The 72,089-nt window shown below is 39.0% G+C and overlaps 2 protein-coding genes across 3 annotated transcripts in view; both read left to right on the top strand.

The window, feature by feature from the left end:
* LOC131220272 (cysteine-rich receptor-like protein kinase 10) overlaps window positions 1–1,162 on the top strand; it is a 1,636-nt gene extending 474 nt beyond the window's left edge. Inside the window, exons 2-4 of the mRNA XM_058215223.1 lie at window positions 1–85; window positions 201–332; window positions 886–1,162. The exon at window positions 1–85 is cut by the window's left edge and continues 153 nt beyond it. Coding sequence (XP_058071206.1) covers window positions 1–85; window positions 201–332; window positions 886–1,162 — 494 coding nt within the window. The remainder of the gene's footprint in view (window positions 86–200; window positions 333–885) is intronic.
* Window positions 1,163–59,240: 58,078 nt separating this feature from the next.
* On the top strand, window positions 59,241–65,651 carry LOC131221778 (cysteine-rich receptor-like protein kinase 10). 2 transcript variants are annotated; one of them, XM_058217087.1, is made up of 7 exons: window positions 59,241–60,469; window positions 61,778–61,912; window positions 62,942–63,141; window positions 63,888–64,095; window positions 64,238–64,475; window positions 64,583–64,733; window positions 65,002–65,651. In XM_058217087.1, exons 1-7 carry the CDS (start codon window positions 59,551–59,553, stop codon window positions 65,299–65,301), a joined length of 2,151 nt encoding a protein of 716 aa, XP_058073070.1. In that variant the 5' UTR covers window positions 59,241–59,550; the 3' UTR covers window positions 65,302–65,651. The 2 variants fall into 2 exon arrangements, with proteins under 2 accessions (XP_058073070.1, XP_058073071.1); XM_058217088.1 differs by lacking the exons at window positions 59,241–60,469; window positions 62,942–63,141 and having other exon boundaries at window positions 61,776–61,912.
* Window positions 65,652–72,089: the final 6,438 nt, after the last annotated feature.

Raw genomic sequence — 72,089 nt, 5'->3', positions numbered from 1 at the left:
ACCCCAAAATATCAGACTTTGGTTTGGCAAGGATCTTTGGAGGAAACCAGACTGAAGCAAATACCGAACGAGTGGTTGGGACATAGTAAGTAGTGTTTACGGATCCACATGTGGATGAAATTTTGCATGCATATGAATCCATATGGGAATGCTAATTTCTATCATTATTAGCTAAATTTTCATTTAATGATTGATTGCAGCGGCTACATGTCACTTGAGTATGCCCTAGAGGGTCATTTTTCAGAGAAATCCGATGTATTTAGCTTCGGAGTGTTATTGTTAGAAATTGTGACCAACAAACGGAACACCGGATATTATCCTTACAAACAGTGGTTCAATCTTTTAGGATTTGTAAGTACCAAACGAGATTTATGTTTTCTTGGTCGAGCCCAATTACTATGTTTCATTATTTATTTATCTTTTATTTATTTATTTAAAAGGTGGGAGTACACCACCTATTACTTTGTTAATAAAATATAAAAAAATTACATCTTTTGGATGGACTCCACAAAACTGGACGATCCATATTGTATAAAACAACGAACACATTTGGCAAACTATAACAGGAGCAGCAAAGGCATGACAAAAGGCTGGAAGCAAACAGCTTCCAAACTTAGGTCAGAGGCCCCAGCAACTCCTAAAAAAACTGGAAAGCCAGGCAGCCTAAAACCAAAGAAAACAGATCCACAATGAAGAAAGCCAGCACATATATGTACAAATGGCTCCAACCCATCTGATCGTGTTTGACACAGATGGGCAATGGGCATCGGGACATCTTTTCACTTCTTCTATTTGGTACTTCTCTTCAGGTAAAATTGAATTTTCCATGACAAAGGCACGTCGGTTCCAATTCTTGCAGGCATGACAACTATGGAATGAAGGCAGGGGATTGGAATTGATGGATCCGTTGATAAGCGATTCTCATGTGGCCCAAGAAGTGGATAGGTGCATCCATGTGGGCCTCTTGTGCATTCAAGAAGACCCAAATGATCGGCCCACCATGTCTCCTGTTGTTTCCATGTTGGGCAATGGAAGTGCAAGACCACCATCACTGAAGCAACCTGGATTTTCAACATGGAAGAGGCCCATTGCTGCTGATCCACCTTCGAGTAATTCTGTAGCCCAGGCAACGATTAGCATGTTAGAACCAATGACAAAATAGTAGCTACTGCGGCATGGCGTAACATTTTTATTATTTTTTATTGAGTTAGCACCATTGATTTTTTTTTTTCTTTTTTCTTCTTTTTTTTTTTAATGGGGAATTTGATGATATGTGAGCTATGTGCGGGATCTTAATCATGTATCACACTGAATGGTAGTTTGGCCTAACCGAAAGGAAACAAAGAGTTCAAAGAATTTTTGGAGAAATTCAACTGCAACCGGAAGAGTCTTTGGTTGGATTTTGTGGAACCAAAGCATAACAAAAGTATGCGATTTGGAAGTCAGTTCAAAGTCACTGGGGAATTTTTCCTATTTAAAGAGCAAATTATGGCTTGGAGAAAGATCAAGTGGCGACGAAGCTTCCATAGAGCTGTTTTTCTTCTTAATCCTTCAGTTCAAGTTTGTTTTCCATGGTCTTCTTTTATTTTTGTTTAAGACATTAGTTATTATTAGCTAATCTCTTAACTAAGCTTAATGGATGAACCTTTTGAGCGATATTTGATATTTAATTCATTTTCAATACAAGTTCTTAAGTTTTAATATTGAATTGTCATTGGATGTGATTAAATTCATATATTGGAGATGGAATTAATATGTAAAATTGATTAATCTATTGTCATCTTTGGCTACACTAGATGCTTTTGATTTCTTGCGATTGGTTATCTAAATCTGCATAAGATATCAAACTTATCTTAGTTCTAATATATATTAGATGTTATGATTGAATTTACTATATTATCATCTGATTAAAATGGATCATAATCTAGTTCTAGTAAGGTTATCAACTCGAGAAAATGAATTAAGTTCAAGTCCTATTGATTATGTATTCCTGGATCCTTAGTCGCTTTTATTTTTTGTTTAAACATTTCATTTAACTCTCTGCTGGATTAAAATTTAGAAAAACATTTAGCTTCCGCCATGTTCTCACAAATTCCCTGTGGATTAACTTTGGTCTTACTGAGTTTATTAATATAATGCAATCCTACACCAGGATTGCTTGACAGCCAGAAGACGATGCCTAGTCATTTCCCAGTCTTTGTTCACTGATGACACATTAATCTTCTCTAATGGTTGCAATAGGTCCCTCAATGTGGTTCTAATCTTTCTTTTAAGGTAGTAGTCTCCAACCTAAAGGTGAATGAGTCCAAGATTAGTCTTATAGTATCTTCCAAGATGGAAGAAGGGTGCATTAGAATGGTAGAAAGTTAACTAGGATTGCGAGAGCAGGGACCAATCTCTCATACCTTAGGACCCGGTTGATCAAAGGTAGAATAAGGAGAGCTCTCTTTCAGCCAATGGTTGACAAAATTCCACGCGAGATCTTAGGGTGGAAAGGTTGTTTAAATCAAGCAGGTAAAGCTATGCTCATTAATCATGTTTGGAGAAGCATTTTGGTTCATACTCTAGCGGTAGTTGATGTTCCCAAAGGGGTGCTGGACTCACTAGAAAAAGGGAACCTCCACTAGGTTAGTTGGAAGAAGATCGTTGTTTCTAGAGATGAGGGTAGCTTAGGGATCAAGAGGTTGAATGATATAACAAAAGGGCTTAGGATGAAGATGGCTTAGACTTTTAAGTTTGATAATAAGAGTAGCTTGGGGGGCAACCTCATTTTAACACCCTGGATTTCGACGGCTGAGTAAATACTCAACTCCCGATATCCCGAGTGTCACTCATGCTTTGCAGAAGTGAATGATTTTGGTTTTTACTTGATGTGTGAGCATTCGAGAAATTAAATGGATCATACAAGTACATTAAAATAAACTTAACTTAAGATATGACTAGCAAAATGATGAGTTTACATTCAGTGTACCAGAGCACGTCCCAGCGAAATACTTATAGTCCAAAAAAATACAAAATATCCCTACCCTAAGACCCCATCGCTGGCCCTAAGGAAGCCTATGACGACCTGCCCAATAGCTGAAAGTACGAGAGCTCCTCCTCGGCGTTTATGGTCACCTCATCCAACGCGTCGAGCTCTGTGATTCATGTATTTAAGATAGGGTCTGGTTGGTGTTTTAAAACACCGTCCTAGAGTGAGAGTGTGTGATCAACTCAGTGGTTCCATTAGCATCAAGTTACACAAGTTATCAATTCTACATGCACAATTAATGAAAAATAACTAAGCATACGATTCCTAGATACTCTTGTTAATGCACATACATGTTATAATGATATGATGCATGCCCTCGTAATCCAACACTCTCTCTTAGCGACTCCATATTACATTTGTGAATGACCAACACTCCCTGATCATCATGTGACCTCAACTGCTGAGTCGCCACACCTAGCTAATGCAATGTGATGAATGCTCATATTAGACAAGTGAATTAGTTAAGTCTGTTCATCCAGCAAGAATGGGAAAGCTGGAACATCTCGATATTGTCACGCCCCAAACTCAGAAAACGGGCTCACAAAATTCCTGATTGCCGAATCTGGCGCCAACAGCCTCCATTGTACCCCATTCTCGAATCCCGGCACTCACGTGCCTGATTCCGATCTTGGGATCCTACAAGGAGAATTTTCAGTATGATTTTTTTTTTGGTAATGGAGCATAACCACAAGTATAACTAAGTCATAAAGGCAACATCATCATCACATATTCACTAATATAATCATTTGAGTACAATGCTGAAAGGGAAATACATATGTCAAAATCAAAGCTCCAGAAGTCAGCTACAAGCTCCAAGCTCCACACTACTACAACCTAACATCACCTACACGCATCTATCGTGCATAAGCTTACAGAAAGCTTAGAGGGTGGTGTAAGTGTGTGCACAAAGTAAGTGCCAAGTAAGCAATATCAGAGTAATCAGAGTAAGCGGAAGTACTGACAAGTCTATGAGTCATACAATATCAGGGTATATAATGCAAATCAGCTATGCAAATGAGGTGTCAGAGCAAGCCAAATATTAGATGCCGAGGATACAATGCCATAAATCATACAATATCGAAATAAACAGAAATATACTGATAAGTCTATGAGTGTCATCAGCCATACCAAGGCTATGCGATGCAAGGCGTGAGTACTAACGGTCATATTAATGCAGAAACATAGCAACCCAAAATGCTAAGTACTGCAGATGCAATGTGATATGCGGTGCAAATGAAATGACCAAGCTGGAGTGAAGTAGGGATGATAGTACGTAGTATCGCAGGCTATGGGGTCCGTCACAAGGGACTTCTATCCAAACTAATCTCATACCTAAATTTGGATAGTCAGACTCAATGTAGTAGACTCCTGATCTCAGGTTAGTCGCGTGCCCAACCGAAATCCTGACCATGCGAAGGTACACAACAGTTAGTTGCGCACCACTAGCCCAAGTGGATAGTGAATGAATGAATGAATGAGTATGCAATTCCTACCCAATAAGTCCACATATCAGTATGGTTCTTCTCTGGAAAATCACCGGGGTCTATTACACTTCAAATCAGATTGTCGCCCCATCGTGTGCAACAAGGTGAGTAGAAGAGACCTCACTATCCGCCTGCTAATATCTGGCCTGGCTTGTCGATAGCGGACCCATTCCTCGAGCTGGTTAGACTCAGCCTAGCATTGCCCCCTCCTCTCGGGCAGGTAAGGCTGTACCCCCTTCCAACCGACTACAACATAGTGAGAGACGCGGCCTAACGGTATACGGCTCCCATGCACTCATGCATCCACTCAGTCTAGACATTAAAGCAACCTCTGGAACCAAGAGGGTTCTGAGACTTTCACCCAAGGATATCTATAGCACCCCATGTAGAACAGATTTTCGATGTCCCATCTGGCCATCCATGAAATACATGTGGAGGCTACGACCCTGATGTCTCTAGGGCGTATGGTGGTCATATCACACAAATGTGAGATGTATGAGTCACACAGTCCAATCATGCATCAATCCTGTGCATGTCATGCTCTCATGTGGGGCAACTCTGCCTATCAAGGAGCCTTATGAATAACCTGCCCTATGACATATGCAATGGTCAATCACATCTCATAACAGACATACAGATGATGCATATGGGCATGTATTATGATGCTATGCTGTCATATACTCATAATCGGTATCAATAACCGGCATCAACAATCGGCCTCGACAATGTGGACATTTACCCAACATTGCCCCCAAGGAGTGGCCACATAGAGCCAAACATATAATGGGCCCACGGCCTCACACAAAGGCCTAATATACAACACGATGGGCCTTACTCAAGGGCCACATATACTCAACAGGTGGACCCTGCTCATGGGCCTAATACATATTACAATGGGCCTTGCCCATTGGCCATGAATACATCTTAATGAGCCTTACCCATGGGTCATGAATACATTACAATGGGCCTTGCCCATGGGCCTCAAATACACGACATGTGGGCCTTACACATGGGTCTTGAATACATCAAATGGGTCATGCATCATGGGCCTAATACGTGTCACAATGGGCCTCAACTATGGGTCGTGCGTATATCATATAGGTCACAACAATTGGCCTTGGCAATTGAAATCGGCCTCGAAATCAGAATCAGCAAACCGGCCAAGTCAATTGGAATCAGCAATCGGCCATGACAATCGGAATCGGCAAATCGGTCATGACAATCAGAATCGATTGATAGTCAGAATCGGCAAATCGATCACATCAATTGGAAATCGGTAATCGGTCATGATAATCAGCCTCGATCACTGATCGGCAATCGGTCATGATAATCAGCCTTGATCGCTAATCGGCAATCGGCCACAACAATCAGGATTGATCAATAATCAGAATCGGTAAATCGGTTACATCAATCAGAATCGGCAATCGGTCATGATAAACAGCCTCGATTGCTAATCGGCAATCAGCCACGGTAATCGAAATCGGTCAATAATCAGAATCGGCAAATCGGTCACATCAGTTTGAATCGGCAATTGGCCACGACAATGGCACCGATAATCAATAGATAAACAAAGCGGGGTTCATAAATGATCAGTCAATCAACCATAGTATAAAGATCGACACTCAGCCATGGTTATATCGAATCCGATAGCACGGGGTCATCCGTCTATAGCGAATGGGGCCCACTTATTTGGGTTAACCCACTAAGGGAATGATGAGAATGGGCCTAACAAGGCCTAAGGGAAGGTCACAATGTGGATATCCAACCATCATTGCCCATCAATGTGGACATCTAACCAACATTGCTCCCAAGGAGTGGCCTACATAGGGCCAAACATATAGTGGGCCCATGGCCTCAAGTACAATCATGATGGGCCTCATTTACGTCACATAGGCCTTGTCATATTAGGCCAACGTACATCTCATTGGGCCTCAAATAAACAACAAGTGGGCCTCACACTTGGGCATCGAATACAGCTCAATGGGCCTCTTATGTCAAATGGGCCACATCACATGGGCCGTATTATATGAGTCGTGCCAACGGGCTTTATGTACATTAAATAGGCCGCACCGATGGGCCTCATGTATATCAAATCGGGCCCACCCTTATATATATTTGAGATCCAACCTATTCATAAGTTAACATAGAGATAAATGAAGTGAAAATAATTATCAGTTTAATTCGAACTACTGTGGCCCTTAGAAGTTTGAACGGTGGATGTCACGGTCCACTATTTAAATGGTGGGGTCTACTTAAACTTTAGATCTGATTCACTTATTCTCCCATGCCATAAAATGATCTCATAAATGGTTGGATGGTATGGATGCAACACATGCATCATGGTGGGCCCGACCATCCAAACCGTGGACGGTGTAGATAAAACACGTACATCATGTGGGGCCTGCAGGCTGCTGACAGGAGGAGTAACTACATGGCTGTTGTGCATGCAGCTTGCTGCACTCCAAATGGCAGAGGTGGGTCCCACGTAGGGCCCACCATCTCATATATATGATATAATATATATATATATAATATACTATATACTATATATATTATATAATATAAAACAGCCACGTCCAGGCCATCCACGGCCTGTACAGTCACGTGGATCAAGGGGGCCCCACACGTGAGGTGTGTCCCACCGTCAGATGGACGGTGGTCACAATATATGCATCATGGTGGGGCATATTATACGAATGGACGGCATGGATACAACACATACAGTGGTGTGGCCCACTGGAATGGATGGGCGCCCATGCCCGTACACCCATGTCAGCCACCTCCACAAGATCGATACCAAGACCTCAAGTGTTGAAACGAGGCATCTTTCACTCGGTCTGCCACCTAAGCTATGGACTGGGTGGGTCCCAACGTTAAAACGGGGTATCTCTCACTCAGTCTACCACGTGAGCTATGGATGGGTCCCACCGTCCTTGGATGGTGGATCCACCACACGTGTGTGAGGGTGTGGCCTACCAAAATGGATGGATGATGAGGGTGGGTCCCATAGACCCCACCGCCTGCACACACTTCACGTCAGAACACACCCCATGTCAGTGCACCCACTATCATTCCACACTACCACTGTTAGCCACTCCCACCGTTAGCCCACTTCACTGTTACCTACTCTGACTGGTTCGACCACCAGGACGGACGGTGTGGGTGTACACCCCATCAAGGTGGGTCCCACATGGCTCACCTATTTTGGATTATCCTGATATTTGTGTTTTACCCAAAGCACGTGCCACCCATGTAAACAGTGGGGTCCACCTCAATGGATGGCGTGGATCATGCATCAAGTGGGCCATAGGCCATCATACACAAAAAAAACAATGGAGAGAGAGAGAGAGAACGGAGAGGGTGGAGGGGCCCCGCCACTATGGGCCCCTCTTTGATACAAAGCCTACATCAAGATGGGTCCCACCATAAGTGGGCCCTTACATCACAAAAGACAAGGAAATAAAGATCCAAGATCACCCACGGTCTTCTTCTTACTCCCTTGGCTTCCTTTACTCCTTAGCTTCAATCTGAACGGAGGAGATGGAGTTTAGATGGTTAAGATGGGAGATGAGGGGGTATGAAGTGGACCACACAAAAATTCCTATGGCTTGGACGTGTGATGCTTTGGGGTTGCTTGGGAAGTGGTTTGAGAATGAGAGAGAGGGTTGTAAAGAGAGAGGGATGGTGATGGATGTGGTGGTGATGGATGTGTAAGAGACTTTTTAACTTTTGGAGTATTTTGTATAAGAAAGGTATGGGTGGTGTAAGAAACTTTTGACTTTGGAGGTTGCTTGGGGAAGGGAGTGAGGTGATGTGTACTTGACATGTACTTGACATGATGGGATTGATGTGACAAGTCGTAGAGATTCTCTCGAAATTCGCACGCGCGGCGTTTTCCTCGCACCGAACGCTGGCGCACATCTCCTGGCCAAAGTATCAGATCAGCGCGCGAGATGCGGCATCGGAACTGCGGTGAGGGCGCGGTCGTAGGGGTACAAGTCTCGGTTTGAGTCAATTCAGGTTGACGGCGTGTGACTCAGGGTCGCGTGCAAATACTGGTTAAGGGTTGAAGGTTACGAAATCTGATCAGGAAGACTGCGGAAGCCTACGGAATGCTATGGTCTAGGATACAGGCCTTCCACATATAATCAATGGCCTTATCCAGATTACTAGGCCTAGGGTGTCTATAGCGGCTCTACGCCTGCGATCCTTGATCCATGTTAGGGTTTACCACCTAGACGAAAACTCTCCAATCAATGTGAGGCTAACACTGGCCTGACCAATCACTCACGGCCGGATGACACAGCCCAGACACTCAGGGTTAGGCCGCCCATTGACAGGTAGAGGGCGCCTAATGTAATGGTCGTCACCCAAACGTAATTGTGTAATAGTCACGGCATCATTACGGTTTGATGTGCTAGGCTAATAGCCTTATTGGTTGCTTAGTGGTCACTACAGGGAGGCTCGTTACCCCAGCGTCGGCCGACAACATGGACATAGTGTCCCATACCACCATGCCCGACTCCTAAGACTTGGGGATTGTCTTACTAATGATTATCAATAGCCTCTCCAGGGTATGGGGGTGCTCTAGATTCAAGCAGACATGAACATACATGGTGAACACACATGGTTGGCTGGCTAGAGGACTAATTTGGCTGACTCAGGTGAATTACGACACAACCAATGCTGGGTGCAAGCATCCCGTATAGTCCAACTAACATAGTTATCCGTCTTCGGTCTGGATTGGTCAAATTGGCCCAGGGCAGCCGACCTAATGGGGCTAACCCTATGAGCTTTTTCGATTTTGTCGGCCAGCCCAATTAACTAATGGGCTAAATTTTAATAGTATGACACAAACATTCTATTTCAGGAATAAACCCACATACATGTCAGTAATTTAGGATGTTCCAATTAATATGGGTAATTAAATGGACATGCAGGTGCATTATCCTAAATCATCACATCATTTACCAAGAATAAAGTAATTAAGTGCATGTGTAAGAGGAATATAGAAAGCATGTGCAGAAATTTTAGTAAATCCAGCTTATACTAGCATACAATGAATGGTTAAAATGAATGATTATCAATTATAAGAAAAATTTGCAATTCATGGTGTACAATACTTCTAAGGATTACTCGTTGTTTAGCATGCAATTCATAATTTCACTACACAATCATTATTTGTGACATATGTTCGATAATTGGCAATCTAAAGGTGCACTTAGGGGTGGCATGATATTTTTCTAACGCCGCTCCTAGGACACCAGCCGAGTAATCAATGGATAGACGCCCTGCGTCGAATAGGTTAGCTCATAAAGGCGTATGCAACAACCCATAAGGCTCAGATTTTTTAAGGGAAATAGAGGATTACATTTCTATTATTGTCGAGTCGTTCCCTATGGCGAGGTGGAGTTGTAAGCTCTAACATGGCCAACAACAGCAAGGAAAACCTTCTCCCCTCTCCCTCACTCCCTTGCAATTAAAAATTCAGATGGGAGTGAGAGAGTGGAATTTTAGGCCATAAATAGTCTAGATTTTATGTCTAAATGGCACTAGGGGCCCTTTTTCTAACATGCATGCTCCTAGTGGACTGATTTCGGCCCATAGGGCTTCTTCAAGGGAACGTTGGCTCATCCGCACCATGGGGCAGGTGCCCCATCATATGATGAATGATTGGTCCAAATTGGATGGAGATCGGATGCCTCAATCGACTGTGGGAGCCGTACTTGTGATGAACAATCGTCGGTGATAGATTGGGGCCACAATTATACAAATATGAGAAGGAAAATATCCTTAACTCATACCTCAATTTTGTTTGCGATCTAACGGTCAAAAAGTCACAAGTTTATGAAATAGTGAGGGATCTATTTCACTTAAGTTTTCAGATTTCAGCGTAGGGGATTCGCACGTTTCAAGCATTTTTCTTCCAACCCAATTCAATAGTTCTAGGCACTTCATTAGTTTGCTACTCGAGATGGGCGTCAAGCCCAATGAGACGGACATTATCCTATAGTTTCATAACTAGTGGCCCACTAACGAGCGGTCTAGAACTTGTTTGGATAATTAGGGTATCTCTGAAATGAATTAGGTATGAAGATTTCTTGTGCACAATTACTAGGGTTTGAATTAACTATGTTCATAGTCTGATCTATTCACAATTAGCGAAAATGGTGATTCGGTCATGATCACTCTAAACTGTTGGTTCTTAGGCTAAATGAGTAACTAGGTTGATTTGGTTATTAATTAAGATCTAACCCATAGTTTTGTCGACTTTAGGTATGTCTTTATTTAGTTAAGATTGTCTCAATTGGTCAGTGACAAGTTGGCTAAATTTAGGCCACACATGAACAAATCATGGGGCTAAACTCGATGTCTAAGAGATCGGTTAGATTCGTTGGCTTTCTAAGGTTGATCAATCGTATTTGTACGATTCTCTATCAGTACCACCTGCGTATAGGCTCACTTCGAGCATCAAAGGTCAGTAAGTGACGGCGTAGGCTAGTTATATTTAAAAAATTAAGGATTTTTGGCAATCCAAAATAGCAAAAATTCCGGACGTTATATTCATGAAAGCTAAGTTTGGGCTGGATTGTTCAAGCATACATTCCTAGCCCTTTAGCTTCTTCAAAATCTCCCTGTTGGAGAGTTATTTGCAAACTCAGCCCGCTGGTAATTAAAAGATAAAACTCACTTATTGCCAGGAGAGGAGACTTGCAACTATTGGCATGCCAGACCAGTCTTGGTGCTCTTTCAACATGGCGCACCAACCATATTATAGAGGATTTGGATTAGCTATGTAAAGGACATTATGGGACCTAGTGGCATTCTTCCTGGAGTCTCAGTATTCTCTTTCCTTCTAGAATGTATTTTGGAGCAGGTTCGTGTTGAGGGGTTATGCACTTGATAGGATGAGGATTCTTTTGCATGGGCCTGAGAGCCATATGGGCATTTCTCTATTAAGTTAGCCTAAAGAATAGTTCGATTAGTAGGGGTGCCACAGGTGTTTGGCTAAAATGGGTATGACATCTCGATATGCCCTAAATTTATTGATGATACTCAAATATTGCATATTTTCTCTCTTTTATGCATTGATTTTCAATGCATATATGTGTTAAATAGATATAATTATATATGTTTTCTAAATGCAGGAGAATTTCAGAGCTTAAAATGAATCCATGCTAAAAATTTAGATTTAGAGCCCGAAACAATTCATGTTGTAGAATTGAAGTTTGAAGGATGAAATTAAAGATATGAAATGCCAAAGATGAAAAGAAACCAAGTATCGAAGTGTGAAATCAATTAAGGAACAAGTGCATTTGAATTGAAGATTTGCAACTGAGATCGAGTGATCGACCAGAGGGTAAGATCGATCGGTATAATCCTTGAGCAATCTTGATTGATTGAGATTGAGAACAAAGAAATTAAAATTTTTCAAAAAATGTGCTAGACACTCTTTGCTACTTTCGATCGATCAAAAGTATGGTGTCAATAAATCGAGCATTACGAAAAAAATTAATATTACTTTATAGAAGTTTTTAGGCACATTTGATTGATTGAGTTCTGAGTTTTGACCAATCAACGATACCTTCAATCTCTCTTGATCAATTGAGGACATCGATTAACAATGAGCATAAGTGTGAAAGTTCATAACTTCTTATATTAATGTAAAATTTTCCTATATAAATATATTTTCTACGCTGTTTTATACAGGAATTAGGGCTTGGGAGAGAGACCAAGCGAAGATGAAGCTTTTTTAGCATCATTCTTCTTTCTTAATCCATCGATTCAAGTTTGTACTTTTTAAAAAAAAAAATATGTTAGTCATGCTAGGCTAATCTCCTATCTAAGGCTAAGGGATGAACCTCGTGTTGAATTTTTATATTTAATTCAATTTTAATTCAAGTTTATGAGTTTTTAATGTTGGATTGTGATTTTGATGATTGAATTCCTAAATTAGAGAACGAATTGATCTGTAAATTGAATTGATCTTTTGTTAACTTCGTGTATAATAGATGCTTTTGATTCCCTGTGATTGATTCTCTAGATCTTCATGATGGATCAATCTATCTTGATTCATTTATCTTTGTTGATTGTTAATGAATTTTTTATAAAGTTATTTTTCAATTAGAATGAATTGGAATTTGATTCTAGTTGAGTTATATACTTGAAGAAGATGACTTTGTTTAAGACATTGTTAAGAGGAGATTCCTGCATCCTTAGTGCATTTTAATTATTGTTTAAATTCTTTTAAAACTGCTGGAAACCATAATCCTTAAATCCATTTAGTTCCAATTGTGTTCTCAACTACGTAGTCCTTGTCGAATGATCTCAGTTATACCGAGTTATTATTGCACAACATAGTAAACTCTACATTTCCTCTAAAGCTTTTGTGGTGGGTACACTCCCTCCAGTGTCCTTGGTTGATCCCCTTTGTTTAGCCTACTTGAGGTACTGGCAATGATAAATTTTGGTATCTCGTTGGAAGGCACTCAAACACTATGATAGCACCATGCAGCTTGAATGTGTTGCAATTGCCATGCGTTCAAATGCATGTCATCATCCCAGCATGAACGTACTATAATTACCGTGCGTTTGAATGCATGTCATCATCTCATGTGTTCGGATGCATGCCTGAAACTTAAGTCATTCAATAGACCGTCAACAGGCTAGGCCTGAGTATCTTTTGGGCCTGGTTTTTAACAGTTTGGGCTGGGCCATTGGGCCAATCCTACCGAAAATTCTAATTTTTATATGCCATTGTCCAGCCTAATGTGGTACCCTTAACAACTCAAACTTTGAAACTCTACTCCACCCACATGACACGCTTGACCTCAATGTGGTTTCAACTGAATGTCTCGACTCTTTAAAAGTTTACTTAGCATTCGGTCAGACTGAATCAAGGCTGACAATTCCACTTTCTCACTGGATTGTTTTGCACAATTTCAGTCGGACCGAAGTTGATTTCGGTCGGACTGAAGTCTGTTTTTGAAATTATTTCAGGACTTCCCTTTTTAGACTTGGAATCTCATAATATGATTTTTCTAGCTAATTTTTAGGATTTCTTTTCTTTACTTTAAATCTCCAATTCTCTACACTCCTCACTTGATTTCTTTTGATCTTTGACATGTGAATTCTTCATTAATGACTTCCAAATCTCCAATTCTTCATTATCTTCTTTTGAGCTCTAAATCTATCCTTTTAAGCACATATTCATCATAGGCTTCTACATTACCTCATGACAAAAACATAATGGGAGCTCAAAATGGATGGGTCTGTGGGAGGAGCTCGGTGTTCTTCCTCTTTTGAAGGAAGCGGAGGTACTTCATCTTCTGGCGAACGAGGTCACCACCAGTATCAGGCTGCTGAGGAACTTTGTGGTCAGGATCGACACTACCCGACCATAAGACATGCACGGATATCCAAGGCGACCTCATCTCTCTGACCAGTTTAGTTTTACCCATAACAGTAGCCCCCTACTCTCTAGCTGACTCCGTAAGCTCGAGATATAAGTGGGTGTAATGAGGTCGAATATACGATATCTTTCACAAAGGAGGTCGAACTTGCAGAGAAAGGCGGCATGCATAGAGATCGAGGGGGATTTGCAATGATGGTACGATACACTCGAGGAGGCATGTGCTGGTGGGGTGTCTTTTTAATAACCGATCTATTAGGCCCAGACATGTCGCATTGCTTCGGAAGTCTGATCGTCCATCGAATGGGAGGCCTCCACATGGCCATGCACATCCGTCGAGGTGCCCCTCTGGCTGCTGCAGTTAATGCTTACGGCGGAACTCCCTATAACAAAGGAGAAGCCCTAGCAGTCAAAACCATTTTCCTTTGCCACTCTCCTCCTTCTCAGACTTGGCGATTTCTGATAAGTTAGAAATCCTTTCTCTAGTAAGCTATACTTCACTGTCTTCCTCCATTTTTTCTCTTTCTTTCTTTGTTCTTCTACTCTTCGTGTTTTCTCCGACCAAGAAGGTTTGGATCCTTGTACGACTGGAATGAGCCCATGACATTTTAAGGTGATTCAGGACCAGAGGATTGGGATTCCCCACCACGGGGCTAGAGTGATCCATTGTCCTCGATCCCTCTATTGCGAGATAGAGGGACCACCTCTGTCCTAACGAGAGGGCAACAACCCAATCCTCCACAGAACGTCTTGCAAGCGTTGAGGCAGAACCTGCTTCAATAGAGGGAGAAAGAGGTCGATCCTCGATGGAAGGACCCGAGGAGATCGACCAATTTGGATCCCGACTTAAGGAATCCCACCTGGTGCGGATTTGGTTAGAGTACCACATTCCTGACATGGTGGTACTCTGAGTTATTGTACTTGGCTAGATTCCTAGCGATCCTCGGAAGGGCGAAGTGGTTGTATACTTAGTCACTCTTCAATGTGGTCTCTGACTTCCCTTCCATTGCATCGTAAGGGAGGTCACGTCTTGCCTGAGGTTGGCCTAGGGCCAAATTATTCTGAGTGCCTAGAGAGCTTTGTTCGGGGCATTTATCTTGTGGTTCCAACTCAGGAACACCAACCTAACCCCAGATGAATTCCTCCATCTCTATCAGGCGAACGCCAATCCCAAGCATATGGGTCGGTATTATTTTTCGACCTAGTTGAACAAGGGTCAGGCCTTAATTACAAATAACTCGACCTCGAACAAGAACTGGAAAGACAAGTGGTTTTGAGCATTTGGAGTTTGGGAGGCCCCGGTGGCTGCTGGGGTACAACCTTGGGTCCTTACCCGCTTTACCAATCCAGGTCGGATATATCCGAACTAAAGACCTTGCAGCTTTGTAAGTTTATACTTATCTTCCCTTTTTACCAACTATAGTAATTTTTGTAGTTCTCGCCAAGAAGCTCGCCTTGATAACTGAGCATGAATATCATTGAATCGGTTGCGCACGGTTGGTGGTGGCATCCGAGAGGTCGTGGAAGAAGCTGATTACACCTGAGATTCTCCAATAGTCCAGCCTTACTTCATCTGTCTAAGGTATATTCAAGTGACTTCCTCAGAATCTATGCTAATTTTCTTATTTCTAATTAGTCTTTGTTTCTGTACAGGGATGGTTGATCTACCTCACCCTGCCAAAAGATCTTGTGACCTTTTTATAGCTGAAGTAGCCCAAAAGAAGTCATCTCTGAAGAGGAGGGTGATTTCCAAGCGCCCCAGTTCCTCCGTAACTTTGGGAGGAAGAGCTGAGTCAGGCGTTAGTTAGCCTACAATAGAGTAGCTAAGCTCGGTAGTTACTAAGTGGGGAGCTCAGGGCACTCCCATTCTCACAGATCCTCAGTTGTTGTGGAGGTGGTTGATCTACAGTCCCCTCCAGCTCAGGAGGTCACCCCTGTCGTAGAACCCCAGCCCCTTGCGGCCTAGGTTACTCTTGTAGTCGAGCCTTAGTCCCCCGTGATTTAGGTTTAGGAGGGGAGCTTGTCTGGTCAGCAAGCGAGCGAAGGTCCTTTTCCACAAGGGTACTACACGCAAGGTCTCATCCCTTGGCTTGCTCGACACGTCCCTGAGGCCGAGATCATGACCCTAATGAAGACTCATCCAGTCACCTTTTTGGGCAAGGTGGCTGCGACTTTTTACAGGGTAGAGCTATCTCCTTACATCATGCTTACTTGTGTAATCTGACGTTATCTAGTATATGTTTTTTTTATCTTTCATTTTAGCTCACCCCTGTTATCTTGTCTGCTCGGCGAGGGATGATGTGCGTCGGCAAAGAGTGCGAAGATGCAGAGGCGGAGATCAAGTCTAAGAGCACTGAAGCTTACAAGCTTCGATCAGTCTTGGAGAAATCTTGAGAGTAGCAGAAAGCTTTGAAGATCTAGGCTAAGGAGGCCGAAGGGGAGGCCCAAGCTAAGGTCGAGCTAGAGGTGATGCGATTGCACCTCAAGGAGGTAGAGGCTAATGCTATAAGGTTGGAGGTCGAACTAGCTAAGCTGAAGGTTAGTTCGGCAGCTAAGTTAGCTAGCTCGACAGCAAAGTTGGTGAGGTCGAGGCATCCATCCCGACAATTTGGGTGTCGCGTGGAGGAATTCAAAGCCTCGAAAGAGCAAGCAGACGAATTGGAGAGGTGTATTATAACTACGACTATGATAAATGACTTGGGGACATCAAAGGGAAATATCCTGAGCTTGACTTGAGCAGCTTGGAAGACAACGCTGCAGAAGACCCGACCCTGCAAGGAGCCGAGCAGTCTACTTAGGGAAACTAACCTCTCTAACCTCCCCCATTATTCTTGTAAATATCTCGATGTAATAGACTTTCCATATTAATAGAAGATAAGTTTTTATATTTCTACATTTTAGTAGATTAGATATCACATGTTGCTTTGTAATAATAGATTGGTCGTGCTATTTTAGGTGTAGCTCTCCCCTTTTTCTTTATGGGAGTTCTGCAATTGTTAATCATAAGAACAGTTAACTACGGTAACCTCTTCATAAAGGGTTGAGCAATTAATTAAGAGGACTATTTTCCCTTACACTAAGGGAGGTCCTCATAGTAGATCGTGTAGTCCAAGTAGCTAAAACGATAAGTAGAAATTTAAATCCCATGATCTGGGGAATTTTTATTGTAGATTCAATGAAGTAGATAAATAAGCTATTCTAGCATAGTAGGTCGATCATTTTCAATTTGAGACCTGATCGGTCTTCACGGATAGTAGATCTTTAAGTGCTCGGTGTTCCATAGGTGTGGTAAAAGTTGTCTATTCATATCTTTGAAATGATAGGTCCCCGGTCGGGTCATGCCTGTTATCTTGTAGGGTCATTGTTTACAACCTCAAGTGTAAGGTCACGATATAGTAATAATCTCGGTAAGACCAAGGTCGAATCCACATGGACTAATCTTGTGTGTATTCTGTAAGCAACTAGAAGTAGAACTAGAAGAAGATGTGAATCTAAATCTAAAATTGTAGAGAGAGTAATTGTGAATTGTTTAACTAAAACTTGTAAATTCAAAGGTGACAACTAGGGTTTCCAAGGATCCACTTGTAGCAATTAGGGAGCCCTCTTACTTGATTCAAATAACTCAATTGGAATTAAAGTCCTATCCTATCCAATTGGAAGATATAACAATTAAACCAATCTGAACTTTCATTGACCTAATTCTTAATGAAGGAGAATTGTGAAGATTGGAAGGGATTCCATCACCAAACCAAGCCCCTGGGATGATGGCAAACAACAGGCTGTACTAATCCCACAATCTCAAAGAGGAATAAGAAGATACTCAAAGCTATTGCAAATCTATTGTAATTGAAGTCACAACAAACCATTAAAAATTGAAAGTATTCCTTGAATAATCAAATTAGAATCCATGAAGTTCAAAATAAATAAAAATCAAAGCAAGAGGCTTCACCTCTTAGCCCTAGCTAAGAGGTTTAGCTAATCATAGACATGATTGGATCTAAAATCCTAGAAGAAAGCATGAAAAACACTTGGCAACGGCTTTCCACCCTTGTGCTTTACTCCTCCAAACCTTATATGATGCCTAGGGATGCCCTAAGGACTCTTATTTATAGTGGTGCAACACCTCCTTTTGCACTGACTTAGAAAAATCTAGAAACTGCCTCAAATTTATGCAATTTCAATTCTATCGAAGTGTTTTCGATATGTCCTTCAATTATATAAAACAGTCTTCAATAGAATCGAAGATCATTGCAGAACTGTCTAGCGAGTATGGCCTGAAATCCTGAATTTCTTGATTATATTGAATAAAACAGTATTCGATAGGAATCAAAGTCTATTCTGGTAGTTTTCTAAAATTAGACTTTTCTAGTCCGAAAATCTATTTTTAGGACAATTTTAGGATTCCTTTTCTTCACATCAAGTCTTTGATTCTCTTCCTTCATCACTTGGTTTCCTTAGATCTATGGCATGTGAATTCTTCAATCTTAGTCTCCTAAGATCCATCCCTTACCTTGGTGATCTTTAAGCATCAAATTCATGCTTTTAACACCTTTTCCAATCCAAGCTCCTATATTCACCTTGCAACACAAACATGAGTAAAATAGACTATTAAGCATTATCATGTTCATAAAACCAAGATATAACTGGGGAATAATATGCAATATTTGACCCTCAACAGAATCCCCAACCAGCATTTTGCTAGTCTCGAGCAAAGTATGCGAAAAATATTTCGAAGCCATTGTATAATCTTCATATACTCAAGAGATTTCAAAATCAATCTAGATAATAGAGTTTCAGAGTACATCAACGTTGAGTCTTATACTTTCCTAAACTCTAGCACTTGGTAACTTTATAATCAAGTTCATGCCATGGCCCGCATGAGAAGTGAACTCCAAGCGTCCTCCCTGTTTCCTCTTATGTCTTCCCTTCCGAGAAAGATCAGAGGGCTGATATTCCTTGATAAGGTTGGCCTTGGTTCGATTAGAAATACGTCGGATCCTTAGTGTGTTTTCCTTTATCCTTTAGTTAGCTTCATACGATAGGAGAGGCCCAAGTTTTTTTGTGGTTTGCCCTCCTGAGTCCCTGCTTTGTACATGCACTGTTTATATTATCAATGGTACAAAGGTTTTTTGAAAAAAAAAGAAGTTCAAAGCATTAATCCATCAATTAGAACAATTTCAAACATTAAGTCCCATAGGTGCATAATGAAGTCTAGACTTATCACAATTAAATGTTCAATTCTTCATTTTCCTGATAACATTGATAATCAAAAGAGCATTCAGGACAACCAAAACCTAAAACGAAATTTGCCTTATAGTTCATCTTTTAATTCCCTCTTTTATTCCTCCAGCGTTTGATTTTTTTTCATCGATGGCTTTGTAACACCCCATACTTTCCAGTACTCGAGTGTTACCATGTAATCTAACTTAGAATAAATACAAGCCTGGCTTAAGTGAACATTCAAGTTCATTCCAGTCTAAATCCAACCGTTGAAAACAGTCCCAATCCATACATCAAGCTATATATCCATCAATTTCTTAGATGGATCATCATATCGCTAAAAGAGACCTATTTTCTTAGGATCCCAACCTCATTGGTGGACAAATCTAGATGACCAGTACGGATTTACAATCCTGAGTCATGAGATCCACCATTTAACCAAATTCATAACAGAACACAATCCAACTTTACAGATCCAACCCTACTATTGTAAAGGCACACTAGGAGGTTCCAAGTAGTCCTAAAGCCTCCAATCACCAATTACATACAATCCAACTAGGGGATCGCAGTACCAACCATGGGACCACGGGACATGACAGGCATTCGTTAAGCACAAATAAATATAAATTAGCTGTTAATTACTTGATCATTTAGTGCAAGATAAAATAAATATGTAAATAAAATAATTACCATAATAAGAATATTAACAATAACCTTGTTAAATGATATTTTAATAGTAAGAAAAATATAGTAAATGCCACCTAGACATTCCTAGACATTGCTATGATCATTAATGGACTTCTAGCATTGAAGTAGGACTCCTTTAAACTGTTAATTCTTGGTATTATGACAATCTGACAGTCAAAGTAAAAGAAATCGACCCTTATAGGCTACAGTTCGTTGGTATGGCCCACTTGAGCCTTAGATATGGTCAACCCCCGACCAAGGGCCCTAATTATGGCCATCAGAGGAGATGGTCAGAGCAGATCCCCCACAAACATCACGATAGGCCCCACATTCGGAGCGCATGTGCACCTAGGATGTGCACCCGCCCCACACCGAATGCGTTTGACCCGATGGAAATCGTAAAAGAGGAAAATTCCTCTCTCACATTCCCGTTTATGGAATTTTCAAAAAATGGACGACTGTCCATGTATTGAGTTATGGCTCACCATTCATGGATGGGATAATCCAAACCATCCACCATGATCGGGGCATGGCCCCAACCAAAAACCCAACGTTTTGGCACGTTGGAACCCACGAGCATGCAGACAGTTCCAACCGACGTACGAATGGTGGTGTGTTTTCAGCCTCTCCGAAATCGATCTTTTGTGATCGAGGTGGGCCACCTTGAGACGATCCGAACCATCCATCAGGTAGAGGACTTCCATTTGACCCAAACCACGATGTCTGTACGCACTCATGCACACGTGCATAAGCACCTCGGAGGGTGCAAGTGGCATGCGTGTGGCTGGAGGTTTCTGAAAATGGAATCTCCTGCTGTTTCTCCTTACCACGAGGGCAATCCGCGTGTGTCCCCTCCTTTTCATCTCGACTGTCCTTCTAGGTAACGATCTCAGCGTTCTTTTGGTGTCAAAAATGGGCAGGCACTCGATTGCAAATGGAAAAGGCATGTGGAGACATTCCCACTTCAGTAAAGTCCAGCCGACGTGATCTCAACCCATCCCTGGGCTTCGTAGGATCATCTTGACCGCCCAAGCTAGGGAAGCTCTAGAGACAGCCGAGAAATCATCCCTCCACGCGAGAAGGAAGCCGCGGCAGATTATCTCACGGGATGTTTAGAAAATCCCAACTGTTGTAAGAGAAGTGGGCCCCACGATGATCTAAGGTCACATCTAGTCCGTCCAAATGGTGCAGATCACCATGATAGGCCCGGGATAGAGATTCAGCATGAGAGATCCCATCATCTTCTTCGTCCAGTCACAAAACCCACCAAGGTGCGGTGGGCCCCATTTTCTGATAAAATATACTCATCCGGTGGGCCATGGTAGTGAGAGCCCATCCCACGTGGTGGATCGTCCCCATGCATATGAAGGTAGCGAGTGCAACCACCTTATCTAGACCATTGCGGCAAGAAACGACGACTGTTGGATGTGGTCCGACTGTCACCTTAGCGCTTTATAAGGGGCTCTAATATCTCGGGATTCCCACCCAAAAATCCTGAGAGAGAGAGAGAGAGAGAGAGTAGTGAGCTCCACGCTACTTTGATTCGGGGTGAGTCATGGTTCGAGATGGCGTAACCAGATCGAGTCCAGACATTTTCGGGCCGAATAGAGAAGAGAGGAAGAGATTAAAGAGAGAAAAAGGAAAAGAGAGAAAGAGAAGCAAGTCGTCTCTCCCTTTGTTGCTCCACATCAAGTTGAATTAAGTTTGAACGAGTTGGGTTGGGACTCAGCTGTGTCTAGACGTCGTTGGACGTCCGCATAGGAGACATGAAAGAAGAAGGAAGAAGCATGGAGGTTGAAGCTGCCATTATCGGAGGTCTTTTTCTCCTCTGAGCAACAGCTCGAGTGTAGTCTGCTGGGTTGTCGGTTGCTTCGTCGATTGTTGAGCAGGTGGAAGATGGCGGTCATGATCAAGTGCAATGGGTTGGGTTTGACAAGTTAGAAACTATGGCGGACATTGTTCACCGAGTTCTTTTGCTGGGCTATAGGTCTGGCTTCCAAGTTTGGGATGTCGAGGAGGCTGCTTGCAACACAAACATGAGTTCTTAGATTCATCTTGCAACACAAATATGGGTAAAATAAAACATTAAGAATTATCATGTTCATAAAACCAAGATATAACTGGAGGATAATATGCAATATTTGACCCTCATCAATCCTTCCCAGTTTGGCCCTAAGGTTCCCGATCTAAGCTCTTTGGTGTTCTTAAAGGTCTTATGAAGGACCAAGTTTCTCACTTGAAACTTGAATGCCTGAACCAGAGAGTTGTAGAATTGGGCGACTTGTTGTTGATGAGCCGCAGTTCAGCTGTGCTCACTCCCTTTCCTCTTCGAGTAAATTAAGGCTCAAAGCCATTTTCTTGGCATTCTGAACCACATCATATGATTGAATCCATGCTGTGGGGAGCCCTATTTCGACTGGAATGACTGTCTCTACTCCAAAAGCAAGGGAAAAAGGGGTCCCCCTATCGATGTCTGAGTTATAGATCAGTATGTCGAGAGTACGCGCGGGAGCTCCTTGGGTTAGCTTGAGGGTGCTGAGGTGATGAATATGCATTCTAGATTCCAAGCCTCTCACACATGCCCCGGAATTGTTTGTTATCGAACTATTTTTCATTGTCAGATGAAATCAGTAATTTTCGCCAATGGTTCAACCTCGGCCCATTTAGTGAAGTAGTCGACTGCAACAACAATAAACTTGGTCTGACCTTTGCCCATTGGCAACGAGCCGATGATGTCTATCTCCCATGGGGCGGATGACCATGGTCTGGTTATGGGGTTTAGTTGCTCAGGTGGTTGACAAAGTATTGCTACAAATCTTTGACACTTGTCGTATTTTTAGGTATACTTCTTGCCATCTTTATGAATGGTCGGCCAAAAGTATCCTTGTCGGATAACCTCGTGGAAGCAGGCACGACTCCCGGAGTGGTTGCTAGAAATCCCTTCATGTATTTCTTACAAAATGTACTCGGCCTTCTTAGGTCAGAGGCACCTTAGGTAAGGCAAGGAAAAACCTTTTTGGTAGAGGACGTATCCTATCATGATATAGCGAGCATGTGGTCTGATGACAGTGGATGATTTCAACTCATTTGGAAACATGAGTACCGCTTACAGCATGTGGTCAGTTATACTTATTTCGTATAATTCGTGGCCTTAAAAGTGCATGAGAGAGTCATTCTTCATGATTTCCTTGCTTATTCCTAACCCGAAGTCTCCTAAAAATGACATTGACGTGCATCTGCACTGGTTGATGGATGCGTTAAAATATTTGTGGGAAGATGGCGTATAGATATATGGTGCGTCAAATAAAGAGAATTTTCGATTGCATGCAGCATTGTTATGGACCATTAATGACTTTTCTGCCTATGGAAACTTGTTTGGGTGGAATACAAAAGGCAAGATGGCATGTCCTACGTATGACAAGGAAACAATTTCTTATTCGTTGAAGAATGAGAGAAAGATTTAGTATATGGGTCATCGTCGCTTTCTCACTTTGAAGTATAGATGATGAAAAAGATGCAAGGATTTTGATGGTAAGTGTGAAATGCGGTTGGAACCTAAGCATATATTTAGGGATGATATATTAACTCAAATGAAGGCAGTCAAGGATGTAAAATTTAGAAAGAGACCAAATAATAAGAAGAGGAAGCTTGCTGAAAATGAGTTGAATTAGAGAAGAAAGAGCATTTTCTTTGAGTTGTCATATTGAGGAATACTTAATGATAGACATAATATAAATGTAATGCACATCGAGAAGAATATTTGTGATAATATCACGGGGAAAACGATGATTATCAAAGGAAAAATAAATGAAATCATAAAAATGCTTGCATTTACTTTTTTTTTTTTAAAAAAAAAAAATTCTTTAAAATCTCTCTCACTACTAGAAATGTGGGAATTATTGGCGCATTTTTACCGGCAGCCAACACAGATTGCCGGTTTAGGTATGAATAACTAGCATCTTACCGTGGTTGCCCCTAAATGGGAAGCAGATTGGTTGGTGTACCACACATCACCGATTTGGCTAGTGTGTTGACGTCATCAAGTTCTGTGGCTCCCATCATGAGGTATGATTTATATCCAAACCGTCCATCCACTTGGCATGGTCCACTTGAGGGTTGGAGATGGAATGTTTTGTCAAGAGCTCCTTCTGTCGTGTGGTCCACCTGAGGGTTGGATTTGCCTTATGTTTGGCCTCATGTTTATGCTGTCAGTTGCCAATTAGCTACTACCAGGTCGTGGTCCAAATTGGATATCCCTCATTCTTCAATCCAACCTTTTCATAAGGTCACGTAGCCCTGGACGAAGGAAAAAAATAAATTTCAGCTTGGTCCAAAACTTACGTGGCCCTCAAAAAGTTTTCAACCGTAGGTGTTTAATCCCCACTATGTAGATCACTTGATCTTTGGAGTTGGCTCATTTTTTTCTTTACATCTTAAAATGTTTTGGAAAAATGGATGAATAGTGTGGATAAAACTAATGCATCACCATAGAAAAATTGAGATTGTTTTAGAAAATTGAGATTTTGCATTTTGAAAAAAGAAAAAAAAAAAAAGAAAAAAAGAGAGAAGTTCGAAATTTTTGAAGTTTGAAAATATTGAGAAATTTTACAAAAACAGACATTTTGGAAAAAAAAAATAGAGAAGTTTGAAATTTTTGAAATTTTGAAAAAAAAAAGAATGAGATTTTTTTCTTTTTTCTTTTTTTTTTTTTACACGCGCACACACACCCCACACACTCACGCTAGTGGAATTTCACCACCTATAGGTCCTTACTCTTGCTGGGGTGGTAGACACGATTGAAGATTAAATGATTTAACAGTTGGATAGCAAGATATGGTAAAACAAATGGGTGATCAATCTTGTCCGCCCAATATCTTTCTCATACATAACCCGTTAGACACAAGTGATTAGTCAGATCAAAGATCTTGACAGGTAAAATACAGGGACTGGATCAGATTTTCAAATTGGGCCAAAATTGAGCCGCAACTTGCTGATCACATGAAAACCCAATAAATGTACGGCACTAATTGACAACCTCACCATTAAGAAGATACAATCATCAGGGGTAGCATACTCCAGCAAACGGTGGTGATTGAATACCCTACTATTCAATGGTGGTTTGTTCAATCCCCACTGCTCTCTATGGTGTGATACACTTGAGCTTTGGATGTACATCATTTTTTAGCTCATGCTTTAGAATTATTTGAAAATTTTGATGGATGGTGTAGATTTAACACAAAAATTATGGTGGGACCCAAAAAAGTTACATGCATTAAAAGTTGTGCTATATATATATATATATATATATATATATATATAGGGAAATGCTAACCTTGCGCACCAGTTCGTACGGAACTGGTGCCAACTTTTTTGAGAACCCATCATAAGTGATGTGGATCCAAAATCTGAACCGTTCATGTGAAGCAGCACCTCGTGAAACCTCTCAGGCCCGAGTTTTACTTTGATCTAAAACTTTGATGGGCCATGAAAATTGAAAACAGTTTCCTCGCTTGATTTGCATTTCTCTTTGCTATGGCCCACCAGAATTTTAGATCAGGGTGAAAATTTGTCCAATAGGGTTTCATGGGATTCCACATCACATGGACCGTTTAGATTAGACACCCATGACACATGTGCAAAGGTGTGCACGTGCGCAGGTGAGCATGACACACTCTCTCTCTCTCTCTCTCTCTCTATATATATATATATACACACACACACATACACACACGTATGGGAGGGTCCTTACTCTTGCTCGGGTGGTAGACTCTCGGGAGTTTCAACTCCCGGTCAAGGGTTCAAGAACCCATAGGTGGTGAAATTCCACTGGCGTGAGTGTGTGAGGCATGTGTGCGTGTGTTTTTTTTTTTTTTTTTTTTTTTTTAAAAAAAAAAACAATCTATATGGGAGAGAAACCCGGCGCATCTTGTTGGCGTGCATGGATATGACATGGATCAAGCACTTGAACATCACCAGCGAAATTCCTACCAAGGAGTTCCTGAGCTGGGATGGTAGGTGGGGCCCACCATGTTGTTTGTGACAAATCCACACTGTTCATCCGTTTTGAGATATCATTTTGGAACATGATACCAAAACTCAGGTGGATCCAAAACTCAAGGCGGTCGTACCAGAGGGAAAGCTGGAGAAAGAGTTTTCTACCGTTAAAACCTTCCTAGGATTTACCTTGATATTTATATGCCATCCAAACTCTTCATAAGGTACTTCCCACTGAGATGAAGTGAAAACACCAAAACCTTAACCTCATTTGAAACTGTGTTGTCATGTGAATGTTTCAAACGGTAACCACTGAATCCCTACTGTTTCTTCTCGTGCGACCCACTTGGGTTTTGGATCCACCTTATTTGTTTTCATGTGTCCTAGATCTCTCAAAACGGATGAACGTTGTGGATTTCTCAAAACCAATAAATTGGGTTCAACTTAGCATCATAGCGTTGGAACTTCTCCTGCCCGGCCCGCCGGTTAGCAGCCTTCAACGCGGAAGTAGATTGCGTACTGCCCCGCCCATTCGTTGATCCATATAGGCAGGGATCGATGGGGCCCACCGTGATGCGTGGGTTGTATCCCTGCCATCCATTCATTTCTCAGGTCATTTTAGTATACGACCATAAAAACGAGGCAGATCCAATGCTCAAGTGTACTGCACCATAGCAAGGGCAATAATGAAACACACCGTTGGAAACATCCCTGGGGCCACTTTGATGTTTATTTTTCATCAAACTTGTTTATAAGGTCACGTAGATCACTTATACGAAGGGAAAGCACAATTTACATTGATACAAAATATGTGCCGCTCGCAAGGAGTTTTTAATGCGGAGAAATGACCCTATTGTGTTTACATACCCTACTACAAAAATGCACCGGTGTAAAGCTCAATACTACGAGTAAGCGGGTCTCTATTATTAGTTCTTCTCTTTTATATATATATATATATATATATATATATATATATATATATATATATATATATATATATATAGTTTAATTTGAATTTCAATTTGGTTTTTATTATTTAGATTTATTTTAAATTATAAATTTCAATGTAGAAAAAAAAATTTATCAAAAGATTTGAATTTAGTAGATATTATATTACAGCAATATTTTCTTTTTAGATGACTTTGAATATCTATTAAATTTTATTAAATTATGTGGATTGTAATAAATATCGATATATTAAAACTTACGAAGTTGGGATCTAGGCCCCGAATACCCTGTTTAGGTACTTGAATGTCGAGGCGTGACAATGAATTTATTGCAAAAAGCTTTATTAGTGACGAGTTTCATGTTTAGTGACATTTTATGTTATGTAATGGCAACATGTAAACTTATCGCTAATTAACTATATTTTGCGATAAATTATTAGGTCGTCACAAATAATTAACTCATTGGCGACATTTATATTATATAATGGCGACGTATCAACTTATCTCTAATTAGTTATATTTTATTACAAGTTATTAGGTTGTCGCAAATAATTAATCTAATATATTTGTAACAAAATTGGCGACGAGTAACACTCGTAATAAAAAGGCTTTTGCAACGAGGTTGAAATTTTTTATTGACGACTCCTCACAAAATATCACTATTAGCAACAAGTTTTATATTTTGAGACGTTTTACAATATATAATGATGACATGTCAACTCATCGCTAATTAGTTATATTTTGGGACAAGTTATTAGGTCATCGTAAATAATAAACTCATTAGAGATGGGTTAGTATTTTCGTTGCTAAATAAAATTTGTGACACCATATTCGCAACAAATTTCTCAACGAGCAACACTCATTGAAAAGGACTTTGTAAAAGTCTAATTTGTTGACTTTTCTCGCTATCTTATCTTTTAATAGTCAATTTCCACCCATTGAAAGGTTAGTAAGAGATTTTTGGTGCATCATCCATCTAATAACCACAATATCCACGAGTTAGATCGACGAGAAAATGCCCACTAACTTGCACCAAAGATTGAGCATACCATCTAAACTACAAACACAATGCTGCACCATAGGAGAAAAGCCTTCGAGGTAGAGCTGGGCATCAGACCGAGTCGGATCGGATTGGGTTCAACTCGACTCAGTCTGAAATCTACATGGCCTAACGCAAACTCAATCCGATCCGGGACCGAGTCCGGGTTATTTGACTCGAACCGATCTGAAACACTGCTGGCCGGATCCGATCTGAGTCCGACTCAGTCAGGAAAATCGAGTCAGATCGGATTGGGCACTGTTCGGATCAGTCCAGATGTATTTATTTATTTGAAAATTTTTAAAAAAATCTAAAAATAGTATAACAAATAGTAACAAAATGGTGGTGATTCGTAAATCATACATAATGTATAATTTCATGAAAATCTAACATACACACATTCTGACATGAAATGAAAAAAGAAAATAACCATGTCCAAAATCAAAAATAAATAAACCTAACATACACATACTGACATATAGATTAAGTAAAACTTTCTATATTCAATACCCTCTATATGATGAATGTCTTTGTAGCATATAACTAAATGAATTTTATTCGTAATAGTAACCCCCTCCTCCACCTCCGCCTTTGTCGCCAGATTCATCCTTCGGTTCTCTTTTTACTAATTCAGCTTTAGGAGAACTCTTAGTCGACTCTGACCTGAATGTGTTAAAAAAAAGGTCGTTCAGCTCTGCTGAATCAGATGGTGGGGATGCCTTCCCATTGTCCACATTCACAAGTACAAGAAGTTTTTTCAAATGCTTTTTATGATCCGAGGGATTCTCAACAGGCTATAAAATGCCTGCAAGACTTTTAAGAAACTTTGATGGTTTACTAGTGCCTACTTCAACATCATGTTATCTCAGAGGTGGATGTTGTTATCCGGTACTTCTTGATTTGGATGTCATTTGTAAGCTTTCTTTAACGGCCTCTTTATAATCGCGTTCTTCTTGTTCCCTTAAAATTCTCTCTTGTTCTTCTCTACTAATTGTGGAAGGCTTGAAACCAGAGCTAGAGGTAGTTCCTTTGCTTAACCCTTCTTCATTTATACTAAGCTTACTTCTATATATTCTTTAATTAATTGCATTGGTTGTAGTTATAAGGTGAAGAGTGTAGCATTATGCCAAAATCGCGAATTTACGACGGACCAAATCCGTCGCAAAACCAAATAAATGATGAATTTTGTCTGTCGCTTGGTCCATTCTGTTTACTGGGTTTTCTTTTTTTAACGGAGAAAATCCGTCTTTAATCTGCAATGGATAAAGTCCGTTGCAAAAAAATAAAAAATCCGTACCTAAAATTCGGAAAAACCGTAGTGATTAAAATATTGGCGACGGATAAGGTCCGTCGCTATATGAGTAGGCGACGGACCTCAAATCTGTCGTTGATTCTTGTTCAGAAATTAGCGACGGATTTATTCCGTTGCTTAAATATCTGCGAATAAAAAAAAATATCATCATTTTCTTTTCTTTTTTTTTGAATCTTATACCTGATAGTCATTCAAAAAATAATTCACACGATTGTTTAATAAGAATACTATTCACAAAATTGGTAACAACTCAATTCAATAAAGAGGAAATGGCCAAGTGGCAGCAACTCAGAATAGGTTTCAAATTGAACGTGAAACATGGAATTGCAAAGAGAGTTTGGTTGTCACTGTCTCACCTCCACTATTGTCAACACACAAATGGTTGACGGAACATGGTACATGCATCGATCCCATCATATCAAGAATCAATCGCCCATGGTGGAGACTTTCTAATTGTTGCCCAATCAAACTTTAGCAACTCCATCGCTTTGAATGGTGCTAGCCATTCGAATCTGCATGAAACATTCTTGTGTGAGAAATCATCCATGTTAAAAATCAGATTTAACTCAAGTATCACTAGTCTGCCTCAAAAACAGTTTTGAAATTCCATTACTGGTCACGGAACTTAAAAAAGTAAGAAAAAGTACAAAATAGCAAGCCAAAGAGCTGTGCATACTACTAAAAAACCAAGTCATCTACTAGTCATGTTTTACTAGTATCCATTAGTCATGTTTTACTGGTGGTATCAGAGGGAGTTCATGATATTAATTTGTGGCATCTGATGCTGATGGTATGCCTTCCATCTTGGGATTCTACTATTAAATGTCATTTGTCCATTTGTCAGTAACATGCTTTTTGATGAAGCAAACTAGTATTTGTGCATGAGCAAACAGAAAAATTATGATGCCCATTAATGTGGAGACCACTAAAGCTTTTAGAAGCCATAATTTGCAAGCTGTGATAATCTTTCCATAAAATATCAGCTAGTAGTGTGGTGGCCATGAGATGTTTTTTCTGCACCATATTTTCACCATGACCGGTTTGTCACTCTTAGCACTCATTATTCATACTAGTTCTGGATTTAGTTGCTGAGTCAACTCAGTTTGGATGGGAGCGCAGTATCAGTTCTGAACAAGTTTTCCTTTTTAAATAAAATTAGGAAGTTGACCTGGCAGGGACCAAAGTTGGAAAACAAATTGTCTATGAAGATGGAAAAACAAGCAGTGCCAACCAAACAACCTTCAAAATAAAATCAAATTTCTGGAAAGTTTTCATAATTTACTTTTCATAGAATTATGCATCAAATCTTTTCGAGAGTGGCTAACAAAGAGGCCCTAAATGTGTTTCAAAAATAGATTTTTAAAATCCCAGTGCCAATTTTTTTTTTTCGTATAACCTATCATTTTTAGGTGGAGGGAGATATGTGTGTGCACCAACTCTTGGTACACGCTGTCGCCAGAAGTCATACCCAACTTCTAATAGTTTGATCTTTTCCTTGTTTCTTTGTTTCTTTTTTTGTTCCCCTTCTAATTCTGCTCTGTTAAGAGAGGTTTGGAACTACTTACCTTGCCTCTGTTAAACCAAAATGGTTCAGCAACACCCCGCTATGAGCATCAAATTAGGCCATGGATTTTTTACCTGCATGAAGCACGACATGATCGATTTCACATTAGATGCTCTAATATGTTTCCGATTAATCCAATAGTCGCCAAGAAATGAGGATATAACAGCAAATAAAAATAAATGTGCCATCTCAGTTCGTAGGAGGGCCTAAGGAATAAAACCGAAGGCTTTCTAGACGAATCACTACTGTAGGGTTTTGAAGCCCATTGCAGGAAACAAGAAAAACCAATTTATTCACTCAGAAACAACATCATGATCTAATAACTGGCTTTAAAACCATACAAAAAGTACCGAGTGCTAACTGCTAGCTCAAATCAACTGATATTACAACCCATCGGCCCACACATAAAACTCTCCTAAAATATCTCAACTTGAATTCGAAGTGTCGAAATAAGGAAATTTAAAGATAAAAGTCCAAATTCTAATGCTCCAGTGCTCTCAGAGCACTATAAGTTATAATGATCCTAGTTGCATTGGGACACTGTTCGTCAAGTCCAAGGTACATTTTATGGGCTACCTCTAAAACATTGCACTGATATGACATATTAACCATTTGATCAATGGCCTTAAATATGGCTGGTCGAGGTCATCTACATAAATATGTCTAAGCAACAATTTGATCCATCTATTTGCGAGAAACTATTATGGATTGCTTATGATTTTAAAGAATCGCTTTTGTCAGGCAATCTAGCCATCTCATCCATGGCTTGGAAAAAGGATGGCTATAGAAACTATTATGGTTGCAGTTGTTGGAGGTAGCAGGTTAGGGAATTGATGTATGTATTCTATATCCATGCCGTGCATCTGTTTTCGTAGCTAGATCATTTTGGTTATAAGCCCAAAACTGAAGAAGATACAAATCTCAGGTGGAATATACTATAGGAAACAATAGTGTTTAATGCCCTACTGCCCACCATAATATTTTCATAATGTTTATTTGCCACTGAACCTGTTGGTAAGGTCACATAAACCTTGATGAATGGTATTTTTTCTTATTCCAGAACAGTTTTAAACTAAAAAAAACTGTGCAACTACGAGCAAAAGCTAATAAAATTTTGACCGTTAAAAAGTTCAAATGTTCAGATTTCACAATTCTCCACTTATTCTTCAGTAATTCATATGCCTGAAACAGATCTAGCAAACCATATAATCTTTGATTTTTTACCTTCATTACAGTTTCTCCCTTCCACATATTAAATCCCTCGAAGAAAGACCTTGAAGAAGTACCTAATACATACATACAAAAAAATCAATGTATAAAAAAGCCCAATTCAAATTAACGAAAGCAAAAAAAAAAAAAAAAATAAATAAATAAATAAATAAATAAAATAAAAGGAAGAAGAAGAATAAGAAGAAGAGAGTCAAGGAACTATCAACCTGAAACATATTCGAACAACCTTGGGTCAGCTTTGATGGGAATAAGGCTCAACCTATGAGCTAGGACTTCATCTTGGACCACGATGTGTTGTTTGCAACAAAGACCTTTTCAATAACAATTGTAGGAAGCTGCATGAGGAGGAGATCATGACTAAAATTAATAAATAAATAAGTGATTGTCTACACCAACCATTCAATGCAAAAAAAAAAAAAAAAGCACTTAGCCAACCATCTCAAAAGATGGTTTATAAACAAAAAGGAAAAGTAAAGGCATATAATGCTAACTAGATGATGCAACATCGCAACATTAAGCACATAAGAGGACGATGGAGACTCTGTGAGAGACTGATGAAAATGAAAGCCAATTTCAAACATGAAAAAGAGATCCAACTGAGAACAGTTGAACCCAAAATGGAAGACAATTCTAGAAAACATGCTGAGTCAACTCAAATTTGCTAAATACCTATATGAAATCTTGTACAAACCACTGAATCATGGATACCAAACTCACCGAGACTTGGGTAGTTAGGAATATGTAAGTTTACAGCTCTGTTAGTTAAAACTGCCACCTGTCACACAACTCATCCTGAAACATACATATTTCAAAGGGACCTGTCAATTTGTTCCTTAACGAAACCAACTCCACTTGGTTTTGGCGAGTTCTAAAGCCTTGGTTGGTGTAGCACATGTAATTTTCATTATTTATTTAGATGTCTCAAAAGCCAACACCAATTAGTCGGGATAAGGCTTAGATGATGGTGATTTAGATGTCTCATAAGTGGCAAACAAACTGAAGAACTGAGAAGCATAAAGCAGTTGGAAATCAAACCTAGAAACCAAAAGCTAAAATTTTAAATGAATTACCTGGTATGCAAGAGTGACTGTTGGCAATTCCTGTAGATTTCAATTCTTCCATTATTAAACCGATACAATCTTCCATTTGATCTCTATAAGGATCCCCTGCATCCTCAACATAACTTACAGGTGGTCATAGTCATCCTCTAGTTATCTTTTCTTTCTTTTTTTTTTTTCTTTTTTTTTGTCTTTATCTTTTATCTTTTTGTTTATGAGCTATGACTCATCTATAGTGTGACCCACTGTTTTAAAAAGTTGAAATAGATTTACAAAGTTGAATTCTGTATAATGACAAAGGGATGGGAGAATTCAGTAGCATTTGACTTTTACCTTGAGTAATGGCCGTAACCATTCATTGGTTTTGTAAGAGCCATGGAAAAATATGATAGTTGGCCTGTTTTGCTGTATGCTTTCCTTCATGCTCAAGATCAACACAGGCAGGCATCCTTTCTCAGCGGCCTACAAATGGCAATAAACAAAAAAATAGCTGATGAAATCATAAATATTTAGCGCCTTCATCAAACATCACAATGGCAAGAGAGCTGGATTGTACGTTAAGCTAAACTACAACTGATTGTAGGAGATCATTTGCACCTATAGATTCCAGATGATCAATTTTATCTCAACATTGGTGCCTCTGTAAAAATCAAAGCTCCCTTCCTATAAACAACAGACCATAAATCATTCATGGTTGGAAGTGGCAGGTTGAGTTCGGAATCTGGAATACCAGGCATGGGAGATTTCTGATAGTTGGAAAGTACTGGAACTCCACCATTGGGAGCAGTAGTTAGCTGACCACCAGAACTGACGCCGCCAACTGTTGTTTCTTGCAGAAGTTAAACAAGAGAGAAAGGACTGATCTTCTGTTATATGGAAGGCCTTTGGGTTTTCTGATTTTGGGTAATGGTCCAAGCACAGTGTGTTGCACCTTATGTAGAGTGTGGATCTCACCCACATGAAGTTGGTCCATTCACATCAGCTCCCTTCCTACATAAATCACAAAATCATTTTTGTATCTCACGTAAAATCATTTGGTAATTCTCATAATTTTCTCAAGTGAAATTAATAAAATATGATATCAGCAATAAACATCTTATTCAAAATTGAAAGCATAATAATATTATGTAGGGAAGGATTACTATATCCAATTGTAGGTCAGCTATATGATTCTGAAATTAGTGGGATGGGACAACTCTAAAAATGGCCCATTTGGGGCAATGCACACTAGACGAATGAAATAATCATAGTCTATGTCATGCTTTGGGACTCAACTATGAACCAGTCCAATCTCCATTCTACAACTATGAAACACCCCAATAAGATACAACTAAAAATACATTCTCAATAGTTGCAAGTCAATGGAAGATTCAAAAAACTACATATTTCTAAGAACGGGACATCAAGATATCAACTCCAACAACAAGGAAATGCAAGAATAATTGTTGTGCATAAAATACTCAAGAACTATAATCAAGATTGAAGAATCATGTCGGTCACATACATAAGTTTGTGTCTATATTCAACTACAACAGTGTTTGGTGATACCACCACTGGAAGCTGTTTTAAGATGAACGGTTCTATTAGAACCGATATGAAGATTAACAGTCCTATTAGTCTAAAGTTGAATATCAATGGTCCAATCGGAGCCCATTCCAAAGATGAACAGTCTGATGGTGATGAAAATGGAGATGAACAATAAGTGAGAAGTTTTTTAAATTAATTATCACTGGACCAACAACCTCATCAAACTGTTTCTTAAGGAAAGTGACAACAAAAATCAAACAAATTAGAATAGAGTAAAAAAGAAGTTTGACATGATGTTTGTAAAAAAAAGAATTTGATAATGATAATAGTAAGAGCATGACTTCGATGCGGAGCATGGACAATTGGTAGGAATCTATAAGCATTTCAAATAGCATTCAAATTGTCATTTTGGCACATCACAGTTGGTAGGCTTTTGCAGTTCCCTGCATAGATAAAAGGTAAGTGAAATTGGCATGTAGAAATTAAAACCAGAATCATTTAAGGTTGAACGTTCACTGCATTTTCATCTGTATGCAACAAACTACATGTGTGAGTGTATAAACATTGGTGTGAGATCTGGGTCTAAGCTGGCTGCACTGTGTAAGTGCCCTGACTGAAGCCAATCCACTCATCGAACGAGCCACATGCATATGTAAAGTGAGATGTGCTCATATATAAAAGAAAAAGAAAAAGGAAAAAAAAAAAAAAAAAAAAACCTGTACAGTCTAAGGTCAGCCATATATAAAAAATTAAAAAAAATTAAAAATAAAAATCTGACCCAAAACAGGGAATGCACATGGTGTCTTAGGGTGGCTCTCGCTTCATCCTCTTCTTCCTTTTCCATTAAGTTTGGCTCTAACTTTGGGGAGAGGATTCCGCTGAGGGGCCAGAAATTGCTCCTAGTTGTATTTCATGAAAAATAAAAAAATAAAAAAGTAGTAATTTTTTTTTTTACACACGCACACACCCCACACGCACACCGTGGGATTAAAAAAAAAAGTAGTAAAATTTTTGAAGAGCAATAGTATAAAAAGTACTAGAAACATTGAAGCAAGTGAAAATTGAAACACAAGAAAAAATTGCCTGGGGCATGGCTTTAAAAACAGGTCAGCTTGGCAATAACCATATATATATATATATATATATATATATATATATATATATATATATATATATATATATATAACTTGCCTCCTTTTCAGCACCACCAGCTTTACAAGCAGCAATTGACACAACTGATATAGCATTTGCACCAAGTTCCCCCTGCATCCTGAAATGTTGCAGTCCAGATATTATTACTGATAAAGTGGGCATGTAATGAATTTCAACTTACCAAAAAAGAAAAGAAGATTTTCTCTGCATTGGTATATCTATATCATCAAATAAATCAAGTGGACTGAATCATATTGAAAGAAGACACACAGACCCAAAAGAGTGAATTTTAGTTTCAAAGCAATTTGTAAATATGCAGATTTTTTATTACTATGATAGTTAGCTAGCAGTGGCACCCATTACAAAGTAAAGAAGAAGTGTTGGGCCCAGCTGCATGCTTGGTCTAGGGCTGCAACTTGGGTTCAGACCCAAGTTCTGGTTGGCCTAGCATTGGAAAACACCAACCCAATTTGGAAAGCCCATCATGGACACCTATCAAAATAACATGACAACTGAAGGTTCCATTAGATTACAACACCAAATGTGTAATCTCACGTTAGGCCTAGAGCCATAGGGCCAAAAAATCAAGCTGACCTATTATTCAAGTGGGCCACAATGAAGGAAACTGTTGGGAGAGAGACAGGCACCCTTAAATTTGCAGGGTTCACCATGATGATTATTTAAAATCCATTTAAATAATGTACTAGCAACTATATGTAATGCCTTATTTACTCCAGTGGAGATCATGCCATCCATCCACATTGCCACTGTATTGGAAGAGAATAACTGTAAAATTCTTTGGAAAAAAAAAAAACTGAATTCCTTGAAATTAGATGAAAATTGGTTTGCTCAAATGTACATAACAATGGATGAGAAATATTACTTTCTGAACAATGGCATCAACATTGCCAATGTAGTGGAAGAGAATGCTACCATCAACTGATGAGTAAGAAAACTTAAACAGGAAGTTAAGAATATAGTAACATGAAATGGCACATAATATAGTACAGAAAAGCAAAACCTTGCATCAGATAACTTATGACAAGAACATGTGGATTTGCATACCCAACCTACCATCAGTGCCATTACCATTTCTGCTCAAGAGTCCAGTGCTAATAAGAAACCCACCCACTAAAATCCAGTCAGTACAAATGAATTAAAAAACAAAAAAGAAAAGAAAAGCTAAAACCAATTCTTGAAAACTATTCATGCATGAGATGTCTTATAAATAAGAAGATACACTCCTCCCAGTATTTCACAATCAATCTACACTAAAAACATTATATTTAACATGTTTAAGAATTAGAAGTCAACATTCGCTTTTCTATATATTAGAGTGGCAATGGAGTCATTCACCTGCTTCTTTATCAACGGCAATGTAGCCACCTTCACAATAACAGTGAGCAAGATAATTGCAAATCCATATGCATAGGGAATGTGTAAAGTTGCAAGTCCATCCTTCAGCACCTGTCACCAATGCAATAGTTCAATCATTCACATCTACACCGGTCCTTAATGCACCCAAAATCCAGAACAATTGAGCAAATTAAACACAAAATATTTCACCTGTCATGACAAACAGCAAAAGCAAAGCAATGGGGAGAATGTTTATGCAAGAATGAGGTCAATTAGATCAGGTTATCTACTGTGCTGAACTTCAAGAAATACAGAGAAAATCCAGAAACTTTCACACAATGTCAGGATGGAAAAATCAAGAAATACAGTAAGTGAATCAGGCTTTTCATAGTATGATGGCACAATCATATACATTTCAACTCAAATCCATCAGATCTCAAACCCAATCTTCTTTACATGCCACTCAAAACCCCAGAACCTGAAAGCATCAAGAAAAACCCTAAACAACAAACATGTACTGCCAATCCAAACCATAGAAAAAAGCACTAGAATCATTTAGGCATGGTATTTCTTCTTAGAAATGAGACTAGAGAGACTGTGGATAGGGATGTGGCAGAAGATGCGGAGCTTTACCATAAGGACGATTGACACAACAATGACGACAATGATGAGAATCACGAGGCAAGGGCAAAGAGCTAGCGCAACGAAAGCGCATTTGTTGTCGGTGAAATCCTCTTTCTCGTCGTACTGGTCTCGGATCTCGAGAGCATATGGAGGAGACAGGGAAGATGTGGAAGCCATTGAGATTGGAAGAGATCTCGATCCAAGAGGATTAGAAATGGCGGGGATTGATTGGGTTCTTCCACACTTACAGACATTTGACCGCCATTAAAACCTGAGAGGGAGAGAGTGAAAACGGTTCAGATCTGGCCGACGCCGATCTCCATTTGAGAGAGAGAGAGAGAGAGAGAGAGAGAGAGAGAGAAGATGAGATCGAAGAAAAGGGGAGTAGAGAGGGAGAGGGAGATTGAGAGAGGGAGATAAAAATGGGCGAAATTGGGTTTGGGAGCTTTTAGTGTAAGAAAGGGCTGAAAATGAATCGGTGGTCTGCGGCAGATATAAATCAATGTACCTCTTGGGCCTTGTGGGGTCCACTCAGAGGTTACTTATCGAATCCCTTCCGTTTATCTGTTTTAAAATAAAACAATAAAACATAATAATAACAAAGAAGAATATCCAATACTCAATTGGGACACACCAACAAAACAGTGGAAATAATACGTATCCATAAAAAGCTTTGTTTCAGGCTCTTTTTTTTTAATATTTCTTTTGTATTTTCACTTATTCCCAGTGTTAATGAACTTATAAACTATTTGCATGGCATATAAACATCAAGGTGGAGTCCAGAATGTTTCAACTGTAGGTATTTGTTTCCCCACTGTTTCCTCTCGTGTGACCCACTTGATTTTTGGATCCAACTCATTTTTAGTCTCGTCCTAAAATGATCTCTAAAAATAGATTAACGGAGTAGATTTTCCAAACACATAGTGTTGGGCCCCACCCAGCATCCTTGCGCAGGACACCAAGGGCTTTAGCAGGAAATCCGTGTCCCGATAAAATGTGGCGACCAGCCAATGGCCGGTAATCGGTGCTCTGTGGGCCCTAACATGACGTACGTGTTTCATCCATGCCGTCCATTTATTTTTCCTGAAAATTTTATGGTATAAGACTAAAAATGAGGTATACCCCAATCTCAAATGGACCACATTACAGGAAACAATGTTGAATGAGCGTGGACCATTAAAAACCTTTTGGGGGCCATAAAAGTTCTGGATTAAACTGATCTTTGGTTTTTCCCTTCATCTGGTCCTGTATGACCTAATCAATAGATTGGATGTCAAATAAACAGTACAGTGGGCCTTAAGATGGATTTTAATGGTGGATATCCAATCGCCATTGTCTTCATGTGATGTGGTCCACCTGAGATTTATGTCCCACTAATTTTTTGTATAAAACTGTAAAATAATCTAAAAAAATGGATGAACGAAATAGATGAAACATGTACATCATAGTGGGGCCCACATAGCACTGACCACCAACCATGGGGCTGGTGGCAGGGGGAGTAGCCAATCCGTTTCCAGCCAAATGAAGGGAGATGAATAGTCGGCTGACGTCAGCAAATTCTGTGGGTCTCATCGTGAGGTATGTATTATATCCAAACCATCCATCCAACTAGCGAGCTCGTCGTGAGGCTTGAGACAAAAAATAAGCCGGATTTAACCATCAAGTGGACCACATTGAAAAAAGCAGTGGGGGATTGAACATCTACCATTGAAGCCCTTTTGGGGGCCATAAAAGTTTTGGATCAAGCTGATCTTTGTTTTTTCCCTTCATCAGGGCCTTTATAATCTAATCAACAGATTGGATGTCAAATAAACAGTACTGTGGCCCTTAAGAGGATTTTAATGGTGGATATCCAATCAATATTGTTTTCCTATGATGTGGTCCACCTTAGGTTTATATCCATATCATTTTTTTGATCAAGCCCTAAAATGATCGATAAAAATGGATGAACATAATGGATGAAATACATACATCATGGTGGGCCCCACATAGCACCGAATACTAGCCAACGAGTGGGTGGCAGGGGAGTAGCCAATCCGTTCCCATCCATGCTGGTATTTGTGGTGCGGTCCATTTGATCTTTGGAAATGATTCATTTTTGGAATAATTCTCTGAATTATCTTGAAAAATGGATGAACGGTGTGGGTTGATCCCAAATTTTCAGTAAATCCAAAAATCAAGTGGACCATGCCACACGAAACAATGTGGAATAATGATTTCCACCATTGATACCTTCCTTAGGCCCACAGTAATATTTATTTGCCATCCAACCTATTCATAATATCAAATATATATAAATGAAGAGAAAACACAAACATCTGCTTGATTAAAAACTTCTATGGCCTCCAAGAATTTCTCAATGTTAGAGGTTCAATTACACTATTTCCTGTGGTGTGGTCCACTTGAGCTTTGGATATGCTTCCTTTTTGTTCTTTAGACCTCAAATTATCTGTTAACGTGGATAAACGAAATGGATAAAATAAATAAATAATGGTGGACCCCACAAAGTTTACTTTGGTAAAGGTAATGGCTAACTCACCTAAATGTAGAGGGGTTTCCTTAAAACATTCATAATCATATATTGGGCTTGCCTTAATGTGATTCACATATCCAACCTACTCATTATGTGTCCCACTTGGATGAGGGGTCAAACCAAGTTTTAGCCACATCCAAAACTCATGTGGGCCTCACCAAGTGCTTTTATATTTTTTATGATGTCTTGACATGGTTTTAGATGGTATGGTCCACTTGAGTTTCATTTACGGATGATTTTTGAGATATCTCATAACCTAAAGGGGACACATTAAATGCACAGTGTTGATGTTCGACACACATCATGATGGGGCTCACAAAACTTATTAACATCAATTCGTAGGTTCTCGCGAGGTCAATAAGTTGGGTCACAATTTTGACAATAATACTTAGCCCATTTTATATGTATAGTCCATTCACTCTATTTTATTGATCAATACCCTCAATTTGACTAGTTACTGGCCCCAATCAGGCTAGCTACATGTGAGAAAGGTATTGGGAATACAAGATTGATTAACAATTTGAGAGAAATTTCATTTAAACATATGAAGTTATTTACTCTTCAGTCTGGACTAATTCGATTGTCCAAAAACGGTTAAATGTTCAATTAGAGGATGTGCCCAATAATTTATTAAAAAAATATTTTTTCACAGATAAATATCAATTTCCATTTAAAAATGACATTTTTTTTTCAAAAGGTTTATTTTTTTACTCTTAATTTTTCTTTGAAAACTTTTAACAAAATATCATTTTTATTATAAAATATTTCAAAAAATAAATTAAAATACAAATTCTGAATTTTTATTTTCAAAATATCTTAAAATTTCACAATTTTTAATTTTTTTTCTCAAAAATTCCTAAATGCCGATTTTTTTCTTCAAAAGCATCATGTTGTTTTCAACTTTTCAAAATTTCTTTTTTTAAAATTATATATATTTTTTCAAAATCTTAGTGTTTTTATAAATAACCTTTTCTTTTAATTTTGAATTTTGAACATTTTCAATTATTTTTCAAAATCACAAAATTTTTCAACTTATTTATTTTTCGTTTCAAAATGTTTGTTTTTTGATAAAGTATCAATTTTTTAATATCGTTTTATTTTAAAAATTTTCAATTCTTTTTCACTTCTCAATTTTTTTTAAAAGCATTTTATTTGAACTTGTCAATTTTTATTGAACTTCACAATTTTTATTTTTAATTTTCAAATTTCAAACTCTCATTTTCTTTTTAAAAATATTTTCATTTTTCAACATTGTGAAAATTTTCACATTTTTTAAGTATTTTAAATTTTCTTTTTCAGGATATTATTTTTTCTTAAAATCAAATGCTTTTTTTTTTTTTCAAATTTATCAACTTTATTAAATATTCTTTTTTGTTCCCACAAAATAGATTTTTATTAAATCACGATTTTTATTTTTTCAAAATCTATTTTTTTCTCAAACATTGTTAAAATTTTTAAACTTCTCAATATTCTTTTTCATGTGATATTACAAATCATTTAAATATTAGTTTTAAATTACAAAAATAAAAATAAAAAAATTCCACTCATTTGATATAAAAACAAAATAAATTTTCTTTTCGCATTCAATCAATTGTTAAAAAATAATCTTAGATACAAATATGTACAATTAAGCCACTGAAATTCTATTAAAAAACAATTATTAGACTACAAAAAAACAACTTTCCACCATATTCTAAGAAAAATGAAAAAAAAATAATGTTAAGGCAAAAGTCCTTTTACGACGGACCTGATCCGTCGCAAGATCAACTGAAAAGCCCACCATTTTGGTATTTTGGGTGGGAATTTGCAACTGTTCATTTCTCGTCACTAAATTAAAATTTACGATAGATTTCGTCCATCGCCTAGTTACGACGGACTAAAATCCGTCGTAAATCAGATTTTACCGACAAATTTTGCTCCGTCGCTAAATTCCATGACATTTGGACTACGGATATTCGAGAAAAATGAGCTTAGCGATGGACCTTTTCCGTTAGCGACGGATTAAATCCGTCGTTAAACCAAGAGATTTTTGCCATTTTAGTGTAGTGTATGAAGTCTTTGTATTTGAGTCAAGAATGTTCAGGTCAATTAAATCTCCTTTCCTCCTTATTTCCACAATAATCTCTTTCAAACAGAAATAGAGAAGCCTTCCTTGACAAAACCTGGTTGACTCGGTAGAAGGGCTCGCCAAGCTTTGAAAAATACAAAGTTTTGCGTGGTATAGAACCCTTAACAACCACTTTAGTTGAATTTAAAATAGGTAAACCTAATCTGGCCAAACATCTAACCTTAGAAGATATTTAGACAACCAAGGTGAGGGTTTTAACCTTTAGGCTTACATTAATTTAAGTTATTGTATTTACATTACCTTACATGCCATCCTATTGTTTTATCTTACCTTTACATGCTTTCGTGTTATTTCTACCTTGTCTTAACATGCCTTCATGTTACTTTGAATTCTTCCTTCAATTATATGTTTTACCATCAATTATTTGTCTTTTGAGATTATAATATAATATTGCCTACAAGTGATCTTTCTGAATTTATATAGATCTTGGATACAAGCCTTGCCCTTGCCCTATCAAATGTATTTGAGTTGGCCATTGCCACTCTCCTTATTAAAGAATTGGCCGTTGCCACTCTTCTATTCGTTGAATTGGTCATTACCACTCTCCTTATTAAAGAATCGGCTGTTGCTGCTCTTCTATTCATTGAGTTGTTCATTACTACTTTCCTTACTAAAGAATTGGCCGTTGCCACTCTTCTATTTATTATGTTGGCCAGTGTCACTGTTTGAGTTGACCATTGTCACTCTTCTCTATATTGGCTTTGTGATATCCATTTTTAAAAAGGGCTTAGGCATGTGTCTGGATATTCCAGAACCTCCATGATTCAGTATGTTTTCTCTATAAGTGCAAGTACTATGTTAAGAATCCATCTTCTAGCGATTGAATAAATATCGTGGATGTAATGTATTTTTGGTAGTGGCTCTGGGGCAACATGTAATTTCATATTTCATGGGTGATAATGCACAAATTGGTTTATGTAAATTGTTATATTTACGTGATACATCAATGCTTTCTTGGGAGCTAGATGTCGCATTTAGTTGCTCCAATCTGGTCTTTTCTTTTGGGGGTTGGATGTCACAATTAGTCACTTCAATCCGAGTTGCATGATTCACCCAATCATATGTTGTGTTTGTCTTGGGATAACTACATAAATCCATATTAAACGTGTGACACGCTGGCAAATCTCCGTAATATGGGATGCGGGGCGAGTTGGATAACTCTAATCATATTTTACATTGTGGCGATTGCTAAAGGTGATAAATCACATATACTTTGCAATGCATGTATGTCATATAGATTGCTTGTGCATTGATACCTCTTGTAGTTGTGGAGTACGAGACGTATGAGAATCGTTATATTGTTTTATAAATCTCTTGAATTACTGTTAATCTTAAAGGATAATCATCACTATGAGTAGGGCATTGACCCTCTCCCAAATGTATAGATGATGCAGGTGATGTACAGCTTGAAGACCTAGAGGACCATCTTCCTATAAAAGACTATACTAAAAGAATACGGAGATAGTTTTATTATTTAGTTTGTACTTCCGTTGCGAATTCGATAAATGTAATAAGCTTCCATTGAGAAGACATTTGATTATTCTTTCTACTCTAATCAAATATAATCAATACAATAAATTTTATTCTTATGAATGCTACCTTCATGAATGTATCAATATGTGATTCAAATGAAAAAAAATGAAAAAAAAAGGTGCAATTGTCAAAAGCATCCATGTTTATGCATTATTAACACTCGATTTTCTCGAAAACAAGTATGAACTTTGGTCGTGAAAATTCAGGGCATTACAAATGTAATAAATGTTAAGCTAATTATATATAGAGGTGGGCATTTCTGACCCAATCCGACGGATCTGACTCTATTCGACCTGATCCAGCCCATTCCAAATAGAACCTACGGCCAAGATTGGGCCTGATCGGGTAACAACATCCAGATCCGAAATTTTTTCGAGTCGAATACGGATAGGGCCTGTTCCGAACCGACCCAATCTGAATGGACTCGAATCGGACCGACCTGATCCGGACCGGATAGCTTGTATATATATATATATATATATATATATATATATATATATATATATATATATATATATATATATATATTAGTTTTTAGGTTTTTCCTTTTACTGTTACAGTTTTATCCTTACCCGAAGTGTTTTTTTACCCTACCCAAACAGCTCCTCTCGCCACCGAGCCGAACCCTAATCCCCAAATCCTATTCATCTTCTCTACCCTACCCGGCATACCCACACCCGAAGATCTCGAATACCCGACCTGTTTTTACCCTACCCTGTCCCTACCCGCACCCGAAGAACCTTCACCGCACCAGATCCGGAATCCCCAAATCGTCCCGATCCCGATCTCTACCCAAAGTTCAAAGTCTTCACTCTCACTCTTCACCCCACAGTCCGACACACCACTCCCGATCCCAATCAGGTAGGACCCACTCGGCCACTCCATTTTTATTATTATTATTTTTTTATTTTAAGAGCTCAAATCTCATGGTGGCCAGGTCACCTATTGCATGGAATAGACTATTGGCCATGGCTCGCCGTGCGAGTGTGCGGTCGTGGCTCGTCGGCCAGGCCAACCATGACCCGCTGCCCACTACTCGATTGATCAAGATAATATCAACCATTTAATTGTTCCCTTTGAATATGTACAATTTATTCCTTTATTTTTAACCATCCATTTGACAACCATAGCTCAATTAATCCACATGGGCCGCACAGGTTGTGGGTGTGCATATATATGCGTGTGTGTACATATATATATATATATGTATGTATGTATGTATGTATGTATGTATGTATGTATGTATGTATTATTGAAACAGGGCCTATTTACATGGCATATATTGACTAAAGTTAAACAGACATGGTCACAAAATCTAATCAGTTGAGCAACTAACCTCAGATTCTTGGATTTGAAATAGGTTAACAGATATTTTCATTTTTAATCATCCAATATATGTTCAGAATCTGATTGTAAGATGATTATGGAAGCTTAATTTTGATACATCCAAACAAGGACCCGTAATTTGTATATTTTGATTTAACTTGCATTAGAAACCATGCAATTTATAAGTAATTTGTAGGTCCTAAAATGAGGCAGATCAAATGCCCAGTGGACCACACCACAGGAAATAATGGAGATTGAACTCCAACTGTTGAAAACCTCCCGAGAGCAACAGAAGTTTTGAATCAAGCTAATATTTATGTTTTCCCTTCATCTTGATATATGTGATTTTTATGAACAAGTTGGATGGCAAATAAACACTACGTTGACACTAAGTTGGCTTCAACTGTAGATCTAGCACGTGGGTTCGATTTTTACATGCTTGAGGTGGGTGCAATTTCAAATTGTATTGAGCCACTGCACTCAGCATTTCTCAATTAGTTACACTCTCATTTGCTCTTATGATTTGTTTTGAAGCACTGTAAAACTGATTTGATTTGAGTGGGTGAGAATGTGACACTTATTCATTCCACTTTATTAAATCTCAATTTAAGTGGACCTACAAATACATTTGGCATTGCTGAAAATCTAGAATTTATATAAGTGGATTCATTTGGCATTGCTGAAAATCTTCATTTCAATTTAAGATTGGTTCAAAATCTATACCACAGATGTAGCATTCTAGTCTCTAGAGGATTGAAATCCTTAACTTTAGTTTCCAAATTTTTCCTTGAACTCTCTAGTTTATCCATTTATTTGAATTTAACTTAAATTGATACAAGAGATGTTATTGGATTGTGATTTGTGAGGTTTGCTCAAATGCAACGACATACTGGGACACTAGCTGTTTGATTTTATTTTCTATATTTTAATTTTCTGAAAAATATTTGGGATTGATATGTGCATTGCTTAGTTAATTATTGTGCATTGTAATGTGTATACTTAGCATAATATGTGCATTGCTTAGTTAATTATTGTGCATTGTATACTTAGCTTAGTTGTGATTGTTACTTGTAAGTTAGATAATTAGTTACCCGTTTGAGGATTTCTATGTAGCCATAAATAGATATAGTGTGTTTTTGGTGGCATAGAAATCACTCAAATTGTCCCTTTTTGGATAGTTTAAGGTTAGATGGATAGTATGCTTTCATATAACCTATTTAAATGTTCATGCCTGATCCGCGATCCATCTCCTCATTTCTCTTTGGATATGTTTCTTTTGTTTCGTATCCAATGCTAAATATCTTTACATTGCTTTAGATATTTGGCATCGGAATGTAATATAAGATCAACTTATCTAGAGAGGCATGGGGAAATGCTGTCAGATTTTCAGCATGGACGTTTAAATAGGAATATGAAAGTATTACAATCTATCCAACCTTGGATGGGTAACTAATTTAGGATTTAGTTGTTACTTGTAAGTTAGATAATTAGTTACCCGTTTGAGAATTTCTATGTGGCCATACATAGATATAGTGTGTTTTTGGTATCATAGAAATCACTAAAATTGTCCCTTTTTGGACAGTTCAAGGTTAGATGGATAGTATGCTTTCATATAACCTTTTTAAATGTTCATGCTTGATCCGCGGTCCATCTCCTTGTTTCTTTCTGGATATGTTTCTTTCGTTTCATATCCAATGCCAAATATCTTTACATTGCTTTAGAATTTGACATCGGAATGTAATGTAAGATCAACTTATCTGGAGAGGCATGAGGAGATGCTGCCGGATTTTCAGTGTGGACGTTTAAATGAGAATATGAAAGTATTACAATCTATCTAACCTTAGATGGGTAACTAATTTAGGATTTAGTATAACTCTGTTAGCATTAGATTGCTAATGCCAATATGATTTAGTATATTTCAATTATCAGATGGAAAGCGAGGGTCTTTCCAATACCCTGTCCCCGACCCCTGGTGGTCGATCAATTACATCACCAATGATCCTTGAAGATGAATGATTAGGTGTTGAACATGGAGAGGTACCCGTCGACGTGGTTAATACTAGTACCACACAGTCACATGTTGCGGGAAATAGGAAAAAGAGGTCGACAGTGTGGGAAGATTTTGAAGAAGTAACCTTGAAGAACGGCCAAGTAAAGATACAATGCAAGCATTGCAAGAGTTAGTATACTAAGCAAGCAGATGGTTCAACCACAACATTGAAGAAACATTTAACAAAGTATCTTAAAAAAGCGAGAAGTGGGCTAAGACAACAAACACTTTCATTTTCACAATCTGTAGGGGGTCCGTCAGTGTCCATCTACAAGTATGACAAAGAGTCAGTGAATGAGTGGATGGCCAAGTTAATTATTTCAGATAAAAGACCATTTCAGATGGTAGAGAGTCCTGCTTTTGTTGGACTAGCCAAATGCCTTAACCCCAAATACGAGAAGGTCTCTCATACAACAATCAGGAGGGTGTATATGAGGATGTATGAAGGCGAGGAGGTCAAGTTGAAAGGAGAGTTGGCCACGATTTCCCGAATTAGCCTGACATCAAATTTGTGGACGACATCCAATCAACGAAAGGGGTATATGTCCCTAACTAGTCACTACGTTGATGCAAAATGGAGGCTTTGCAAGAGAATAATAAATTTCTGTTATCTTGCGCCTCCTCATAGTGGTTTGATGATTTCAGACTGCATAAACAGATGTCTAATGGAGTGGAGAATTGAGAAGAAGATCTCGACAATTACACTAGACAATGCCTCTGCAAATAATAGCGTGATAGTGAATTTGCACAACTAGTTTAAGGCCATCGGTGACTTGTATTTTTATGGAAAGATATTTCATGTTAGGTGTTGTGCCCACATCTTAAACTTGATTGTACAGGAAGGCCTTAAAACAATCGATCCCACGATCGAAAACATAAGAGAGAGTGTGAAGTATATACGTGGGTCACCTTTATGATTACATGCATAGAATGAGATCGTGAAGCGGTTGAATTTGTCAACTCAAAGAACGATGAAGTTAGATGCCACGTCACGTTGGAATTCAACTTTTGAAATGTTGGATTCAGCGATAGATTCGAGACCTGCCTTCTCTCACTATGCGGAGCGTGATAGTGCGTATATTTGACTGCCTTTTGAAGATGACTGGTCAAGACCTGAATCAGTTCGTAAGTTCTTTTCTATTTTTTACAACAGCATGAAGAAATTTTCGGGTTGTAAGTATGCAACAGCAAATATATTTCTACCTAAACTTTGGAAGGTAAAAGATACCTTGCATAAAACTAGTAGTGGACAAGACTTTTACAATTCATGACCATGGGTATGCAAGTAAAGTTTGATAAGTATTGGTCTGAGTATAGTTTGATAATGGGTTTTGCGGTCATTCTTGATCCTTGGTACAAGATGCTTATGGTTGGCTTCATATGTAATAGGTTGTATGGTGTGATGGGTGTTGCTGAGGCCGAAAAGATTTCTGGTGCAGCCAGTAAATTGTACAATTTCTATGCATGTGCCGTAAAAGAACAATCTCCTCATGTGAGTTCTAGTTCTGCTGTTGATGAATCACAAGAAGACACGATAGATGATTTCATATCTTACTATACACAGCTGAAAGGGACTCGAGCACAGATGTATAGATCAGAACTTGAAGAGTATCTTAAGGAGGATATTCTAGTTCTAAACAAAGGCGATGATTTTGACGTTTTGGAGTGGTGGAGGACGAGATCTGGTAAGTTGCAGTAACCTGTGCTCTTGTTAATGGCACGCGGCATATTATCAATTCCAATTTCAACTGTAGCTTTAGGATTCACTTTCAGTACGGGGAGTGGGGTCGTAAGCAAGTATAGAAGCTCACTTACACCTTAATCGGTTGAAGCGCTCATTTGTACTCAGGATTGACTGCGTCCGATGTGGGGGAAAGAGACCTCTATTGATGAGGAGTTTGATGAAGAGGAAAGTAACAAGATTGAAGAGACAGTGCCTGCAGCTACAATATAATTTTGATGCCTTCTAATTTTGTTATATCATGTTATTTGTAATTTTGTTAAAACAGTTACATTGAAGTTTTATGGTTATGTTTTATAGTTGGATGAATATTTCTCTTTTTTCATTAGTACTATTCAATTAGATAATGTTGTTTAAATCTTTTATTATATTGTTGGGTAATTGCATTCATTCATAACTTTTTTTCCTTTTTTTTGTTCTAAGCTAACTAGATATACAGTAGATATATAAGTCATTGGAAGATGATGCATCGGCGGATATTTGGGATTATAGGGTCCAAACCTACTCCGAGGATGGAAAGATAAAGTTGGAATGTAGCTTGTGTGGAAAACAGTTTGTCAACAAAACAAATCGACTCAAATTACATTTGGCTTGTTGGGGAGGAGACGCCGCACCTTGTAGCAAAGCTTCTCAGGAGGTCTGAGATTTATTTGGAGCCATTATTGATCTTAATACAAAGACTTCCCATACCCCTCACCCTGCAACTACAACCAATACAACTAACCAAAGAATATATATAAGTAGGTCTGTTATAAATGAAGAAGGGTTTAGCAAAGGAACTGTAACTACCTCTAGCTATAGTTCTACGTCTTCCACAACCACAATTAGTAGAGAAGAAGAACAGGAGAGAATTTTAAGGGAGCAAGAAGAACGAGATTATAAAGAGGCCATCAAAGAAAGCATGCAAATGGCATACAGATCAAGAAGTACCAGACAACAACATCCACCTTCGAGACAACATGATGCTGAAACAGATACAAGTAAACCATTAAAGTTTGTTAAAAGTCTTACAGCATTTTATAGGTTGTTGGGAATCCCGTACAAATCGGGTCATAAAAAGCGTTCGAAAAAACTTCTTGCATCTGTGAATGAGGATGATAGGAAGGGATCCCCACCATCTGATTTAGCAGAAGTGAACGACCATTTTTTGGACACATCCAGCTCAGAGTCGCCCAAGAATTCTCCTGCAGTTGAATCAGTAAAAAGAGAGCCGAAGGATGAATCTGGCGACGAAGGTGGAGGTGGAGGAGAGGGTTACTATTACGGACAAGGTTTATTTAGTTACATGCCACAAAGGCATTCATCATATAGAGGGTATTGAATGTATGAAAGTTTTACCTAATCTATATGTCAATATGTGCATGTTAGGTTTTTTTACTTTTGATTTTGGACATGATGTTGGACATGGTTTATCTCAGTATGTGCATGTTACCTAATCTTTTTCTTTTTCTTTCTTTCTTTCTTTCTTTATTATTTTTTAAATTTTAGCTTAAAGTGTGTTTGGTACCAAATTTCATAAAAATCTGCACTAAATTAGATAGATTAGTCATGAAATTTCATGGTATTTGCCGCAACCATAACAATTTTTTATCCATACAACTTCTTAACATCTTGGCTGCACTAAATATCATGTCTAATGTGGCACAAAATCTCATGATATTTTCATGAACTAATGGTGCAATCTAACACATTGTCTCAATAACTTTTGTTTTGTGGGCTATTGATGGTGATTTTCAAGGTAGCCACCATCAGCTTTCAAAATATTTTTCATCTTAGAAAATGTGATTGAATGGAGTGTTCTCCTGCTTAGGTAAGTCTGTTTTGTCCTTTCTTGTACTCTATTTATTCCCAAAGGGAGCTGTAAGATTCTCCTTTTTCTCATGTCAAACTTCAACTCTTGTAGCATTAAGCAAGGTTCTCCTTGATTTGGATTGACTTGTTTCTAATATTAGTCACAAAAATGCAAACACTTCCCTGCATTTGTTGACTGATCAGGCAAGTGGAACACACACCCTTTGTTTTATTTTTATTTTTTTCATGCACTTAAATTTAGATTGTCCAAATCGTGGGGCTAGTTGTGGATGGAGCATTTCAAATTGAGCACCATCCTATAGCTTGCTATTAAATGGATGCTTACAGATGAAGAAATTGTTCAATAGTCTAAATTTAACGAATGAAATTAGATGGCTATGATCATTAATTAGTTCCGGTATCTGGCTATGCCCCACTATTTCAGTCCAAATTCCAGATTGTCGTGCATTTATACCAAGTAGAGGATTTATTATTATTATTATTTTTTTTACCAGATCATGTGCATGGTGAATGACACAATTGTGAACAATCACTGTAGTCTACTCCTTTGAAAAAAGAGCTGCATTAAGATAAATCCTACCAGTCCTCGAATATCATGGCACTTCTCATTCTCAACAATGTTTTTCTATTCGCTCTATAACAAGAAACACCTTATGTTGTTGTTCCAATCCAAGGTTAGTGAAGGGTAGTCTCTTTGTTATGGGAACCAGGTCCAGCAGGACGGAAGTCCTATTGCTTTATTATTATTATTATTATTATTATTATTATACTTATTATTATTATTATTATTATTATTTGTACTCCATACTTTAGTTCCATTTTGCATGTGTTTAGATGCACTTTGAACTGCATTACAATTCCCTCTTACAAAGTGGGAATAACCAAATCAGAGTTCTATTCTTTCACATTCACATTGAAGGCCTGAGATCCACATTGCAGTTAATTTTGCTGATTTCAAGCTGGAATTGAGGAAATGCAATTGCAATTTGAGGGCTACTTCCTCGTTTTGAATGCCAGGAACATTAGTAACTTTTGGTATTTCACTTTGGCATCCAAACACAGCTTTTCAAGTTCTATCACTAATGGTGGCTGGCACAATTTGAACCAACAAATTATATGTAGTTGTAAAACTTGTGAGATTATGATGGCTGGTTTTTCTGACTACTGTCACTTAGACCAGGATTTTTGTGCTGTTCTTGGGTGCTCTCAGTACATCTAACCCCTACCATTTGGTAAGTAATTTTAACAAATTGAATCATAGCCCTTGTTTGATTTGTATAGAAGTTCCATTTATTTCAACAATACCATTGTCACTGCCTTCAATGTTCAACATGGGTTTGTGAAGAAAATCGACAGAAAGTGAAGAAAAATAACCTAATATCACAATCCTTTGAAATTCTAGTTTAAGTAAGATTTCAAATTAACCTCGCCCATGGTAGGATGGTGATGTGAAACCTGTTTAGGTCAATGAGATTGTCATGGCCATTAGCGAAACTAGTTTTGATCAATCGAACATCCAGCCTAGCGTAACTGAGTACCGACCGATGTTTGCATTTGGTGGATTAAAGTGCAAAGTAAAAGTGATACCTTATAGTTATATATTTTGCATGATCATCTCGGTGTTATTAAGTCAATTTGAATTGCCTAATTACATCAGATAAAAACATGAGAAGGATATGTTTCTCTGTGAACTGACTGAAGCTTTTGCTAATGTTACGAGAAGAGAGGCATTTTATTCGCTTAAACAAATATGACTATAATAAGGGAATCCATTTCCCAATATCTAACCTTTTACAGTTCTCTTGGGAATACATTTCTCACTTTCTTAGGACCCAAACACAAACATCAACCTCTTGCTGATGGAATCTGTTTCCCAGAGGCTGAATTCCCAGGAGAAAAAGCACCCCACAAAACAGAAGTTACCAATAAATTGCCTAAATACATAAGACAACCTTGAAACTAAAAATATATAGGCATGCCTTCATAAGGAAAAAATTTGTACAATCCATTTATTTGGTGAGCCACACACAGTAAATACATCAGGTAAAACCATGAGCTTTCGACACAGTTCATCAGATGAATAAATTGGGCTGTTTTTAGGCTAAGGTAATCTTTACAAAGATAGAAGTGTTATATCGTAATATATAGCTTTTATGTAAACATTTATCTTCCAGTTTTATAGTAGTTATCCTTCTATATGCTTTAAATTTTCAAACAAAGGGTTGCCAGGATATTGCATTTTGGCGTTTGAGATAGATTTCTAGTATCCAATCTTGCCATTTCCTCCCGAAGAGGTGATTTGTAGCTTCTTTTCCAAACATTTGCTGTATCGTCCTGACCGATCCGAACCTGGGCCAATCTGATCTGACTCGGTTTTCCTGACCGAGTTGGACTTAGATCGGTCCAGGGCAACATGGGTTAGGATCGGATTGGGTCAGAGGACTAGGACTCAGTCCCGGATCTAAACGAGTCCGGGTCAGGCCATGTAGAACTCGGACCTGGTCAAGTTGGGCCCAATCCGATTCGACTCGATCCGATGCCCAACTCTAATTATATACAATGCACAATAATGAGAAAAAGAAGAAGCAATGTAATACAATTAGTTAATTATACAAACATATTAAGCAGTAAACGAATAAGCAAATAAAACATCATGGTGGGCTCGAGCAACTATTTGTAGACAAAGTTTATACTTAAAAAAAAAAAATCAAAAAACTAAAATCTTATTTCCTGGTTGAGATGGTTTTCATGCGAAAGGCAGGCCACACATGGAATTGAGGCATTCATTAAAGTGGGTTTGACAATCAACCCATTGTGGCCATATGGCTCATATCCAACACATACCACTAGAATGTGCAACCCACGGTTGCCAAATCACAATCCTAATATCAGATTGGTTGAGCAATCCTAACCTCTAATTCATGGACACTTGTTTAGAGAAATAGCGCCATTGAATTACTGACCACCAATCTAATAATCAGATAATCAAATAAGCTTAATTTTTGGATCATAATACATCTATAGTAAACACCATAATTTGGACATCCAGTGTAGATAATTGGATATACAACAAATATATCAAGGTGGGCTCATGGTCAGAGCCTCACCAACTAAACCATTGTCCTACCTCTACCTGATCCACATCCCATTCTAATCGTTGGATTTTGAGCCATTAATTGATGTTAATCATCATTGAGAGAGAAGGGATTAACAACTCTGCTAGTCAACAACATGTGGTTTATGTAAAATCCACCCGACCATCAGGCCTGTCCTCACAAGCTAGGCCCATGGACTAAAATTCACACCCGTTTGTATTTCAAATGAGCCACACGATTAAAAACATTATATTGGCACCAACGGGCAATGAGCTAGGGCTGGACCACCCGACCACTGCGGACCTGCGTCGAGCTAGGGCTGGACCACCTGACGACTGCCGGACCACCGTCGAGCCAGGGCCGCACCACCCGACCACTGTTGGACCTTCGTCAAGCCAGTGTGGTCCACCAGCGAGCCACTAGCTTGAAACTATATCCCTATATATATATAAAAAAAAATCATCAAATAACTTACCGGATCGGGCTTAAAGGGCTGGACGAGTTGTTGGTGGGTGGGTTCAGAGTTCGGATCGAGCGTGGCTGTTAGAGAAGAGGAGATGGGTGGTTAGAGTTTAGAGAAGAGGGACTTAGGGTAAAAGGAATTATTAAAATAAAAGTAAAAATGCGTACCTGATTCAAAGAAGATAGGGACGGCCGAACGAGTTGCCAAATTGTCGGGCTGAACGGTGGTGGACGGGTGGGTTCGGATTCGGATTGGATCGGTCTGAATTGATCAAGATCCGAACTCAATCCAAAAAACTGTCGGATCTTAATGGCCCTACTCGATCTGAACCAATCTAAGCCATCGGATCGGTTTGGATTGGTTCGGATCGGGTCAAACATGCCCAGCTCTACTTTGAGGGCGAGTGTTACCAGGTTGCCACTCCAATACCAGCTATGTGGGTAAGAACCTTGTGGTAGGGGCCACCTCTGTCGCTTAACTGGATATCCACGCCGTACATCTATTTTTCCTATTATTTTCGGACATCTTCCTAAAAATTATGCAGGTAAACATTTCAGGTGGACCACAGCACAACACAGGAAATAGTCATCATTGAATGACCACTATTAAAAGCTACCTAACATCCGAAATAAATTTTATTGACCATCCAACCTCTCGATAAGGTCACGCAGACTTAAAGGGAAAAAGAAATATCCGCTCAATCAAAAACTTGGTCGCCCACCAAAGGTTTTTAATGGTCACTGACTACTGTTTCCAATTGTCTGGTACACTTAGAAATTTTTGTCTGCTTCAGTTCCGAAATCATGCCTAAAATAAGGTGAAAAAAGCAGATGAACCGTGTGGATATACGATGAATACATGGAGGCGAGGCCATACAGGGGACCGAAGCTCTTGCACTCGGAAACAGGTGCCGGTTAGGTGCGGCCCTTACAGTGGGATGTATGTAATCTTAATACACACTGTTCATACGTTTTTCAGCTCATTTTACTGTGTGAGCCAAAATTTTACACAGATCCAAATTCAGGTGGACCATACCAAAGGAAACACTAGGCGATTGACCGTTAAAAACTTCCTGTGGGCCACAGAAGCTTTAGATCAAGCGGATTTTATTATTATTATTATTATTATTTTTTGTCACTTGGATAGAAAATAAGCAACGGTGGGCACTAGGAAGTTTTTTTATATTAGGGCATTTAATCACATTAATTATTTCCTATAATATATTTGGCTCACCTGAAATTTAGATTTTTTCTTTTTTTTTCTTTTTTTTTTTATTTAATTTTTTTTTTTTTTTTTTTTTTGGGCCCATGCCTTAAACTAATATAGAAAAACGGATGGACTGCCTGGATGTAGAGTACATAAATCAAGGTGAAGCCAACGGTAAGGCCACACCTGCTCCCCTCACAAACTCTACATATGCCATCCCTGTTTCATGACATGTTTTGGGTAGAAACAAACGATGGAAATGAAAATGCCGGTGCTTTGTGGCCCCACAATAATTTATGTCGGTCACCAACCTTGTACATTCAATGCCTGGTCTCTCCTGATAGGGATAGAGCCCAAAATCCAATTCAATCCCTGGCTTAGGTGGGCCACATGTCTGGATAGGAAATAGCTGAGAGGATGCCCTCACCAAAAGCTTGCTGAGATCATGCATGGGGTGCACTGAGATATAAGTTCAGACATCCTATTAATTCGTTGTGTGCATCTCACTTGAATGAGGGGACCCGTTAAAGTTTAAGCTAGTCCAAAATTCAGGTGGGCCAGTACAAGAATTTACGTATAATATTTTTAGTGCATGTATAGAGCTGGGTAAAATGGGTTTGATCCGGTGGATCCGACCCGATTCGACCCGATCCAATAGGCTGGATTGGTGCGGATCGGGTAGGCCCATCCAAATCCGAATTTTTTTCGGGTCGAGTTCGGGTTGGGCCTGACCCGACCCGACCCAATTCGGAATCCGATCCGATTGGGCCCGATTCGGACCGATCCAATCCGATCTGAATATATTAGGTAATATTTATTTTTTTAAAAGCATTTTTTACTATTTTTAAATTGTTTTACTATATATTTTTTAATTTTTACCGATCCGAATCGTGCCCGATCCGATTCGACTCGGTTTTCCTGACCGAGTCGGACTCAGATTAGATCAGTCCATTGAGTTTTCGGTTCAGTCCGATTTAGGCGACCTGGATCTGGTACCGGATCGGATCGGGTTCGGGTCAAGCCAACAACATTTCAGATCAGTTCGGGTTGGGCCCAATCTGATCCGACTCGGACCGATGCCCAACCCTATACATGTATATGAATCATCTTGCTTCTTCTTTTTCTCTTCTTTGGGCCTGTTTGATTTTTAAGTGTGGGTGTAAACACCCTGGATATGGATAATTATTACCATTTCACGTGTTTGAATAATCAAGGGAATATTTGTTTTGAAAACCAGTTCAAAAGAAGTTGTTTGAATTTTTGGACCCTATCTTAATGTATATGACATATCTGTTCCGTCCATCTATTTTACCATAATATTTTGAGACATGAGATAAAAAATGAGGTAGATCCAATACTCAATTGGCCCATACCAAAAGAAACTGTGGGCCCAAAAAGTTTTTAACAGTAAGTATTTGATTCACATTTTTCTGTGACGTGGTGCACTTGAGCTTTAGATATGCCTCATTTTTTGGCTTATAACATAAATTCATCTAACATAATGGATGAACGGTGTGGATATATGATATGCATCATGGTGGAACCGACAAATATTTTACAGTATTTTCCTTTTTTAGACCAAAAAAGTAGGCCGTAAAATCCAATATGGGAAGGAGTGCGGCAATTGTAGAAGGAAATAATTATTATCATTTACGGGGGCATTTCCCAAGGAATTGGAAAATCAAACACCAAAGTACCCATCGCAGTCTTTCAAACATATTCTTCGACTAGAGGGATGCCCTAGATGTACGCTCAGGTTTTTAATAGACATGAAGTGGGACCCCTGTAGCTCAAACTTATGGACAATATGATAGGAGCCATTTCTAATGAGACATGGTCAACCGTCTGAACCCACGGTTAAGATCTTTCAACCAATCGGAGATGGTTGATGTGACCTTTGTGTACTGTATCCTGGAATTTAGACCCCGTGATTTGAGTTTTGTGTGATTCACGCGTACAATTTTGAGTTTACGTGTATGAATCGTCAACCTCTTTATTTTCTTTTTAATATTTTAGTAATAATCAAAATCGTTTATATGGTAAGCCTCAACACGGTTAGGGCCGGGAGATTTTTCTATCGTATTGAAGTCTTTCCACACTTTGATTATCGAAAGATTGAAAAGATGGTACATATATAAAGGAAAACAGTCAAATGATCAATCAGATTAAAATTTTCATTCGAAGAAGTTTTTTATTTTTTATTTTGGATATTCCCCATTTATGCTGAGGAGCATTTCATCGATGGTTTAGATAACCGGAAGATGACCATAGATCAAGGGTTGAAGTCCCAGAAAATCTCATGGCAATGGGGATGAACTCTAGCAACCTCCAACCGTAACTACCTTTCATGAAATTTAAAGTCTTGGGGAGGTTATAAAATAAAAGGTCATGGAAAATTAGTGGCACGGCTTTACTCAAATTAGCTGTGACTTATTGGTTTATGGTTACTTAAAAAAGGGCTGTAGGTCCCGGCCAGGTCTGGACATAGCCCAACACTTACGGACCATGGCTCAACCAAAGTCCGATTCCAGCAGAGCACAGCAGGCTTGGAAAAACTTGACTGGCCTGGAAACGACCAGGACTTACCTGGCTCAGGCCTGGAAAATTAAACTTGATATGGATCACACATGCACAGGAAATGCACTTGATCAATTGTCTAATTCAAGATGCATGGGTTGCCTAATGAAGGATTGGAATTGCATATTTGCAAGATATAAGACATACATAGGAATTTAGATCGAACCAGGCTGGCTGGCCATCTCAAGCCTAGCCCAAATATTAATTAGGCATGCATTGCATGCTCAAGCCCAACACATGGGCTAGGATAATAGTTCCAAGCCTGGCCAAAGCTGGTCGGACTTTTTGTGGTGCACCAGATATTAATTTTCCAATTGCTAATGAATGAATTTTTCTTGTGTTAAAAAATAAAAATAAATTAAATAAAATAAAAAACAACGCTGTCCATCAGTTAGCATAGATACTTTTAGTGCATGATCCCAAAATTGCAGCTGATCCAAATCTCAGGTGGACCATACCACACCAAAAGGCACGGTTGAATACCCATCATTAACAACTTGGGGGTCACCGAAATGTCTATTTTCCATCCAACCTGTTGATAAGGTCACAAGGAGATAGGTCAAGGAACCACACAAAAATCAGCTTGATCCAAAAAAATTTGTGGCCCACAAGAAGCTTTTAATGGTCAATCACCACTATTTCTTGTCGTGTGGTCCACCTGACGTTTAGATCTGCTTCATTTATGGGATAATTCCCTAAAAGGAGCTATGAAAACGTACAGATGGACGGGTGGATGTAATACATATGCATCGTGGAGGGCCCCACATCCAGGGATCGACCGACCTGTGGGCCAGACGGGTCAGAAATGCTTTGGGCATCTCTGGAGCACGTTCAGCTTCAAAAATTCCTCAAGTCCTGCGACATTCTCTCCTGAATAACACCAACCCTTAGCTGGGCCCCACATGCACTACTTTTCAAAGAAGGTTATTCTACAAGGACTCGTAGTATCGAATGAATTATACAAATCGCATCTTCCATGAAATTCCTCGTCTTCTGACGAGAGCCCAGAGACACAGGATTTTTGAAGAGCTAAGTCTCAAGGATTCCGCCCATATCATTCAAAAGCCAGCGTAGCTTATCAAGTAACCTATACGAGTCGCTTCAATGAGGTGGGTTTTCTTCTCAATTTCATGGCTCATCTTATCACCTTTTCTTCTGCTAACCTCCACCGGAGAAGACAGGATAAGCCCGGGCCAATCTATCAGTGCAAACCAGACAATAACCTCTTGGAACGATGTCTTTGCATTGGGCTTCTTCAATCCTCCTAATTCTACCAATCGCTACGTTGGAATTTGGTACAACAAGATTCCAGTTCCGACGGTTGTATGGGTGGCTAACAAAGAAAACCCACTTCTGGATTCCGCCGGAGTTCTTACAATCACCAACAATGGAAATCTCGTCATTTTGGATGGGAGCAGAAACATTGTTTGGTCGTCCAACGTTTCCAGTATGGTTGAAAACGCTACGACCGCTGTGCTTATGGATACTGGTAATCTTGTTTTGAGACAAACCGATCAGACGATCGTGTGGCAGAGCTTCGATGATCCTTTTGGTACATTGCTCGCAGGTGCGAAATTGAGTTTGAATCAAAAAACCAAAGAAAACATACGTCTCATTTCATGGATGGATGTAAATGATCCTTCCATCGGGTCATATGCTTATGGTATTGATCCCCGCACGCCTCATCAGTTTAGCATGTGGAGGGGGGCGGAAACGTACATGAGGGGCGATGTATGGCAACAGGTCTCAGCCACCCGTAGGCCGGAGGCGGACCGCGACTATGTGGGCTTTACTTCTGTTGTGATCATCAACGATGAAATTTATTATGAGTATACTCTTTCCGACAATTTGGTAATACTAAGGTGGGTGTTAACGCCGATGGGGCTCTTACAGATGCAGTCATGGCAAGAGAATTCGAAAGAGTGGAAAGTTTTGACCTCGCAGCCTGGAAATGAATGCGAGTTGTATGCAAGATGCGGTCCATTTGCTAGTTGTGTTATTAGCAGCTCATCATCAATGTGTAAGTGCTTGAGAGGATTCAAGCCCAAAATCCAGAAAGACTGGGATTCGGGGAATTGGTCTGGAGGTTGTGTGAGGCAAAAGCCATTAGAGTGCGAGAAGGGAGATGGGTTTTTGAAGTTGGTAGAGACGAAACTGCCTGATTTTTCGATATCGGCTGGAAATATTAGTATGAGAGAGTGTGAACTGGCATGCCACAGCAACTGTTCTTGCACTGCTTATGCTTATACAAATGTGAGCGGCTGGGGAGACTGGAAATGTGTGATTTGGGTTGGAGATTTGATTGATCTTGTGGATAATAGAGAAACGATAGTTGATCTCTACGTGCGTCTTGCTGCTTCCGAATTGGGTATGTTTGGTTCTACCTTTTCATTGTTATTATCATTATTATTCTCTTTATGGTGGTTTAGGTAATGAAAAGTGATTTGGGTTTGCAGCATAAGTCATGGACAATCAATTGGAACCGTCCTTCCAGTGGGTGATAATTTGGATTGGCCATGATTCAAAGATCACTTTTGATCCTGACCACTGAATTTCCTCATCCAATCTGGCTGTAAGTGTCTTGTATAGATCCATTTGTATTGAACAATTTGAGTCCGGATCCTCTGTATGCCAAAACCACGACTTTCCTGCTTTTTTCCTCCTTTGCTGTGTAGTGATTGGTCCATCTCAGTCAGCGAGGCATTATTCAATGCATTACACAACCACACGGTCCAATTAGATTGCAACAACCACAATTTTGCTGCTTGACGCAAACAGAGGATCCGTATTCTTTGTTGGAAGGCCACCAACCGATGGTTCAGGTCATTTGCTTGAGGACCAAGGCCCATTCTGTTACACCCAGCAGATTGGTTCTGATTATCCGTTTGTGACTGTATGTGAAAATTCAACCAGAATTCATATATAATTCAAGGAATTTCGAAAACTGTTGATTTTGGAATTTATACTCTCAAAAGAGTTTCAAAAAATTGTTCTGTGGGAGCATAAATGCACAAAATCATTTTCCTTTCGGCTGATTTTAGTACTCCTATAGTTAACATTCTTTGTTTGTTAATGTAATCCCTGTTTGGCCAGATCGACAACGAGATTTAGAATAGCCTGGTATGGGAGCCAGTTCTTCACCATTTAAAAAGATGGCAGTGACTCGTCCTCATATATGGCAATGAGATCCAAATTGTGGGTCCCACTGTAGATATAACATACGTCTAGAATCATTACCAATCAACCAATCAAAGCCATCTAATTAACGGCTATCAAATGAATGGTTAGAAAGTAAAGCACCCAGGTAAAGATGGTCAATGTTATTGATTTTTAGTTATTTTATTATTAATGCTCTGTCCACGGCTGGGTCAGCAATTCGGACGGTTCGTGTTCACATAGAGCTGTGCCCGTTGCCTTCTTCATGTGTGGGATTCCAACGTCATGCTTACGTAGAAAATTATTGGGCCCAAAATGGTTGCACCACATCTCTAGTCCATGCTGTATTATTTTCAATGTCACAGTGAGGAAAAGCAAAAGAGCCGAATTATCAAAGGTTGAAATAATCCGGTGCTTTCATTTCATGACTTTCCACCGCGCAAAGTCAGAGTGGTCGAATAAATGGAAAATTTACTTCGTAAAATTTACAAAGTAGATTTATTTTTATTCTTGTGTGCAGGCATAGACGGTCAGGTAACTGACGCATCTAACAAGAGGAGACGTTTGCTTGCCATTCTACTGTCATCAGCTGCCGTAGGGATACTTCTTTTGGGCACTTCTGGCTACCTCTGGTTAAGGAGACGCGGGAAAAATGGTATAGTCTTATCATCTCTGCATGGGGATTGTCCTGATTTAAAACTATGGTGGGCATAGCAAAGAGAGATTCAAATCAAGGGAAGAAAATGTCTTCTTTCTTCATGGCCCACTATAGTTTGGATCAAAGTAAAAGTTGGACTCTAGGAGTTTCATGGGGTGCTGCATCATGTGAACGGTTCAGATTTTGGAAACACATCACGTGTGATGGGTTCTCAAAAAGTCCGCACAAGTTCGCAAACTGGTGAGCAGTTGAGCTTTCGGATATATGTATACACACACACAAATGGTACTATCAAGAACTTTTCATGAGGTCCAGTTGTGCGCTACTGTGATGTGTGTCGAACATCTACCCATCAGTAAGATGCACCATTCCATAGTGGGCCAGAGGCTTAAAAATTAAGTCAATCTATGACTTGGGTGGGCCACACCACATACAACAGTTGAGAGGGGTTACCTTGCCATTAAAATATTCATAATATTTTATTGGGCCCACAAAGATCTAGTTCACAAATTCAAACTATCCATTGTGTGTGTCCCACTTGGATGAGTGATAAGACCAAATTTAGTTGCATCCAAAACTCAGGTGGCCCCACCAAGTACTTTTATATGCATGTCTTCACATGGTTTTAGATGGCATGGCCCACCTAGGTTCTGTATATGACTGATTTTTGGGATATCTTATAACCTAAAGGGGACCCATCGAATGCACGGTGTTGATGTTCGACACACATCACGGTGGGGCCCACACAGCTCGACCTCATGGGAAGCTCCCATGGGGTTATATATATATAAGAAAAAAGCGCAAGGCAACACATAATCTCTGCCATCCAGCATAGTTAATTGAGTTGACCCACCTGATTTTTGGGCCAGGGCAAACGTATAGGTTTTACCTGATGCACAGATAGGATGTCCCACCTAACTTTTGAGGTCAGGGACTGAGGTGCAGGCTACTTAACAAATGTCTATGAGCATATTCATTTCTGGAGTCTTCAATACAAGAATAATGTTTCATACTGTTCATATCAAGGGATGAGAGAAACAAACAAGGCGTATCCTTCAGAAGGTTCGGCTGGTGTTGAAACACATTACAGGGGATGTAACACTCTTCAGACCGGCACAAATATCTCAGAACTAGCATTTCTCGATTTTGATTATATAGTTGCAGCCACGGACAACTTCTCTGCAACAAATGAGCTTGGAGTGGGTGGTTTTGGCCCCGTTTACAAGGTAATGTTGCATTTTCCTTGCGTGAACTTGGAACTACATGTTCAAGTTATTTTGATAATAAGAAAAGATACGTATCGTGTTCGGAATACTAGCCGGGAAAAAGTGTAATAGGTTAACTTTTTATCTTGATCTGTCTTTTAGCATTTTAAAAGGTATACCAGTTGTTCATGAGGAAACAAAAATCCATATTAGGATTGTAATTATATGGTTTGATTGATGATCACTTGTTTGTATTAGATGCTACTTCCATGATATGTTTTGTGACGCCAATGCTTGTATAATGTGGTAGAATAAGCTTGTTCTACAATGATTATTGAAGATGACCTCACCATGAAAGTGGGACGCTTTAAAACTAGATAGATAATATTGTCTATTATTATTTTGTGGTGTGGCTCTTCTGATGATTGGATAAGCCTTACTTTTGGTTCAACCCACCATGGTGGGCCCCACACTGAAAGTTGGATTACTTTTGTGCATGGTCGAGCAACTTTGCAGGCAAATGATATGTTTTTCACATAGCTGTAGAAGTGTTGTAAAAACAAAAAAAGAAAAGTTTACTTGTCAAGAAATCAATCTCTGTATTTTCTATCATATCACAAACATAATATTTCCTGTTAAAAGAACTTATACTATGGACTTACCAAAGTGTAATAAAACTCATCGCTGCAAGGGAAAAAATTAAGGACTATTTTTTCTCTTAAAAAAATAATAATAAAGAGGAATAAGTATATGTACTTCTTTTATAGGGGACAATCTCAGGCCAAGAGGTAGCTGTGAAGAGACTTTCTAAAAGCTCAGGGCAAGGCCTAGAGGAGTTTAAGAATGAAGTAGAGCTTATTGCCAAGCTTCAACACAGGAATCTTGTTAAGCTTTTGGGTTGGTGTATATCCGGTGAAGAAAAGATATTGATCTACGAGTACATGCCCAACAATAGCCTAGATAAATATCTATTTGGTTTGCTCCGAATTATCCTTCTCATTACAAAAATTTCTCAATTTCTATATATATGATAAACACTTCTGTTGGTGAAGCTACATTATCTACCAACTTTTATTATTATTATTAATGTTCTTTTATATCTCTAATTATTCATCAGATCCAAGCAGAGAGCCACAACTGGATTGGGGTCAGCGGTTCCGCATTGTTGAAGGGGTTGCACAAGGGCTTCTTTATCTTCATCGGTATTCAAGATTAAGAATCATTCACAGAGATCTAAAGGCCAGCAACATTCTTTTAGATGGTGAGATGAACCCAAAAATATCAGACTTTGGATTGGCCAGGATCTTTGGCGGAAATCAAACCCAAGGAAACACTGCTAGAGTGGTGGGGACTTAGTAAGTTCCACTTATGGATGTCAATGAGAATGAATTTGTGTATGTATATGAATCCATCGATAGTAATCTCTAACACTTTTGAAATTTTTTTTAAAAAATGATTATAGTGGTTATATGTCACCGGAGTACGCCGTAAGGGGTCATTTCTCAGAGAAATCTGATGTCTTTAGCTTTGGAGTATTATTGTTAGAGATCGTGAGTGGGAAACGGAGCAGCAGATTTTGGCCTTATGAACAGTGGTCAAATCTTCTAGGATTTGTAAGTACCAAATAAAAATTATTTTTTCTTAGTTGAGCCCAACTTCTATTTTCCAGTAATTACACAGGACATTGTGTACAAATGATTCCTACCCATCCGATCATGTTCAGCACGAATCTCTACACTCATTCAAAGTGGGACTTCTATCTCATTCCATTTTTGTTCTGCATATAGATTCATTTTGAATTCAGGGCAATTGGGCCATCTTTTTGCTTCAAGTAAAATTTAATTTTCCATGACAAAGACATGTGATTTTTTATTCTTGTAGGCATGGCAACTGTGGAATGAAGGTAGGGGACTGGAGCTGATGGATCCGTCGATAAGCAATTCACATGTGACCCATGAAGTGGACAGATGCATCCATGTGGGGCTCTTATGTGTCCAAGAGGACCCAACTGATCGGCCCACCATGTCTTCTATTGTTCTCATGTTAGGCAACGAAAGTGCAAGACCACCATCACCCAAGCAACCTGCATTTTCTACATGGAAGAGTCCCATCACTGCTAATCCATCTTCGGATAACTCTGTAAATGAGATGACAATTAGCATGTTAGAACCCAGGACATAGTTCTTGTTACTTACAAAGGGAAATCAGAGGCTGTTTTGCTGTTAATAGAATGAGATTAAGATCTTTCTTATGTCAATGAGGTTTGGGCGATGGTCTATATAGCTTTTGAGAGATTGGCTCCTTCAATGTGGTTTCCTTTTTTGTATAGCAAAGCATGAGGAGTCAGAAAACATTTTAAATCTTTTTTAAATAGTTTTTTTTTCTTCCTTTTTTTGTTCTTTTATCATACGTGTAGTGGGGGTACCGTCCACCTTTCCTAGAAAAAGTTCTAGTAACTACATCTAACATAAATTTTTGAGCTATAGCTCTTGATTTTTATTAATGGAAAATTCAATTATACTGTTGTTGAATTTGATAAGAGAAATGCTGAGGTTGGTATCAGAGAAACTAAAGAGGTAAATCAACGTTGCACATTTGTGTGGACAGGTTCGCTGTTGGGCTAAACGCAAGATTTTTCATTTTATTATTTTCATGTTTTCTTTCCTTTTTGTCACAGTTAACTGGGATTTATGCATTCCCATTCATTCATGGCGAGCAGGGTCTCTATGAGCATTCATTTTGCCACATCTGAGCCCAAAATCCTCTAGGTTAGGCCATGCCCGACCCATGTCCATTTTTTTATTTTTTTATTACAAAGCAGTGGAACACTCAGCCCATATGATAGTTTATGTGCTCATGACAGCTTGCACATGCCCTAAAAGTAAATTGTAGACATTAATTAAACTAAAATGAAAAGTTTACGTTATTTTTGTCCAGTTTAAATGAAAATTTGCAATTTCAATTCAAGCTAATCATTTACTTTAGTAAAAATTTTATACCACCCATGTACATTGGTACATGACCCAAATGTCAAAATCATTTTGAGACTCATGCAAACATTTCTCGTCAACTCTATGCATTTTATCTCACACATTCATTTTAAATGAACCATTTCCACGAGCTCACTTAATATGTTCTATATATATATATATATATATATATATATATATATATATATATATATATATATATATATATATGCTGCTTGGCTCTTTCCTGTTCTTTTTGCCTTTCTACCCCTCCGTCTAACCTATTGGCAGCCCACTCCGGTCGGAGCTCTACCTACAAGAACGAGAGGCGAGTAGAGGAACTCGGCGCTTTGAGAAGAACGACTCAACGGGGCGGGTTCTGCTTTGTTGGCTGGTACTGGTAGGGAGTAGGCTTTGAAAAGCAAAGCAAGTAGGCGGCACTCCGTTCCGTCTTAAGTTGTTTAAACTTATATTTATTTTGAATTAGGTTATTTATTATTGTTGAAAATTTGAACTATTGCTTATATACATACATACATACATACATACATACATACATACATATATATATATATATATATATATATATATATATATATATATATATATATATATATATATATATAAGAGGGCCCAAGCCCACATCCAGTAAAAATGCCTGCCCAGCCCAAAAGGCCAGGGTCAACACAGCCCATTGACAGTCCAAAGATGGAATTTCAGCTTTTCTCGAGACACGAGCTATGAAAAGGAGGATAAAGCAATAAGCTGATGGAACAATCATTTAGCCAGTCGTGTATTAGGTATTGCAAGTGAAGCCCCAAGACTAATCCATGCTGGGCTCTTATGTGTCTCGAAGAAGATACTATTGATAGGTCCACCTTGTCTACTTAAGGGTTGTTAATTCATTTTCAAGTTCAGCAAGAAACGCTAAAAAAAAAAACTTTTGTATTTTTATTTTTTTTGTATTTTACTACCAACCAGACTCTCTCTCTCTCTCTCTCTCTCTCTCTCTCTCTCTCAAAGGGGAAAACCCCACCTTTAACTTTGTTAAAATCGTGGGATGCATATACATTTATTTGGGCAGGCACCATAAAAAGAATCGGGCCTCACCTACGGTGTAATGGGGAGGAAAACAGAATAAACAAGATGAAGACAACCATGACAGATGCTAATTAGGGCGTGTTTGTATTCACGGCCCACGTGGTGTTGCACTGTGTTTAGAGGTCGGCCGTACGTTTTGCAATGTTTGATTTCCAATTAAAACCGGTCGTGGACGAGGGACCTGAGTACGCCCCCAAACTAGTTTCCGCTTCCATGAGTAATATCATGTCAGATACAGTGCATCCAAAAATGGCAGTGCAGTCATTGCATTGCACTGCACTGCCCTGCAGCGTGAAAGACAAGCCTCATTACGATTCGGTCTTGCGGACCATACGTGCATGTACTCCCTCAGTTTGATATCATCCCTCCCGCATCCATTCCCTTCTTCCTCACTAATCTGATTGGGATGGAAGATCATAGCGATTCTTCAAGATCGTCCTCATGGATGGTTATCTATCGTCCTCTTTGATGTGTGCTGTTGTTATGTGCTCATCTAAGGATCGCTCAATCGGCGCGTCTCCGTGAGATTTCCCTGATTCCGTCCTGGTTTCAACTGCTACACCAATCATCTCACAGAAGGACAATGGTATCCAGGTATCGAGCGAAGGTAAGTATAATACCCTTTGCATGTAATGGAATGTCATTGTTTTTTTATGGAGGAGAGGATCAACAAACGCCGTCTGATGGACCTTATCACTTGCATGTTGGTCTTCCTCATCTAGCTCCCTGTTCACCACGAGATGATCCTAAGACATGCAGTTGCATCTCTATGGGTGTTAGCCCAAGATTTTCTCTCCCTCTACGAAGCGAGCAGGTGATGCAGTACATCCGCAATATCTTTTTATAGTCTGTTATACCATCGTGACATTACTATGATCCGGGAGAAAATCCTGTACATGGATACACCTCCGGCTACTTGTGACATGACTTATGTATGTCAATTGGACTTGTGTTTATGATCTTCTTCAACAGTCCGAACGATACCTATCATAAATATATAAGAAAATGTTCATCACCGGATGCTGGAGCAACTTCCGTTTGTCTATGAAATCTTGTTGGGGGTTCTCCTAAATCGCCTGCGTTGAAGGACAGTGGAGGTAACATTTTTTTCTCAACGCCAATGAGATTTGTGTAGTATCATCACTGTTCTTCATATTACCTCCACTGTTGGATAGTGAAAGTAATATTCCAAACTAAACGCGGCTTGTGTGTTTGTAATATATTCGTGTAATCTCAAGTGAATACTCACATCATGTGTTATGGGGGCTTCTCATGGAATACTGTCTTCACTTGCATATAGCACCCTGAAATCTACATTTCAAACAGGACTAATTGTAGCCCTTTACTGCAGTCCAGTCTTCCAAGAGTGCTGACCTTCAAAGTTATCAGTACTCTTCATTTGAAACTGTTAACAATATCATTACAGTTAACCGTTTACATGCATAATACTTCTTTTTGCTATTGTTTTTACTGTGTACATTTCTTGAATTATCTGCAGACATGCTTATATTCATACCTGATTGTTTTACAGTCTCATCCATACGCTAAGAGAGTGCGTGGCAAACACATCGACCACTACAATGATTTGGTTCACTTGTTTGGTAATGATTGCGCTCAAGGTGCATTTGCTAGCACAACTTACTCCTTTTAGCTATCTGGCAAACGCCGCAGAAGAGATGAACTCGATTCTAATGAGTATTCTAATAACAATGGAACAGAAACTGTTCGCTTGTCTTCCGATGAGGATGATGAACATGTAAGTGGTGTGCCATTTTCTGAAAATGATGGATCACAACATCGTTGTAAGAGGGTCCACAAAGGGCTTATGGAGTCCTCCTATGGGTCTAGAAATAGCGAAAGCACCGCTACAGGCATATCCCGAGGAAGAAGGGGAAAGCCTAGTGATCAAATAGGTGATAGAATAGGGGAAATGGCAGAGGCTGTCAAGACCCTTACCATAACAATGGCACAGGGCAAGAGTATGACCCACATACAGAAGTTGCTGGACATACTAGAGGAGGTTGATCGTCTGAGCCATGAAGATCAGGTTCGCGCCACAAGGTTGATGCAATAGGATATTGTCAGTGCCGGCTTCTTCATCAAGATGGGACATGAGAGGCGCAGGGAGTGGGTCCAGAAGCTTTTGGACCGCAATCCTCCTGCCTGATACTGATATGCTTGTCTAGAATGGAAATTTTAAACTACTAAACTGTATTTTTTATTTTTTATTGTTTTATAGGTGACTGTTTGGTTTGTGTCATGATGTGAATTGCTGCTGGATATTTGGGTGTTATATTGTGAATCCAACACTCTACTCGTAGGTCATGCAGGAAACTTTGGTTTATGATGGTCGGACCATCATTCATATATCTATGTCGATTAGTAGTTTCTTCTATAATCTAACACACAACAGGATTGCTATTTTGCTCATCAGTGCAAGTACACCATGGGCCATGGCCTCTGAATGAATGCATATAACTTGGATTTGTGATGTGGCCACTGGTGTGGTTATATCATTCCTCTAAGATGCTCTGCTGTTTGTATCCAATGTGCTATGCTTTTCTATAATACTGTCTTTCTGATATTAACTTTCCTTCTTTCTTATAATATCGTGGACGATATAAATGCCATCTTTTGATTATTGAACTTGTAGACATTTTATATCAGTAAGTAGGGTATTTTTTTATCCTACCACCGTAGCAAAATATCAGATTCTACATTGACATGGAATTCGAATGTTCAGTTACTATATGAGTGTGATTTGTTGAGGTGAGACTACAAATACAAAACTTGTAATACAAAACTTTCCTATACTGTTGCTATGAAACTTCACCCAGATACTACTTTTCTCAGACATCTTTTGGGATACTGATCTGTTTACATAAACTACTTCAGTATCCTCAATGATGCTTTGACAATATTAATTCACTCTTTATTTTTGACAGGAAATTATGGAGAAATATTATGTTGTCTTTGTGGGAAGAGTTCCAGGTGTTTATGAGAAATGGGAGGATGCGAAAGTGCAGGTGCATCGATATTCAGGTTGTAGACATCAGTCCTACAAATCGTTTGAGGAGTCCGCAATAGCTTGGTTGAACTTTGAGGTATGTTTTCTACTTTCCAGTTCTGTATAGGCGACGCATTCGCTGGTAGGATTGTCCTGTTATATTCACTTATAGCTGAAATCACTCATTTTATCGGTCAACATGTCATTTGTATTTTCTCGAAAATTTACGATTACTGTAATCATTTGTATTTGGTCAGATGTGCAGATTATTTGTGCTTTTCTCGTAATTTGTTCTCACTGAAATCACTCATTAGATCACTCATTTGATTATTTTCACCTATCTCATATATATTTTTTTAAATTTACTGTAGGCTACAAGGCATAATTGCCGTAATTCGGGACATTCCATGCGACGCTAGAATGAATCGTCATCGACTCATGCTCTAGCCATAGATGATGATCAGTTTGATGGCCACAATTTATCCGACACTGTTGTTACGGATGTCAGGGGAGATGCCGATTCATTTGATCATGGTTTCCCTATATTTCAAGTACTGATAGGGGGGCTGATAGTATATGTGGTGGTCAAATGGATTGTTTCAAACCTCATCTCGATTGAAGGAGTTTTTAAAACGTAATAGGCCTGTTGCTAGAAGCATTTTCTGTTACTGAAGGAGATGTCTATCACTGCTTGACAGATATAGAACTGTTATTTTGTTTTGGACTTTTTTTTTGTTATTTTGTAAGACTTCTATTGCATGAAATACTGTTATAAATTTTGATTTATTTACGTGTTTGTTTCCCAGCAGAAATGCAGACCTGCAATGTGTGGACCCCACCACTAATCATTAATTGTTTAAATGTACACTTACTGCGGGTCTTAGTCCACAGCACGGTATAATTCAGAGGTGGCCCACACCTCTGAATGGATATCCACCATTGAAAACCTCCTGTGAAGACTATAAATCAGAGGTGGACCACAGTCTAAAACTCACGGATGCTGGATATCACGCATATGTTACTTCTTTTTGGGTTAGAAATGGCATGTGTACCATGCCACGTGATATTGTTCAAGGTTGCAATCCCCGTACGCATAAACTGTTGGGTCCCATATACATTGTGGACCTCATATAGACAAACACGCATATATGTATTGTGCTCGCAATTACACATCTTTGGCCCGATGAGGACTCTGCTCCCAAATGGTGACAATGAATTCCGTAATTAATACGTATCTGAATTCGGGTAAAAAGCAAACAGTGTGATAGTATATGACGTTGAGGACGTACACTGTGCTACAGTGACTTGTATTCCGTGTCCATACACATTTACAGTGCAAAACAATACTATACGTGAACCCAAACACACCCTTACAAACAGAGAAACAGGGCCATAATAGATTCCACTCCTCGTTAAGGCCCAACTTTCATTGATAAGAGGCTCTTATAGAGCCCTCACTCTTTCTTTCTTCTTTTTTTTTTCAAAAAAAAAAAAAGAAAAAAAAAGAAAAAAAAGAAAAAGGAGGAGACACTCCCCTAATCCATTGATAGTATAAACAGAGGATGTACAGCCGTAACTTTCAGGTGGGCTCCACAACAGCAGCGAAAATAAAAACAGAGGAGTAGACAGGCCAGAGCTCCTAATCGAAAACTCCAGCAGGAGGGGCTGCTGCCAACGATAGCTCCAGCGACAGTAACCGCTAGGAAGCAGGGAAACAGCTAGCACGTTCACACTTACACAAGGATTGTTAAAGTCGATCTTCAGTTGGAAGAATCTAATGGTTTCATAGCTCGATTCGATGGTATTCTACTTCTACATATTGGTTGAACCATGATCGATGGACCTTGATTATCTACTGATTACATGGGCCTCACAGCAACCACATTGGATCT

This window comes from Magnolia sinica, chromosome 12 (genome assembly GCF_029962835.1).
Source record: "Magnolia sinica isolate HGM2019 chromosome 12, MsV1, whole genome shotgun sequence".
In the NCBI taxonomy this organism is placed as follows: Eukaryota; Viridiplantae; Streptophyta; class Magnoliopsida; order Magnoliales; family Magnoliaceae; genus Magnolia; species Magnolia sinica.
Note: the sequence above shows the minus strand (reverse complement) of the source record. Positions and strands in the feature narration are given on the sequence as shown.

Coding starts and splice junctions, on each gene's coding strand:
- LOC131221778 (XM_058217087.1), top strand. CDS start 59,551: ATGGTTGAAAACGCTACGACCGCTGTGCTTATGGATACTGGTAATCTT. Junction 60,470..61,777: donor TCTTGCTGCTTCCGAATTGG/GTATGTTTGGTT, acceptor TCTTGTGTGCAG/GCATAGACGGTCAGGTAACT. Junction 61,913..62,941: donor AAGGAGACGCGGGAAAAATG/GTATAGTCTTAT, acceptor GTTCATATCAAG/GGATGAGAGAAACAAACAAG.